General features: G+C 38.1%; 4 protein-coding genes, 1 non-coding gene and 1 pseudogene across 5 annotated transcripts; 3 read left to right on the top strand and 3 right to left on the bottom strand.

The window, feature by feature from the left end:
• Positions 1-2,847: 2,847 nt before the first annotated feature.
• On the top strand, positions 2,848-4,830 carry LOC126599913 (phosphoglycerate mutase-like protein AT74H). Its single transcript, XM_050266383.1, has 5 exons — positions 2,848-3,555; positions 3,644-3,763; positions 3,857-4,070; positions 4,310-4,390; positions 4,495-4,830. Exons 1-5 carry the CDS (start codon positions 2,994-2,996, stop codon positions 4,610-4,612), a joined length of 1,095 nt encoding a protein of 364 aa, XP_050122340.1. The 5' UTR covers positions 2,848-2,993; the 3' UTR covers positions 4,613-4,830.
• A 230-nt stretch (positions 4,831-5,060) lies between these two features.
• Positions 5,061-5,133, bottom strand: TRNAA-AGC (transfer RNA alanine (anticodon AGC)). Its single transcript has one exon. It is a non-coding gene; the product is annotated as a tRNA-Ala (tRNA).
• A 1,789-nt stretch (positions 5,134-6,922) lies between these two features.
• LOC126599912 (BTB/POZ domain-containing protein At1g63850-like) lies at positions 6,923-9,941 on the bottom strand. The gene is made up of 2 exons (XM_050266382.1): positions 8,666-9,941; positions 6,923-8,316 (listed from the first exon to the last, which is right to left on the bottom strand). The coding sequence occupies exons 1-2, from the start codon at positions 9,680-9,682 to the stop codon at positions 7,375-7,377; spliced, it is 1,959 nt and encodes a 652-aa protein (XP_050122339.1). The 5' UTR covers positions 9,683-9,941; the 3' UTR covers positions 6,923-7,374.
• Positions 9,942-62,776: 52,835 nt separating this feature from the next.
• On the bottom strand, positions 62,777-63,353 carry LOC126599053 (transcription factor bHLH113-like). The gene is made up of 3 exons (XM_050265418.1): positions 63,315-63,353; positions 63,047-63,109; positions 62,777-62,908 (listed from the first exon to the last, which is right to left on the bottom strand). The coding sequence occupies exons 1-3, from the start codon at positions 63,351-63,353 to the stop codon at positions 62,801-62,803; spliced, it is 210 nt and encodes a 69-aa protein (XP_050121375.1). The 3' UTR covers positions 62,777-62,800.
• Positions 63,354-65,305: 1,952 nt separating this feature from the next.
• On the top strand, positions 65,306-65,821 carry LOC126599052 (probable calcium-binding protein CML25; annotated as a pseudogene).
• Positions 65,822-68,951: 3,130 nt separating this feature from the next.
• LOC126598525 (brassinosteroid-responsive RING protein 1-like) lies at positions 68,952-69,878 on the top strand. The gene has a single exon (XM_050264887.1). It carries the CDS (start codon positions 69,123-69,125, stop codon positions 69,624-69,626), a length of 504 nt encoding a protein of 167 aa, XP_050120844.1. The 5' UTR covers positions 68,952-69,122; the 3' UTR covers positions 69,627-69,878.
• Positions 69,879-72,089: the final 2,211 nt, after the last annotated feature.

The following is a 72,089-nucleotide window of genomic DNA, read 5'->3' as shown; positions in this document are numbered from 1 at the left end:
GAAATATCGAGTATACCCAGGATATTTCAAACACTGATTTTACCATAATATGTAGAGGTTTCCAATGCAACTTTTACGCATGGAAGACCTACAAAACACAGCTTGCGCATTAGAATTTAGAAGACAAAATTGAAAGGAAAAAAATTTATGAAGTGCAAGAAATTATATGGAAAACAATAAGAAGATAGGTTGTTAAATTATTTTTTACCAATATGTAGTTTCCTCTAATTAACCTCCCAAGTCCCAACCCTTTGATTTTTTTTTTTTTTTTATCAAGAAAAAATAGATAGAGATAGGGAACTATTCTTTTGTCCTGACAAGGACAAGAAACCAATTGTGGATTATGTTGTAATAGTACGTTATCCCATAGGGTTCCGAAATAGGTCAAAGGATATAGTGTGGAGGACGGAAGAGGATCCTCTCCGGATCCATTTTAGGATCCCCACATTCCAGCCGTTCATCGTACATCGTGAAGTTAGTTTTCGTCATATAATATTTGTGTTTAATTTTAAATTAAAAAAGGTCCAATGATTTATGACCGCACGATACACGATGAATGATTAAGATGTGGGGATCGTAAGTGGATCCGAATGGGATCCAATTCCGTGGAGGACAACAACCTAAGCCAAACTTTAAAGGGTTCTATAGGATTAGGTCTAGAAATGCTAAGGAGACTCTTTCAAAGCGAGACTCTCCGCCATTTCATGTTTGTGACACAATGTTTTATAATGTTGGCAAAGAGAATTGTGCCAAAAGGATGACGAATAGTCCATAAAGAGTCCCACTTCTGAGAGAATCTATGAAAAGTCTCATTTAAGAGAGTCCCGCTTTTAAAAGAGTCCAATATCAATGAATTATTGTAGTCGATCTCTATACTTTATTTATTTCCACGGATTGACCAAATTTAGAATAGTTTATAATTATATAGCTAGCGCTAGTCAAGAGCTTGGAATAAGAAGTTCGTAATTTCGTAGTCTACCATATCGTGAATTTGACAAAATAGTAATTAACATATTACTAGGAGATTATGCTTCCTTAACGACTAATCTATGCATTAGGACCTCATACCGAATCTCATAAAGGTGTGATATGTCATTGTGTTGACTGAAGTGTTGGATTTAGGGTTTTAAAATCCCCAGTAAACATCGACTTTGGATTTCCAGAATCACTAGACAAATGTAAATGATTGGTGCTAATCAAATTTCTAGCCCAACAACTTGCATATAACGAATGATTTGTACATGTGACTGACAATAACATATATATATTACATGTATCACCAACTTTGTCTTACGACAAGATGAATTTACATTAATAAAGATCAAGATAGAGTAAATAATACGAATAACCCACATCCTACACGAAAACACAACTTAAGAAAAATACCAAGATACTGTTGTCATACTCAAAACTGCATACTGCATCCCTCCGACCACTAGTGATCTTTTAATTATGAAATTTCTAACATCAGGAAATAGAAAGATCGTTGAAATAGATCAGACTAATGGATGTATACAAACTTTTTTGATTAATTATTCATGTTGAGTCTTACTCGTTTTTTAATTGTGAATCTTATTTTTATCTTTAACAAATAAGATACTGTATCTACCACTGAGTTTCTATCCACAGCTTAAGATTTATCCCTAATACATGTAATATTATTGAGATGATAATATAGCTTACAAAATGAAGTAAGAAATTGGGCTAGTCTACTTTTGCTTACATTTCTTCACATCAAACATGGGCTTGACATGCAAAAAAAAAAGGGCTTGACATGCAAAAAGTAGAGTCAAAACCTGAGTCCAAATCCTTGTATAAACATGTTCTTGCAAGCAAGTCATCGACCCAATCTCCCCTTACTAGCAAAAGAGTACATTAGACTGATTTTATTTTTTTCCATATAATTTCTTTTTAATCATTTTGGATAGAACAATGGAAAATAAACACTTTTTTTCCATATTCCAATTTTTACAATCCAACAACTGTCAGTCTATGAAATTCGAACTCGGAATCTTCTTGAGCAATTTTAGTATAGGTGCTTTAACAAATTTCTTTACCATGATGTTTTCAAGAATCATTTGAGATTATACAATTTTTTATTCTCAACTCTTCCACACAAATTGCAATGTAACCTAGGTCATGACTAACACTACTCATAAAAAATCATCCCACAAGACAAACTGGGACCCAAAAGCACTAGGCACATTGGTCCCCTCCAAAACAAAGACAAAAAACCTTGCTAGGAGGGAAGCACCTAACTCTATTTCCACATTTCAGTAGGTTCATCACGCCCTTTTGTATCTACCAATCAACCTCTCACAACACAACAAAAACATGCAAAGGGTCCCCTCCCCATATGCACCACATGAATAAAACACAAGTACATGGGCTGGTTTGGTATTGCTGTGCTTTGAAAAAAAGCTGCTGTGAGAATAAGTGGATGTGCTGTGAGAATAAGCGGCTGTGAAATAAAGCCAGTAGAGTGTTTGGTAAACTTTTTTATGAAAGTGCTTTTGGAAAAAAAAAGCAGGATGATAGTGTCTTTTCATTAAAGGAGCACTGTAGCTCCGTGTGCTTTGAAAAAACTGGCTTTTTTTCAAAGCAGCAAATAGCAACTTCAGCTTTTCCTTTGATTTTCAGCTTATTCTCACAGCAGCTTCCAAAATAAGCCATTTTTTTTCAGTTTACCAAACACAAAAATGACCCTCAGCTTTTTTTCACAGTGACTTTTTTTAAAATCACCTCAATCCCAAACGGGGCCTAAGACTTTGAAAATTGGCATTCGATTGACATAGCTAGATGGGAAAGCATGAAAGCTCCTCCCTACAAATGGAAAATAATAACCGTTAAAAAAATGGTGAGCTTAGAACAAAAAAAAGAAAGAAAAGTAATGTGCGGTTATCATTTCCCAAAATAAAAATCTGAAACGGCTTTCGACATTTGAGGCTCACAGGACCATTTGCCTTGAATTTGCAAGCAAGAAATCAGTGTTCATGGCCATGACTCAATTGTGCTTGTCCGCTTCCTTGTGTTACAATTCTTGCTTTCCAAAAAATTCAAATCTTTCTCTCACACTTCCCTCAGCTTCACCTAAATGTAAGCCACTAGAAAATGGGGTGTTTAGCTTCAACACAATCCAATGCTCTGTGAGCCAGAATGGGACAATTGAGTATTCTGATAATGGGTTGGCTAGTTTTCCCGAAAAGCATTTGCATCGAAAGTCCGCTACTAGTTTGAAATCTCCGCCTCCTAGGCCTCGCCGGATAATCTTGGTTCGACATGGGCAGAGTGAAGGAAATGTAGATGAGAGTGCTTATACAAGAATTTCTGATCCAAAGATTGGACTAACAGAGAAAGGGTTGGCTGATGCTGAGCAATGTGGGAGGAGGATAAGGGAGATGATTGAGAGGGACAAAGTGCATAATTGGAAGGTGTACTTTTATGTGTCTCCTTATAGAAGGACAGTTCAAACACTGAAGGGTTTGGGTAGAGCGTTTGAGCGCTCAAGAATCGCCGGCATGAGAGAAGAGCCTCGGCTTAGAGAGCAGGATTTCGGTATGTGCCCTTACTATATATCTATGCTTATCTCTTTTTCCATGAAATTTGAAGCGATTTGCATTTTGTTACATTCTCCCATGAAAAGGGAATTTTCAGGATAGGGAGAAGATGAGAGTAGAGAAAGCGATTCGCATGCGTTATGGTCGTTTCTTTTATCGGTTTCCTAATGGAGAATCTGCAGCTGATGTTTATGATAGGATTACAGGTGCAGCTTCCACATATATTGTTTATCGATTATTGATCACTATGAATTCAGCCAAGAAGTGTTGAGACAATGAAGTGTACTTGACTTGAGCAGGATTTAGGGAAACACTGAGAGCAGATATCGATATAGGACGATTTCAACCACCGGGCGAGAGAAATCCAAACATCAACTTGGTGCTAGTTTCACACGGTCTAACGCTTAGAGTGTTCCTCATGAGATGGTACAAATGGACTGTGGAGCAATTTGAGAGGCTGAATAACTTTGGCAATGGAAGCATGGTTGTTATGGAAAGAGGCTATGGTGGAAGGTATTACTCCTCCTCTACATTGTAGAAAGTTGAAATCAATTTTTGCGACAAAGAGATATTCTGAACTACTCTAACCTACCTAAACAAGGATTTCTACGTAAGTGCAAAGAGGCAGGCACACTACCTTGACCAACTGTCCTAACCTACATATGCACAAATCTATTTTCAGAAGACATAGCAAAGTAATCTGAACTCGTTGCGTTTCCCATTTCCCATTTCCCAATCTCTAATTTCTGCAGGTACAGCTTGTTAGTGCATCACACTGAAGAGGAGCTAAGACAGTTTGGATTGACAGATGAAATGCTGGTTGATCAAGAATGGTAGAACTAAAAAAAAAACTAAATCTTTTAACAAGTTTATTGCAATGAGTTCTCATTTGTATTTAGTACTCTTAACCCTTTACTTTGTTGGGTTCTGATTCAAGGCAAAAATATGCAAAACCCGGGGAGCTGAACTACGATTGCCCGATGCTAAATTCCTTCTTCACCCACTTCGGTGATGATGACGATGATGGTGATCGTGCAGCCGTTAGCACACTCTAGTTGATATAACCATGGAATGGAAGCCTTGGAGTTGATACATCAAAAATCAACAAAACCATAGATAATATACTAACAGCTGTACGGTGTAGAAATGCAAGTAAACCAACATTTTTTTTCTTCTCTCTTTTCACTTTGATATGGTAGTAAAGAACAAAGTCTGTAGAGCTTTTATCTCTGCAAAGAAGTTCGACCCAAAATAAACTCAATTAATTATAATATTCTGATCCGAGTCCGTCCCTTCGGCGACATCCGAAAAAATAAAACATTTACAAATATGAAACATGATTAAGCACTGGTTTATGAAATTAAGGGAATCAAACATGAAAAGGGAAGCAAATCTTTTTACACAAATAGAGTTGATTGGAATTTTATTTTTGATAATATTTCTCGGTGGCCCGGAGTTTTACTGATTTGCTTGGGAATCATGAAAAAAAATGATGATAAAAAATGGAGAAGTGGGGTATCGATCCCCATACCTCTCGCATGCTAAGCGAGCGCTCTACCATCTGAGCTACATCCCCTTCTTGAAGGCAATGGTCATCCTATATATTTAATTTTTTTTTTATTTCTATTCTCGCTTATCTTAAAACTATTTTTCCAATACTAAGAAAATTTATGGACGAATCGTGGTTTTTCCAGTAACAATTACATCAAAAACACGCATATGGAAGCAGTTGTGTCCTGTGTGTACATAGCAGACTTGAAAAGTTGAAGCAGCTGCTGCTTTTGTTCTAAGGAATAAGGAGGATAATTGGGTGATACATGTGCTATTAATATAAATGGTGCCACTATCTCAGTTATGAATGTCATTGCCTTAAAGGAAGACCTTTTGTATGCCAGATGCAAAGCTTTTTGGAGCATAATGGCGGAAGGGGACTCCAGGCTGGTGATTCAGGCGATGCAAGGTTCTTAGAATACTCCTTGGGCCTTGGCACTTTAAGTCAATTTTGGATTATATAAGAGCAAGTCCACCGGGACCAAATAGGCCGGCTCACAGTAGCCAAAATGGCTTGGCACCTAGCCAATTTGCTCCAGCCCAGCCTAATAGGCTGACACCCAACCCAGGCCATCCTATAGGCCGGCCCAAAATATGCTGAGCCAAGGCCTAGCCTATGTAACGTCATGCTTATGCCAGCATGACGTCACAGGCTGTTTTAATTTTTTTTGCACCAGGCACATGGGAAATACGTGCGCGTGGTCGCGAGTGGCCAACAACCTCGTAGAGGCGAGGCCCACTGTGCAGGCGCAATATGGGGGTTCCAATGTGGGGACACGTGGCTCCTCTTTGTCCTTTGGATTTCCAACTGTAAAAAAAATTTGAAATTTAAAATTAATGGCTACTTACGTGTCACAATGAGGACCATTCGATTTTCAGATCAACAGTCCAGATTTTTTTGCCAAAAAACTTAAAAAAATAAAATAAAATGTCAAAAATTAATAATATTTTTTTATAAAGTCAGAAATTAAAAATAAAATTTTTATTTTTATTATTTTATCATCAAAATAATAATATTTTAATAAAATTGACTAGACTATTTTTTTAGGTGTGGAGATACATTTGGCCTATTACTGTTCATTGGGGTCTATCACTGTTCACTGAGTGGATTAAATGGGCTAGATGCTGTGCATTTGTTTAGGGGTGGACTTGCTCTAAGATGGTTGGCCTCTAATTTTCTTTGCATAAGGTGGAACCATATCTTTAGGGAAGTAAACATTGTGGCCAACGCTTTAGCTCACCATAGCCTTACCGTAGCAAACCTAGATTTATGGGAGTATTGTTTGAATGAGGATCCTCTCTAGATCCTCTTTGTGAGGAACTTGGAGATCCTCCAATCACATTCGTTCATCGTACATCGTGCGGTTAGTTTTCGTCAAATACTGTTTATATTTAATTTTAAATAAAAAAATTTACAATGATTTCTAGTCGCATGATATACGATGAACGAATGTAATTGGAGGATCCGGAGAGGATCCTCATTCAATATTGTTTATCAATTTCGGGTAGTTTCAAGTTTTAATATATTTCTTTATTTATTAAAAAATGTGCATAATTTGTTTTTTAAAATTTTTATTTTTTTTAACAAACGATATTGACACACTAAAGAATAGAGAAGTAAACTAAGCCTCACAATGATGAGGATAGGGTGCTTAACTAGGCCTCGATAAAAATTTTGCCGGGGCTTTCAACCCGGTCAATGGGAAAAAGAATGTCCAGCACTGACAAACTAGAGTTTCTTATATTCTGCATCACGTTAAAACTCGAGATCCAAACCCTAGCTCAAGAGTTTGACAAACAAAACACCTTTAAGGTTCATACTAAGAGAATTTTTTATTCTTTGTTTATTATAAATACTCCATGTAGGCTACATGATGTAGCTAAAGCTAAGATGTTAAGGAAAGAACAATAATTCCTATTTCAATACATTGGATTGGAGGGAGAGACTACAGGTCCAAAATAAGCAAGAAAACGAACAAAACAAGCAATTTCCGAATTTTATCCCAAAACACTATGAACACTGCACCAATATGTCTGATCATCTTCCCAAACTAAACCTAGGTACATCCAGTCAAACTATTCCATCATGCACCAATCTGAAAGCCAACTACTCCACAAGGGGCTTCCGGCCTTGGTCCCGAAATTAAGAAGATCAAAAGACAACCAATTAAGAACAAATGAGAGTATAGCCATCCGAACAAGGTAAAGAGAGAACAAGAGACAGACTCGAGAGCACCATTATCCCGGCATTGTGTAATTATTGATTCTATGAGTTTTCAATGGTTGCGGTTGTAATTCGTAACGGCCGTGGTCTTTCCTGGTCACCATTCCGCTTCCAAAAGGCCCTCCTCCACCAAACTTCAAATCCTCTTTGTATATTGGGGCAATCTTCACCTGAGTTCAAGAACCGATTAAACCAAGCCAGCAAAATTTCTTGCTGCCATGCTAATGGCAGGGTCAGGATTGTGTTGCTTAGACCATCCTCAATTGAGTGCCTATCCAGGCCTTTCGAAGCCCTTTTCATCCAGGCAAAATCATCGTAAAATGGGACCAACCATGTACGCAAAAGCAAGAACCTCACATCCTTGGAAACCAATAGCTGCCCCTTTCCCAGCCCGACAAAGAGACGAGCAGTAACTCTGCTAATCTCGTATCTATGAACTGCAGCCACTTTAGAATGCACCTCAGACAATTCAGTTTGGGATGCCCATGTTGTCAAGAAATCTTCAGCCATTTGTCTGTCAATCAAAATATCCAAAATCCAATGCAAATTATCTGCTTGCCTCGCAATCTGACCCACATCTTGCAAGTCTGACTCTGCTGCCCGAGAAAAATGGCGGCGAAGCAATTGCAAACACCCATCACAAGCCGAGTACAAGGACTCTTTCCGGAGATCATTATGAGATGAATTCTCACGAAGCATCTTCAACACCAATCCTTTCATCTCGCGCCTTGCCTTTTCGTCTTTGCCTTCAAGAACCACATGCAGAAGCTTTATAAGAACTTCTTCGTTGTCATTACCCACTTCAGTCCCATTGGCAACTTCGACAGAGACCCTCTTGAGTACTTCCCCAGCTCCAACGCCTTCAAGGTGAAGCTCAAACATCAGTGATGCCACCTTCTCCTCTTCATCCTCAGCCCATGGGGCAGCTTCTAAGTATTCTAAACAAGATAAAACACCGGCATCGAATCCAATTGCTGCCGAAACCTAAAGCACACAGAACACCCACAAATGCCATCATTCCCATAAACTGCATTTCCTTTTTTAGCTTGCTATAAGTAACAACAACAACAACAACAACGCATTTTCCCACTAAGTGGGGTTGGCTATATGAATCCTAACACACCATTGCTATAAGTAACACAAAGTCAAAATTAAGAAGGAACACTCAAAAATTGAATTCGAACAACTGGGTTTTTTCGAATCGAAAAAACCCAGTTTTAATCTGTTTCCATTGTAATTATCTAACCTTTCTAAACAATCAATCATAAGCTGTAATTACACACCAAAAAAATAGAAACTTAAAAAACGAAAAGTATAATTAATCAAACTTTACCTTCAAAATTCCAAGCACTTTGGGGACACACTCCTTCATCAGCCTTCTCCTCAGATCCTTACAGTACATCAACATCAAGGCCTCGATATAAACCTCCACGTCATCACAATCCGCAATCTCCACATTGTACGGCGGAGACGACGACGGCGCCGTTCTCTGCTGCTTGACCCACCTCTCCGACAGCTTCACCGCGAAGAACCGACTGTGCGCGACCAGAATCTGACGGTGTACACTCATCGACACACTGAACCCATCTTTGGAGCTCAGAGTGAGCTTAATGTCACTGCTCGACGGGTCATTGAACTGGTTCCCGGGGCTCCGATTCCCCATCAGAAGATGTGAGACCCGCTGCATCATCAACGCCTGCTTGTCCTGAACCAAACCCACATGGGTTTTGCGCCCGCTTGCCGACCCGACGCCGTTCTGGTGGATCTGGGCTCTGGGTTGGGCCATTTCGGGCTCGCTAGCCATCATTTCGAAAAGGGTCGGGCTGGACCGGGTCGTCTTGTCGGATTGCGGCGGCGGAGACATGGGGTTCAATAACCCAGCCGTGAGCATTGAATTGAACCTGCTGAAGCTGGAATTAAACGAATCGTTTTGACCAGAATGGCCATTTGTCAACGCCGGACTAAAATCCATGACCGGAGAGCGACTACCCGGCGCGAATCGGATCCGGAACGAGGACGACGAAGAAGAAGGCGATTTCCCAGATGGGTAATACTGAACCGGATCGGGTTTACGATCCGGGTTAATGGGTTGCTCCGGGCGTGGCTGGGCGGAGATGGGTTTCGAGTCTTTCGAGGCGAAACAGCACCAGGAGTTATCGGGGGAGACAATGGTGGGCGGGCCGAGTTTTCGAGACGGGTTGGGTGCTGCGGCGGTGGTTTGGGAAGATAGGGTGGTGGAGTCGCGGTGCCTACGGCGTTTGGTTTTGGTTTTGGAGGGGGTTGTGTGGGAATTGAACTGCGTAATGTTAGTACTACGAGTAGTTGTCGTTGTGGTTGCCGCAGCTGCCATGAAATATTAAATTGAAAAATTGGAAAAAAGACATAAATTGTTAAGCTATGCTTTTATTCTTGTCCTTTAGTTTTCAGAGATATTGGTATGAAATTAATCAGAATTATGAATTTTTTGGGATCTATTTTCCTTTCGTTTGGGTAATGACAAAGAAAGTGCATTAAAAATAGTGGTGTAAACGAGATGGATCAGAGCTTAAAAAAAAGAAAAAAAAAAAGAAAAAAAAAAGGAAGAGCAATGAGAGGAGACTGAGAAAAGGCGTTTAGTGGCGGATCGATGAGAAATGAAAGTGAGCCCTATTTATATCTGGCTTTGTTTGGGTGATGAAACCAAAAACTGAGGGTTTTTTTGGGTTTTGCGATGGATGGGGTTTTTGGGCTCTTCACGAAATAAGGAAGATTGAAGATTTTAGGGATCAATTTATTTTAATTTTCATTTTATATCGTGTGATTAATTTTTTTTAAGTACTGTTTATGTTTAATTTTAAATAAAATAATTTAAAATAATTTATGATTGCAAAATAACTAATGAACGAATATGATAGACTGATTTTTATATCCTAAAAAAAGAATCCAGATAGAAACATATTCCCCGAGAAAACTTTGGAATTGTCAAAACGAAAAAAAAGGGGAGAGCGAGAGAGGCAGAAAGCCAAGTCTTGTGATGGATGTGTTGTATGATTCATTGCTTCAATTGGTGTGATTGTGCTGTTGTGACGGTTATGTGTTTTTAGTCTCTCACTTCTTTTCTTTTCATTTGCTTGGTTTTGGAATCTGCTTCAAGTCGTGCGTCAAATTGGGTGCTTCCATTTGTAAAATTGGATTGGTTTTTGTCATGATTTTACAATTGGGTTCATGTTCATACAATTTTTGAACAACCGGTACAAACGTAGCATTTTGATTCACTAGACAATAACATGTTTTGGAAAAACAAGAAGTCACGATGACCGCGAATAGGATGCATGCAGGCCATTGGATTCTTTTTTGTTTTACAAAGGGCTTATTCCCTTGTTACTTATCATGAACTATGATGCATCATGTCACAGTCACCACCTCATTTTAATTAATATTGGTCATTAAAATAGGTATTATTTTTTAAGGAGTATTTTGATATGAGTCTAAAGTAACTAAAAATTGGATTTATTTCAAAAATCAAAAATCATTAAAAATTAGACCTATTTCAAAAGTAGGCTTATAAAATTGGACCTATTTCAAATTTTCATTTTTTTTAATTACAGGATTAAATTTCATCCATTTGCAGTTTAGATTCTTTTTTTATTGGTATTTTAAATTATGTCTCTTTCCACAAAATTCATGCTACATTTGAGACTGAAAATGATTGAGAGTGACCAAGCATGCAAACTAAAATTCCCACCACAAATGCCAAAGGAGTCTAAATCACAACTATATATCTACTCAACCCTATCTCATTCCCACCGACCATCCTTGCATTGCACATAGATTTATTAAGCATAAAAAACTCTCTAATCAGACTTTCATTTCATAATGGAAAATTACTTTTGCACTCTTTTCTTTTCCCGTCCAAATTCTCTATTTTTTATATAGTCGTTAGAATGAATAAATCAAAAAAAGAAAAAAAATATAAAAAAATAACTGAAGAAAATAATATAAAAAAACACTTACAATTATTGTACTATGTTAATTTTTCATCTTAATGAAAATAAGTCACCTACTATTTGTAACAAACTTGACAACTAAAGCCCAACACATGAAAGATAATGGAAAGGAATCCTCATCGGATCCCTTCCACTAAATTCTCATAATCAATCAATCTGAACCCTTGAAATTTGATCCAACAGCTACAAACAGGAGGCCTCTTTAAAAATTATAATTAAATTAGCTGTTGGATCAAATTTCAAGAGCCTGAATTGATTGATTGAGAGGGGTGGAAGGGATCCAAAGATGATGCCTTTCCAAAGATAATTAACATAATGGTAAAGGTGCGGATTGCGATTACCTAATAAACAAAAATGTGAGAGGTCTCGAGTTCGATGCTTCGAACTGGTGAGTTTGATTGATTGTGGTCACAGACAAGGTTAAGTTCCCAATAACCTCTCTGGACCCAAAAAACTTAGATAGTCATAACTTACTACCAGTTATCCCTCTTTAAAAAAAGATAAAAAATTAGCACGGGATGAAGATCCCTCTGATCTGTTTCGAAGCTACGTGACATGAAAGTTTTATTATTTTAAGTTGATACTTATATAATGGAAGGCAAAAAGGTCATTCTATTATTATAACAGATAATACCATACTTTGTTTCATCCCAACTTATTTTGTTACTTTTTCCTTTCACTTTACTTGACGTCACCCTCTCCCACTCTCTCATAATGCATACAATTTCGGCATTTTTTTATAGTATTTTGGAGTATAAGTAATGCTAGATAAATTGAAAAATGTATCATTAATAAGAAATAAGAATGTTAATTAATACTTAAGTAATAATACAATCATTAATTTTCATGTCATTTAGTTTACAAAATTTAGTTAAATTTAATCTTCTTAGTATTTACCTTATGATAATTGTGAAGATTTTAGTTGTTAAATTTTTAAGATTTTTAGTTCATTGTGTGACTATCCAATCTCCCACCTCTAATATTGTTGTATATAAATAAAACCAATTAAAAACTTCAAATTATAGAATACTCCGAATCAACGTAGAATTCCCACAAAAAATCCTCAGTTATATTTCATGTCATGGGTGCCACAACCAAATGCTATTTCATGCTCTTTGCTAGCTGTATTATAGGATCACCATTCTATGCACATTTCCTATACTTTCTCACCAAAAATACAGGCAAGCAAGGAAGAATTAAAAAAGAAAGTGAGGGATATAGAAAACCCTCCTCACTTTATTGGCATTGGAGGGGGACCGACATTGTCTACACAGATACAAATATTGGTCCACATCTAATAATTTTTGTTGTTACCCATTGATTTAAAGAAAAACTAATGAAAATGATTTGAAAATTTTGAGTTTTAATGATAAGGATAAAATAAAGGGTAAAGTGAATAGTATCAGGTTTGATTTTTTAGTGAAAAAATGTAGTTTTTCGTTAAAGTGAACAGTACCGTATATTTTTCGTTAAAACTCCATTGATTTAACCCTGATTAAGTTTCATTCTTCCTTGACTACAAAGGAAAAGAAAATTAACTTGATAAAAAAATGTGCCCCTTATTTTGCTAAATTAACCAATATTTTTTTTATTAATATATAATTTCCGGTGAGAATTTTTTGGATAAACTTGCGTGTTTTAACTTAAGTAAATTGAAAGAAGTTGAACAACATTGAGGAATAAGGACGGCAACTAAGGAAAACCATTATTTTTTACATTTGGTTGGATATGTTGGATTTCCTTTGGGGCTCAAAGGCCCCATACAAGAGAAGAAGAGACTTCGCTTTCGGCTTTTGTTATGCAAGTATGGTGAACAAATTGAGGGCTAGTTTGATATTGCTGTGCTTTGAAAAAAAACTGCTGTGAGAATAAGCGGTTATGTTGTGAGAATAAGCGGCTGTGAAATAAATCAGTAAAATGTTTGGTAAACTTTTTTGTAAAAGTGCTTTTGGAAAAAAAAAAAAAAAAACAGTCAGATAGTGGATCTTTTCATTAAAGGAGCACCGTAGCTCAGTGTGCTTTGAAAAAAAAGCCAGTTTTCCAAAGCTGCAAATAGCAGCTTCAGCTTTTTCCTTTGATTTCAGTTTATTCTCACAGCAGTTTTCAAAATAAATCATTTTTTTTCAGTTTACCAAACACCTAAAACCCTCACAGCTTTTTTTCATGAGTGCTTTATTTTTAAGCACCTCACTCCCAAACCATCCCTGAGACTTGGAGAGCATAGATATTGTCTTTTGCATATGCCAGCGTAACCAATACAAATCTTTTAGACATTATACCAAATATGTCTTTTATTCAATTTTGATGTAATATATAGGGTAGGAACACAATTTTTACAGCCAATTATGTAACCACATGTACGTCGAAGACAATATAAGGAAAATAATATTTCTCAGTGCTAAGCGGAAACATTGCATGCTTGGAAGCAAACGTTAGTTATAAGCATTCATTGTTCCTCAAGACATCTTCCAGAGAAGTATCATCTGACGGCCAATAGGTGTGTTCATGTTTCGCCCAGACTAGGGTTGGGAGGATAAGTGTAGCAAAATGTAACCAAGCTCAAACCTCTAATGAGGAGGAGTGATGATGAGGCTTAAGCCACTCTAATGGAGAATTCGATTCTACACAAGCTAAGCAAGGTTAATATGATGCAGTTCGTAATCAGCAGTTGTTAGCAGTCCAACCCGTCACAACAACTTATGTTCTTACTTAACCATTTCTGTTATATGTTACTTTAACCATTTTATATGTTACCTTTTCTTACCGGTATTACTATTAGGCCTTGATAATGTTATGTTATATACACACACTCAACAATTTAATATTATATAATAACTAGCCATTCTGCAAGCGTATACGCGCGTGAAATGGACCTTTTATTTATTATGGGCGTTGCTTGCCCCTAAAGATCCGTTAAAATTGATTAATGTATAAACAAAAATGACGTTAATGTTTATTGTAGGACGTAGGTCACATTTTTCAAACCATCATGACCAAATGATGGTATATAATACATTGATTAAAAAAAAAGAACAATATGTGCATAGAAAAACATAAAGTCTACTTATAATGTGATATTTCCATTACCAAATCATGGCTTGTTTTAATGTATCAAGCGAAGCAAAATATAACAATATGTACATATGTAAACATAACATCTACTTGTGACATCAAAGCCAAGCTTGCCACTCATTTCTTTGCATTTGATGCTTTAGATTTTCATGGTCAATTTGCAAACAATAATAGTAAAATAAGAAGTCAAACTAATTAAGGTGGGAATAATGCACTAAGGGCTGGTTTGGTATTGCTGTGCTTTGAAGAAAAAAAAAAACTGCTTCTGCTGTGCTGTGAGAATAAGCAGCTATGAAATAAAGCAGTAGAGTGTTTGGTAAACTTTTTTGTAAAAATGTTTATAGAAAAAAAAAAAAAGCAGTATTATAGTGTTTGGTAAACTTTTATGTAAAATAGCCGTGACTGTGTAAAATGACAAAAAATGGTATAATACTAGATGTGCCATTCATTTAATTTTCTCCATCTACATCAAGTAGTCTCTCCCACTACCCCACTACTGAACCAGACTTTCCAAAAACCAAAAACATCTCTCTAGAAGTTTCCCCAACAACCCCAATTTTCTCAATTTTTATTTTTTTTGCTCCGTCTTCTTCTTTTTTATTTTCTACTCCGTTCCTCAATCTCTCTCACCTGCCATTTGATTTGCAGTACATACATGGTCTAGCAGCTCGAGGAGTTCATTATGTACATCGAGCAAGGCCAACGCTCTAGGATGCTAGTTTCTTTCTTTTTTTCGGGACTAATCATTTTTTTCTTTTTGAAACTATGTAGTGTGAATTTGATCATACGAAGTAGTTTTCTGTATTTAATTTTGGGTATTTGGATTAACTAAGTTTTGGTGTCCGTCTGGGCAATCTGGGTTCTCTTAATTTGCAGAAACACGAAGATCAGTTGCTTGTAAGTGGTGAAATCTGGGAAATCTAGGCAAATCTGCGATGCCAAAACCGATTCTAGTCCTCACCGAAAAAGATGATGGTATTTCTCGGCGCGATTTTGTCAGCATGGGAGTGATAGAGGACGGACAAGAGATGGGAGGAAGGACAAAGGCAAAAACAACGTCCTAGGGTATGGAATTCAAGGTCAATAACGGTGATTGTTGAAGCTGGGAGCGAACATCGTTGTGGCAAGATCGATGAGGAGGACCTCCCAATCAAAGTCGGCGACGTTCTCCAGTTGGTATTATGTGTAATTATTTAATTGTTTAAGGTCATTTTGGGTGTTTGAAAGTTTCATTAAATGGCTCAGTGCCTCTTGCCAATTAGGTTTGCGCATAAGTTGTGGAAGAAAAAAAAGCCGGTTTTTCAAAGCTAGCTTTTGTTGCTTTGAATTTTTAGCTTTTTTTTTTCACCCAAAACTATGAAAAAAAAGCTGAAGTTAAATGTTTACCAAACACAAAAAACCTACAGCTTTTTTTTATACCCATTTTTTTTAAAGCACCTCAGTACCAAACCACTACTAAATGTACAATCACAAATATAAGGGTTGCAAGAACTTTGAACAAATGCAAAAAAACTTAGCCTAAGTTCTTTTTTTATTATTTTTTTATTTTTTATATATAGATGATAGTCATTTGACATCATATCACTTGATCTTAATGTCGTCTTTTTACCTATGATTAGGAGCATTTTTTTCCTGGAGTTTTGCTACATGACCAGGTTTTAACGAGGCATCCACCCTAAGTTGGTGATACCCTTGTGAGCACTCTACTTGTGTCCAGAAGACACTTAGTTTTGACTTAATATAACTTCTCACATTTCTCCTTAGCCTATAAGGTTTATCCCACCTTGGGTTTTACCATAGTGAGGTTTTGTAAGTTTTACTGCCAATGCTTTCTTCCATTTGTTTTGAGACTCACATTAGCTACTTGTGCCAAATTGACAAGACAACTTAATGAACTGCTTCTACATTTACCTGAAAATCTAATGTGCCATTTACTTGAGTATTTACACACTCAAAGAGGAGTTTTGTTATATAATAGAGGTGGGTGAGCTCAGAAGAAAATCGAAAGGATCCACCAATGATATGAACAAAAATTCTCATGTTTGGAAGGGGATTTGGAAATTACAAATTCCGAATAAACTAAGAGTGTTCTTGTGGTGATGTTGTAATGGGGCAATGACCGTGCAAAGGAATTTGCAATGACGGAATATGGGGGTGCTTGATTGTTGTGGTATTTGTGAGAATGCAATGGAAACGGAGAATTTTTTTTTTTTGAGTGTAGTAAAGCATTCTGGTTTGGAACTTTGGTCCACGTAAATATACGAGATTTGAAGGGTATTGATTTCTTGGATGGTTGGAAGAATATTTATGATCAAGTTCCGGGACTAGAAAATGGCAAAGAGTTGCTACAATGCATTGTCCTTGTGCTCTGGAAATTTGGAAATGTAGGAATGTATTCGTGTTCACCAAAGAACTGTACCATTCCATAGAGGATTTGGAAATTTGGAGGAGGCATTTGGATGAATTTAGGGATGTAGTGAGGGAGAAAAACAGTGGAACAATGAGGACGAGGACTGGCAGTGTGTGGGGGAGGAAGGGGGAACGAGTGACTTGGAAGAAACCGGGTTTTGGGTGTTTGAAGGTAAAATGCGAAGGTGCTTGGGGTGGGAAGAAGAAGATAAGGGGGGAGGTTAGGTCGTTCATGACTTTGCATGAACTTGGTTGCAGAGAGGAGAAAAGGGATATACATGCAATTAATGCGACGATGGTAAAGCTTTTATCATTCAAGACACGATGGACCCATGCAGAGATGAGGGGCTACATAATTTAATTATTAAGTCTAATTCTTTCAAGGTGATTAGGATGCTACAAAAGGAAATTAGTGTGGATGCAGAGTTGGAAAGCATAATTTATGATATTTGGGCTATTGCTAAGGATGTGGGAATTGTTTCGTTCGAATTTGTTCGGTGTGATGGCAATTGAGCGGCGCATTCCCTTGTGGCGTTTATTCAGAAGAATGGAGGTTCTTACAACTAGGATTGTATTGGCCCATAATTTTTATTTACTATTTTGGCTGAGGATGTAAATATTTTCTTTTTTTTTTAGTGTAACGATATGTTTTACACTAAGGGAAGAGGTGTTGGAGTTTTGAATTAAAAAAACAATTGTGGAGCAAAAAATAATCAAGAGGCGACATATGGATTTTTGAGTGAAAATGACAAAATTATCCTCGAGGCACACTGGAATTCCTACGCGTGAGCAATTAACAATCATCCCTCAATCAAGCCAAAAGTGCCCAAATAGGTGTTTATTTATAACCTATTTCATCTGTCCCTCATCATATCTTCTCCACAAGGTATCCCCTAAATCATTCCTTCTTTATTATATTAATTAGCTAATTAATTGATTAATTATTCAATTAATTTGCTAATTAAACACAAATCATGAACTTGGCCTACAAATCCATCCAAGTGGCCAGTCCATCTCCTCCCAAGGTGGCCGGCCACACCCCTATATAAACACCCTCATTCTCTCAAAAACTCTAGTACAATTCTTTTGCTAAACTCTCTAAATTCTCCAAACACTTTTCCTTCAAAATTCTAACTTTGGCATCGGAGGTTCTTCGGCTAAAGCCCCCCCATTCATCATGGGCGCGTGAGGCTCTTGGCCTTGACCTAAGGTGTTATTTGTTTTGTAGGTGCAATTTTATCCAAGAGCAAGGAGGAAGAAATTTGCATCCGCAACCATGAGTTGAATTAAGTATAGATGAAAAGAGTTTGGAATGGATTAAGATGCAACCCATAATTAGAGCAAGTAAGATAAGGGTTTGGGCCTTGGGGTCTCATAATTAATCCAATCCTTATAGATATATATATATGTTTGGGCCTTGGGGTTTCATAATTAATCCAATATATATATATATATAGGTGTGTGTGTATTCAAATAACTATGAGTTTGAATTCAAATCAAACGTTGCAACTGAAATGATTAGTTATCAGTCAAATGACATAGCTGCAAGAAGTAGTTGTTCATTCTCGTCCAAAAGGCGTGAACAAGTCTATAAATTTACCAACCCGTTCCATTCAAAATATCAACATTTTCACAACTCAATTTTCATATAACATTAATATATTGGAGAGAAACACTCAATACATTCGATAGAATCAAAGCCCTAGTGCAAGGACTTTGATTGTGATAGTTGAATCCTGGTGACAGAAGCCTATAAGAACTATCGTACAAGTGTAGAGGCCACATTTATGTCTATAAGGACATTGCAACCTTACAAGCCTCTATCATCCATTTGTTAGTAAATTCTTGCTTATTTAATATTTTTCATTTTTATTTACATTATACTTATTATTACTAGTAATTTGTAATTTCTAACACTGTTATCAATAAATCATACTTTCTGTTTTGTTTCCAATAATCTTATTGACATAAAACTTTGTTATGGAGCAATCAGTCAATATAAGTGGCACCAAGAACCCTCATGCTGAGAAACCAGAAAAATTTAAAGGAGGAGACTTCAAACATTGCCAGCAAAAGATGTTTTATTTAACAACATTGAATCTTGCACACGTTGTGAAGGAAGAGGCTCCTCAACCAAAAGAATTCCCAGTCGACAAAAGACACTATGAATGTCATTGATGCTTGGAAAAGAGAAAGGTGGCTTGGCATGTAAAAACTTTATTTTCCTTTTTTTTTATGTAAAGAAAAAGCGCCAACGCCAATAACGAGGGTTAAGCTATTACATTCTCAAAAGACTGGACGACACACTTTATGATGTGTATGTATCTTGCAAGACAACCAAAGACTTATGGGTGTCGTTGGAAAAGAAATACAAAATGGAGGATGCAGGCTCCAAGAAGTTCGTTGTTGGAAAATTTTTGGATTTTAAAATGACTGATTCCAAACCAGTGGTGAAACAAGTTGAAGAATCAAATCATAATTCATGACATTCACTCTGAAGGCATGAATATAAGTGATAATTTTCAAGTGGCTGCTGTTATAGAAAAATTGCCACATGGATGGAAGGACTTCAAAAGATATCTGAAACATAAGCGTAAAGAGATGATCATGGAGGAATTGGCTGTCAGGCTTTGTATTGAAGAAGATAACAGAAAAAGTGAGAAGATTGGTAAGGCTTTTTCTGTGGAAACAAAGGCTCATGTTATTGAAGCACAAACATCAACGAAAAAAAATTCCCTCATTATGAGAAAAGGAACATGAGAGGAATTACAAAGGATGACATCTTTCTTAGACCAAAAGGAAAAAGTTTCAAGAATCAACGTATCAAAGGATTTTGTTGGGTCTGTGGTAAACCTGGGCATAAAGCAGAAGTGTGCCGCCATAAGAAGGATCAAAATGCTGCTGCAAACTCGAATGACAACAATAATCAAGCAAACATGGCAGAGGAAAATCTTGCTGCTGTTATGTCTGAGGTTAATTTGGTGGTTGATGCATAAGGGTGGTGGATTGATACTGGAGCCACCAAACATGTTTGTGGTGACATAAATCTTTTCACTACATACCAACAACTCAACAATGAAGGAAATCTATTCATGGGCAATGCCTTAGCCTTTGTGACCACATGCAAAGAAAACGTGATTCTGAAATTTACCTCGAGCAAAGAACTAACCCTCCTAGATATACTGCACGATTTGGATATTCACACTAGTATCAAGACCTTTGTTAAGAAACAAAGCATTTAAGCTTGTATGAGTCTGACAAATTTGTCCTTACTAAGGGATGAATGTTTGTCAGAAATGGATATCTTGCTAATAGGATGTTCAAACTCAATGTAATTGCTGCTACTAATAACATTAATAAGAATAATGCTTCTGTTTATATTGTTGACTTTTCCAATATTTGGCATGCTAGATTAGGACATATCAATTATTGTTCACTGCATAGAATGGCTACCTTAGGTCTTGTTTGTACCATACTTAACCAATCCCGAAACTATTGAGCATCGATCAACATTATACCGTCAAGGACCCAGAAGAGTTTCCCTCTAACCAAGAGGCCAATTACAGCGCGACACGTGTCGACATCAGAAGCCAATCATAGCGTGACACTTGTCAACATCAGAAGCCAATCACAACACGACACGTGTCAATGTCAGAATGAAACTAGAAACTCTCTTTTATAAATAGAGATCATTCTTTCACAATATTTCCTAATGTCATTTGTACTAAATCATTCACTAGTACTCACTAAAGGAGAGCTTGAACCTATGTACTTGTGTAAACCCTTCACAATTAATGAGAACTCCTCTACTCCATGGACGTAGCCAATCTGGGTGAACCACGTACATCTTGTGTTTGCTTCCTTGTCCCTATCCATTTACTTACTTATCCACACTAATGACCGGAACAATCTAGCGAAGGTCACAAACTTAACACTTTCTGTTGTGCCAAAGTCCTTGCTGATTTTGTGCATCAACATTTGGCGCCATCTGTGGGAACGACACTTATTCCCACTCTCTTCAGCTTTGTCAAACTAGTTTCCACCATTCGTACACTCTTTTTTGACCAGGCATCCCTCTCCAACATGGGGAGCGAAGGAAGCCACAACACACAGAATGACACCCCTCTTGCACCTAGTGCAAAGCAACGAAAGAAGGAAGGAAAAAGGGTTGCTCTTCAAGCTAAAGTTGATGAGCTAGAAGCTCAGAACAACAAGATAGCAATGAAGAATGAGGTCCTCCAGGAGCAGTATGAGAAGCTATTTGAGACGCTTCATGAAACTAGGCATACTCAAACACGCGAGCTTGTTACCCCTGTGGACATCAACCATCATCTGGGTGCCCTCCAACACGGAGGGTCACATTCCTTCGACATGGGTATCCCTGATGAAGAGCGAGCTAATCATCAAAACATTGATCAACATGAGACATCTTTTAACCCAGCTGCTTCAACCCGAAACAGAAGAAGTGGAGGAAGACACCTCCTTGCATAAAGGTTGGAAGGATCGAAAGCCGTTTATCGTGACTGCCGAGACTTCCTAAAGCAACGTCGAGAGAATCCCCTCCATATATGCTCGAAGATTAATGACCCAAGGGTTTCTAAAAGACTTGGTCCCCTCCTACGACCCATGCCAGCTGCCAATTTAGGGAAGGAACGACAGGTCCCAGAGGAACATGAAGGTACAGGGGACTCTGAGGTATTCCGATAGACTCGCCCTAGAAGTCAGTAGGGCGAGTCCAAGGAAAAATCACACGCCTTTGCTCAAACTTTCCTACTTCCAAGAGGCGATGGAGACTTACAAAAGAAAATCCCAATGGTACATGACTCCACTCAGGACCCTCTTATCCTATAGCTCATTGAGGAAGTAAACAAGTTGAAGGCCGAACCTCAGGTCGAGATACCTGACTGGAACCAACCCAGGCCTGGCCCTTTAACAAGGAGGATCCTTGACACCCCCTTCAAGCAAAGACAAAACAAAAGCTTGGTTTACAACTCTATACTGGAAGGGAAGACCCAATTGAACACCTTAACCTCTTTGAGTCCACTATGGCATATCGGATGCACACTAACGAAGAGCGATGTCTTCTCTTCCCCTCCACCCTTTCTGGCGGAGCTCTAAACTAGTATTGTCGTCTTCCACCTGAGACAATAGACTCATTTGAGGAACTGAGGAAATTGTTTGTCTCTCAACACATCTTCTAGACCGATCGCTTGCATTCTGCAGATGACTTGTACACTATTCGCCAGAAGCCAGACGAGTCATTACGAGAGTATGCTGGTTGTTTCAGCCATGAGTATTCTAGCTGCGCTGAGGCAGATGACAAGATCGCCCTCAAGGCCTTCACGACAGGTCTACGTGATTGTTTCTTCAAGTACATGATCAATGCCAACATTTGGAAGACTTACTCTGAGGTGATGGCACAGGCTAACAACCATGCCTCCGCCGAGGCAATGACATATTAAGGGAAACCCCCACAACCACCCCTTATCAGCAAGTAAGGAGTGAAAGCCAGATCCAACCAAATGAGAAGACCTCGACCTTCCAAACGGCAACAGTGTCTCCTCCTGCCTTACTTAATACTTTGCCAAGTCAACAGACATATCAATCTCAGGGCAAAAGGAAAGATTTCCATCTTCACCAGTCTCATTTTAGTAAAAGGAGTAAGGGAAACTATCGCGATAACCAAGGGTATCACCATGATAATCCCTGACCCCAGGCAGTCAACACAGTGGGTCAAGCACGTGTCAGGATAGCCCCTACCCTGAGGTATGAGGCATACACACCTTTGAACGCCACATGCGTGGCCATTTACCTCAACATAGTACACCTGATACCAAAGCTAAAGCCGAGGCACCCGGATTACAAGCCCACGAAGAACACGGGCACGTTTTACTGCTACCACGAGCATAACGACCATGACGGCGAGAAATGTATCACCATTCGTGATCATATTGAAGCTTTGGCATGTGAAGGAAAAATTGATCAATTCCTCATTCACCCTCCAAGGGGTAATCATAACCAACGCTAGGTGAATGTGATATATTCCATAAGTGGTGGCACACCCATATCTAAATCTTCCAACAGGGCCATGAAAAATAGTGAACGAGCTTTAAGGTCTGTCCACCCAGTGTTTCACGTGGAAGACTTTAGGGGAGGTAAGTATCAAAAGCCTAACTGGGATCCAATATGTTTCTACCCTGAGGAAGAAAGAGGTATCATCTACCTTCACAACGACCCACTGATTGTGGAAGCTCACATAACCAACTTTGAAGTACGACGAATCCTAGTAAACACGGGGGCTTCGGTCAATATCATGTTTGCTAAAGTTTTCAGGGCACTTAATGTAGCTGAACACTTGCTCGATCGCTCGATTTCCCCTCTGATAAGATTCTCCGGTGATATCGTGCAGCCTTTGGGGAGCATACACTTACCTTTCACCATGGGTACAGGCCCTTACACAGCTACCATTACCACTAACTTCTTGGTGGTTGATTGCCCAACAGCATACAATGTCATATTCGGACGCACATGTTGAAAGTATGCCCACAATGCCACTCATTTGATGTAATAGCTTTTGGAATACATATTGTATTAAACTATTATATGTTTAATAAAGGGCAAAGCTTATTGTTAATCACTATTTATTGTATCATGTGTTTAAGCAATAAGGGAATCCAAGGAATGTATTTGATTTAAGAGATAAGTGATTTAAGTAAGTTAGATTAACGAGTCCTTTCTTTTATATTCATTCCTAAAACGTTCCTAGCCATAGGATTGCCAATTGGGCATTGACAATCCGCTAAGGTTAGTATGTGTTATGTCGACTCAAACGTGAGTATGACTAGTCTCAAGTCATTTAGTGTTGGACACTAAGACAAACACATAGATGCTCGAAAGAGTAATCGAGTACACTAAACAACGATGAAAAAAGAGTTCGAACATACATGTCATGTAAGAACTCGTTAGTTGCAATATGCAAAGTAGTCCTTTGACCTGAGGCATCATAGATGTCTAATGGTTAGGTCCTTGATCTTTGATCATGTTAAAGGCACTCCATCGAGAGTGTCCACGACATTGTTGGGGTCAAGCTATCTAGTCATGTAGGCATATGAATGCAAAACAAGGGATCTCTAACCTTCCATGGTGGAAGGAGAATACTCTAAGATATGATTCGGAAATCTTTGGCCAAAACATATGAATATGACATAGGAAGTATGTTCCAAATCATATTCAATTGAATCATATAGAAAAGTATTACATTGGATAGTAGATATGAAACAAACTATCAAACAATCTGATTAAGAGTATTGTATTAGAGAAGGACCGTATTGCATTGTTATTGTAACTGGATAGGTTTTCCAACCAATTCTATTTAGCTTGGGTAGCCATGACATGCTGCTAGGTGTCACTCATGGTTTGTGGAAGTCCTGAAGATTAGCAAACACTAATCTTAATCAAAGTGAGAATTGAATTGAAGTTTCAATTCACAATCGATTGTTAAGAGTAACAATCGCCCACTGCCTCGCTAATTGGAACCTAATGGATTGTACACTGAGTAAGGATGAAAGTGAGGAAATATAAATGAAATGGATAAGCAATTAAATGGTTTAATTGAAAATGGTCAAGGTTAATTAATTAGTTGATTAATTATACGAAAGGTTCGTATTGGGCTTTTAAGTTAGTTTTGGGCTTCCGGGTCCAAAAGGGTTTGGTCCACTAGGTCCATTATGTTTAAGTTGTATGACAACTAAAACAAATATAGGCAAATAGCCCAATCACACAAGATGGCCGGCCATAGCAAGGGTAGTGGGAAGTTTTGCTTAATTGCAAGTTTGCCACTCGCCTAAGAAAAGAGATATAAAAGCATCTTTATAGCTTTTACCTCATTAGGGTTTTCTTGAGACAAAGATGAGAAACACTTTCTCTTTTTTTTTCTCTAAAAGAGGCCGGCCACTTAGGGAAGAGATAGCTAGCAATCTTTTCTTCTCTAAGTCATCCATTTCATCTTCACACCTCATCCTTGGTGTGGAGACTTAGAGACACCAAATCTTTGGTGTTTTTGGAGATCCTTTCCTCACATCCTCAAGGAGCAAAGGAGCATCAAAAGGAAGAAAATCACAAGGAAGATCCAAGGAGCTAGGAGGTGACTTGAAGGCCCTCCACTTGGGTGAATCCCTTGTGTAAACAAGGATGAGCTTCAAGGGTAATGAATCTCTAAATCCTTCCTTCTCTTTAATGTTGTTGAAGAGTCTCATGGTTCACCATTCACTAGGCTTTGAAAGTCATGGGTTTTAGAATTGTTTTTGAATGCATGCCTACTTTAATATGTTAATAGTTTGCCTATGTGTTCAAATATTCTCACATGTTCTTAGCTAGGACAAAATGTTTCTTTCAAGTGGTATCAAGAGCCTAGGTCTAGTTTATGGTGAATCCTTTTGGGTTTTGTGTTTTTCATGGTTTGTGATTTAAATGTTGTAAATGTTACAAGCTTTGTTCTTGCTTTTGAATTTAAATTTTGCTTGAAAATTTAGCATCTCAAATGTTGTAGATGTAGTTCATTTAAGCATGAATATTGGAACTAAAATTTGGTGCCATGTATGTGGGGAGATTCGGCCAAATCCAAAGGGTGGATTTTTGGGTTCATGTTTGTCTTGTTAAAAGAGTTTTAAAGTGACTTTTGGAACCCCTAAGTACCCTAGGATTTTAACCCTCTTTTGTGTAGTGAAAATTTAATTTTTATTGAGTGAAAACACTCATGGAGCTCTTATGAGTTTTCATGTGTGTTCTTCAATGTTTTTGATGTTCTTACCAAGAACAAAAAGTTTTGGTGTTTTGATTCAATATGTTTGTTGCTTTGAATAAAGTTTTGGTTTATTATTGATTGGTGATGGATGGATGATTATGCTTTTATTATTTGACAAAACATTTTTCTTACAACCCATCCCAATCAACTTTTCCTCACCTACCTATCCACTTGCACCAAACACTTTCAAATTTTGAATTTTTCACCAAAAACCTTTTCCCCCCTCCTTTTTCACTACCAAAACCGGTCACCCCTTAGTGGGGGTACTTTTGGGGCTTTCATGCAATTACATAAAGTTTTGATACTTTTGTGTATTTGCACTTTGACCCAAAAGTTTGCGTTTTTACGTTAAGGCCCAAAAACGCTAAAAGACAAATTGTTTTGCTCCTTTAATGAAGTTTTTATTATTGTTGAAATTTTTGGGTTCTAGTTGCAATTACATGAAGTTGTGGACTCTTGTGTTTTTACAAAGTGACCCCAAAAGTTTATGTTTTAAATTTATGGCCCAATAGTTGTGGTCATTGTTTTTCGGCCCAAAAGATGATGAGAACAAAATGATTTTGTCTCTTGAATGAGAATTGGATTTTCATTTCATTTAGTTCCATTTAAATCAATTCTATGAATCCGAAAACCAATTGTTTAAGTTGCTTTCTTAGTTAATTTGATTGATTAAGAAAAGGGTGATTATGAACCAAAGGCCTCGATAATTGAGCTATGTGATTGGCCGCTTTCATTATGAATGCTTGGGTTAAGTAGTTTAGATTTGAATGTAATTTGATTAGTTCAAATGTGTTGTAAAAGGGCATAAGCCCTTCTCTTTATTTCAAGTATTCCTATTTGTTTATTTGTATGCAAATTGGAATAGTTGGGTCCAACGCCCAATAGGAAATAACGGTTTAATTAGATTAAACGCGTAACTAAAATCAACAATTACCTATCTTAGACCCAAGGTCCAACACAAGGCTCATGTTGGATTAAATCAAATGGTTCATAATCATCCTAAGACCTAATATGACTATATAGTCCATATGAGGATGCAATGCATTTGTTAGTAGCTCCATATAGTCTCGCTTGTTTCATAGAAATAGTGGGAGTATTATATACTACTAATTTATATTAACTTGGACCAATGGTTGTGATAGGCCCAAGTTCTTTTAATAAGATTAAAATAAAATTGATGTAGCCCAACACTACTCCCTCAACAAAATGAATATTAAGTTGATAAGCGAGAGATGCTTTGAACATCTCTTCGTAGGCCTTCCACCATGATGGGCTCCAATCGTTTGTGACTCCTACACCGGCTTCACCCAATCATGGGGAAGTTCAAAGTATGTGCTTACATTCAGGAGGAGTCCATATGTTCATACATGATGTGGTGAGGTAGACAACGAGGATGGCCGACATCATATCATTGTGAGGCTATTCTTGAACCCCTACACGAACTAGCATGGTGGGAATAACTTAACTAAGTGCAATGGTGCCAACATCATATCATTGTGAGGCATCATTCTCTAGAGGCCAAACAAGATGGGTAATTACAAGAGTTGTAAATGATTAAAGCGTTATTCTCTCATCATTATTTTTGCTAACCAACATCGTATCATCGTGAGGTGGGCTTGGTAATGGTGAGCCTCCCATACTCCGCTAAGAGTTCAACATAACTCTGGAATTCCATTGAGGGATGTGGAATTTGCCAAAAATAGTGGGTGATACTATTTGATTTAAGACCCAATCAAGTAGTTTTAAAATTAACAATCTAATACGATTTCTGTTATGTTATATAGTTAACGACATGCCTAAAATTACACCCACCATTATACTTGACAAAAAGGGACTTAGGGGCCAACGTTTCCTTACTTGGTATCGCCACATTGAGAATGTCTCAAAGGTGAAAGACATATTGTATGTGCTTAAGCAATCCTCTCCTCATGTACCTCCTACGAAACTAGCTTCAAAGGAGGAGTGTCAAAATTATGATAGACACTATGAGGATGACTTACAAGCCAAATGCTTAATCCTCACTTCACTTAGTGATGAGCTTATGAAGCTACATAAGCACATGGACACTTCTTGTGCCATGGTTGAAAGTTTTCATAAGATGCATGACATTGAGACTAGTAATGTACGATTCTCAAAAGTTTGTAGTCTATTGAATGCCAAAATGGCAAAGGGGACATCGGTTCATAAATATGGACAAAAGATGGAAAGAATCTTTCAAGATCTTGAGAGTTTAGAAGCTTCCATCGATGGGAAAATGGCCCAAGACTTTTTCCTTGCATCTCTCTCGGATGATTTCACTAAGTTTATTGTAAACTATAAAGTGAATAGATTCGATCATACTTTTACCGAGATGATTGACATGTGATGTAAGTTTGAACAAGGTTTCAAAAAAGACAGTGGGAGTGAGAATGCAATCACAAGGAAAAGGTTACATAAGAAGAAGGCAATAAAATCCAAAGGAACATGCTTTCATTGTGGAAAGGATGAACGTTGGAAGAAGAAATACAGGGTGCGTATTGCGAGCCTTATGACACGAACTTTAGAAGGGACTATTTCTATCATAGAGAGTGCTTTTACAGTGAGCTCCAATTCCTGGATATTTAATTTAGGCGCTAGTCAACATATCTGCAATTCGTTGTAGGGACTAAAAGGGAGCAGGATACTGCGCAATGGGGAGATGATTATGCGAGTTGGGAACGACACTAAGATCTCTGCAAAAGCAATAGGCACCTACATGCTTAAACTACCCTCTAGGGAAGTCCTAGAACTTAAAAATTGTTTATATTTTCCTTCATGTATAAAGAATTTGATTTCTATCTCTAAGCTTTTACAAGATGGGCACTCAATATTGTTTGACAAAATGAGTTGCACTTTATACTTGAACGGTCATATTATCTCTCATGGTAATATGATAGAGAACTTTTTCACCTAGAGACAAGTAGTGGGATGCACTGTATTGAAAGCGGGAATACCTCAAAACCCAAAAGGGCTAGAGAAGAAGTTAACCAAGAAAAGATATGGCATCTTAAACTTGGACATGTGAACCTTGATAAGATTCGTAAGATGTCGAAAGACGGATATTTCTGCCCATTAGGTAATGACCAAATGGGTACTTGTGAATGTTGCTTAAAAGGGAAGATGACCAAATCTCCATTCACTAGGAAAAGAGAGCGTGCCATTGAAATTCTAGGGTTAATCCACACTGACGTATGTGGACCTATGTCTACTACGTTGAGAGGAGGCTTCTCCTACTATATCACATTCACCGACAATCATTCTCGGTTTGGCTATGTGTATCTTATGAAGTACAAGTTATAATCTTTTGAAAGGTTCAAAGAATTCAAGAATGAAGTTGAGAAGCAAACTGGGAAACAGATAAAGATCCTAAGATCAGATTGAGGGGGAGAGTATCTAAGTAGCGAGTTCCTAGACTATCTCAAAGAGTGTGGAATAATATCACAGTGGACTCCACCGGGAACTCCACAACTTAATGGAGTTTCTGAAAGGAGAAATCGAACCTTGATGAACATGGTTTGTTTTATGATGAGTTCCGCCGATCTACCAGTAACATTCTGGGGATACGCTCTATATACAATAGCTTACTTGCTTAATAGAGTACCTTCCAAGTCAGTTTCACAGACGCCTTATGAGATATGGCATGGAAGAAAGCCAAGTCTTAATCACATTAAGATTTGGGGTTGTGAAGCATATGTCAAGAAGCTTGAAGCTACTAAGCTTGAAGCGAGATCAGTTAGGTGTTATTTTGTGGGATATCCTAGAGAAACTATGGGATATGAGTTCTACCATCCTGACGACCAAAAAGTCTTTGTCGCCAGAACTGCTAAGTTTCTAGAGGACGAATTTGTTCTCAAAGGAACTATAAGTAAAACGATGGAAATTAATGAGATTAATGATGAACCACAAACAAGCACTCGACAAGTTGACAACCCTTTTCCTGAACCCCTAGCTCCACGTAGATCTGAAAGGGTTAGAAAGCCACCTAAGAGGTATGGCTTAGATAATGACTTTGGGGAATTACACCTTCTAGGTGATAATGACACAAAGGAAGACCCTAAGGACTACACTGAAGCAATATCCGGCATTGACTTAAAGAGATGGCAAGAGGCCATGAAATCTGAGATGGATTCTATGTATCAAAATCAGGTCTGGACTCTTGTAGACCCTCTAGAAAGTATAGTACCTGTTGGAAACAAATGGGTCTTCAAAAGGAAGCTAGGCGCTGATGGGAACGTGGAGACTTATAAGGCTAGACTAGTAGCCAAGGGTTATAGGCAACGAGAAGGGATTGACTATGAAGAAACCTTCTCTCCTGTAGCCATGATTATGAGATATGGCAAATGGACGTGAAGACGGCCTTTCTGAATGGCTACCTAGAGGAAGAGCTCTATATGACTCAACCCGAAGGTTTCGTGTCCAAGTCTAAAAAGACTAAGGTATGCAAGCTTCAAAGGTCCATTTATGGACTTAAACAAGCTTTCAGGAGCTGGAATATTCATTTTGATACTGAAATCAAATCGTTTAGTTTTACTCAAAACGAAGATGACAATTGTGTTTATCAAAAGGTCGTTAGGGATGCAATTGTATTCCTAGTGTTATATGTAGATAACATATTACTATTCGGGAATGATACTGCAGTACTTTCTTCTGTAAAGTGTGGTTGTCCAAAACCTTCCACATGAAAGATTTGGGAGATGCATCTTATGTACTTGGGATAAAACTCTATCGTGATAGATCCAGAAACTTAATTGGATTATCCCAATCTATGTACATAGATAAGGTGCTAAGTAGGTTCCAGATGGAACAATCTAAGAAAGGTTTTCTTCCTGTAAGACATGGAATTCATCTTTCTAAGTCCATGAGACTTAAGACTCCTGAAGAGATACGGCAGATGAGTGTTATTCCTTATGCTTCCGCCATAGGAAGTCTCATGTATGCCATGATATGCACAAGGCCTGATATCGCATATGCTGTGAGCATTACTAGTCGATATCAATCTAACCCAGGATCTAAACACTGGGCAGCTATCAAGACGGTCCTTAAGTACTTGAGAAGAACTAAGGACATGTTCCTCATTTATGGAGGAGCGGTAGAGTTGAGAGTGGAAGCCTGTGCAGACGCAGATTTCCAATCTGACGTCGATGATAGAAGTTCTAACTCCGGATATGTATTGACTCTAAATGGTGGAGCTGTTAGCTGGAAAAGCAAAAAACAAGATGTAATTGCTAATTCCACGATGGAGGCAGAATATGTCGCTACAGCTGAAGCCGGCAAAGAAGCATTCTAGATAAAGAAGTTCATTACTGAACTTGGAGTGGTTCCAACCATTACATCACCAGTAAAATTGTACTGTGATAATAGTGAGGCGATAGCTCAAGCCAAAGAACCCAGGGGTCATCAAAAGAACAAGCATTTTTGACAGGCGTTTTAATATCGTTAAAAGATATGCTGCTGAGGGGAAATTCAACATTCTCAAAGTTGCCTCAGCCGATAACGTAGCAGATCCATTGACAAAGCCAATGTCTCAAATCCAACTTGACCGCCATATGGAAAAGATGGGTATTAGATACATGGGAAGGTGGCTTTGAGTGCAAGTGGGAGATTGTTGGAAGTATGCCCACAAAGCCACTCATTTGATGTAATAGCTTTTGGAATACTTATTGTATTAAACTATTATATGTTTAATAAAGGGCAAAGCTTATTGTTAATCACTATTTATTGTATCATGTGTTTAAGCAATAAGAGAATCCAAGGAATGTATTTGATCTAAGAGATAAGTGATTTAAGTAAGTTCGATTAACGAGACCTTTTTCTTATATTCATTCCTAAAACGTTCCTAGCCATAGGATTGCCAATTGGGCATTGACAATCCGCTAAGGTTAGTATGTGTTATGTCGACTCAAACGTGAGTATGACTAGTCTCAAGTCATTTAGTGTTGGACACTAAGACAAACACATAGGTGCTCGAAAGAGTAATCGAGTACACTGAACAACGATTAAAAGAGAGTTCGAACATACATGTCATGTAAGAACTCGTTAGTTGCAATATGCAAAGTAGTCATTTGACCTGAGGCATCATAGATGTCTAATGGTTAGGTCATTGATCTTTGATCATGTCAAAGGCATTCCATCGAGAGTGTCCACGGCATTGTTGGGGTCAAGCTATCTAGTCATGTAGGCATATGAATGCAAAACAATGGATCTCTAACCTTCCATGGTGGAAGGAGAATACTTTAAGATATGATTCGGGAGTCTTTGGCCAAAGCATACGAATATGACATAGGAAGTATGTTCCAAATCATATTCAATTGAATCATATAGAAAAGTATTACATTGGATAGTAGACATGAAACAAACTATCACTCAAACAATGTGATTAAGAGTATTGTATTAAAGAATGACCGTATTGCATTGTAATTGTAACTGGATAGGTTCTCCAACCAATTCTATTTAGCTTGGGTAGCCATGACATGCTGCTAGGTGTCACTCATGGTTTATGGAAGCCCTGAAGATTAGCAAACACTAATCTTAATCAAAAGGAGAATTGAAATGAAGTTTCAATTCACAATCGATTGTTAAGAGTAACAATTGCCCACTGCCTTGCTAATTGGAACCTAATGGATTGTACACCGAGTAAGGATGAAAGTGAAGAAATATAAATGAAATGGATAAGCAATTAAATTGTTTAATTGAAAATGGTCAAGGTTAATTAATTAGTTGATTAATTATACGAAAGGTTCGTATTGGGCTTTTAAGTTAGTTTTGGGCTTCCGGTTCCACTAGGTCCATTATGTTTAAGTTGTATGAGAACTAAAACAAATATGGGCAAATAGCCCAATCACACAAGATGGCCGACCATAGCAAGGGTAGTGGGAAGTTTTGCTTAATTGCAAGTTTGCCACTCACCTAAGAAAAGAGATTTAAAAGCATCTTTATAGCTTTTACCTCATTAGGGTTTTCTTGAGACAAAGATGAGAAACACTTTCTTTTTTTTTCTCTAAAAAAGGCCGGCCAATTAGGGAAGAGATAGCTAGCAATCTTTTCTTCTCTAAGTCATCCATTTCATCTTCACACCTCATCTTTGGTGTGGAGACTTAGAGACACCAAATCTTTGGTGTTTTTGGAGATCCTTTCCTCACATCCTCAAGGAGCAAATGAGCATCAAAAGGAAGAAAATCACAAGGAAGATCCAAGGAGCTAGGAGGTGACTTGAAGGCCCTCCACTTGGGTGAATCCCTTGTGTAAACAAGGATGAGCTTCAAGGATAATGAATCTCTAAATCTTTCCTTCTCTTTAATGTTGTTGAAGAGTCTCATGGTTCACCATTCACTAGGCTTTGAAAGTCATGGGTTTTAGAATTGTTTTTGAATGCATGCCTACTTTAATATGTTAATAGTTTGCCTATGTGTTCAAATATTCTCACATGTTCTTAGCTAGGACAAAATTTTTCCTTCAGCACAGGCATCAATGATCTCAAGGCCATGGTATCCACACATATGTTGTTGATGAAATTTCCAACCCCCTATGGCAATGGGTACATCAGAGGAGATCAACTTAGTGCACGATCATGTTACAACACTTCGGTCAAGCAACAACACCTGCCTGTGCCCAAGGAAACCCTTTCTATACATGACTAAGTCATAAAAACCAGCCCAGACGAAACCAACTTGGATCTTCACGGTGACAACAGTCAAGTCGACGATCCTCGTGATGACTCTTTCACCCAGCAAGCACAACCCGCTGAAGAGTTGGAGAAGGTCTCTATCTCAAAAGATTATCCAGATCGCATGGTGAAGATAAGTACCACCTTGTCACCACCCATTCGGTTGGCATTGATCTCTTTTTTGCAAGAGAACACTGAGGTCTTCGCCTGGTCATATGAGGATATGCCAGGCATCTCTCCTGATATAATCTGTCATCGTTTTAGTATTGACCCCAACACCGAGCCAGTGAGACAGAAACGAAGATCTCATGACGCTGAACGGTACGAGGTAATGAAGGCAGAAGTTGAAAAACTCAAAGGCATAGGTTTCGTCCGCGAAGTCAATTATCCAACGTGGGTAGCAAATGTTGTCATTGTTAAAAAGAATCCGACCAAGGAAAGTCTCCTGCTCCAAAAGGTCTTGTGGAGAATGTGTGTCGATTACACCGACCTAAACAAAAGATGCCCGAATGATAGCTTTCCTCTTCCTCTCACATACAGACTTATAGACTCTACGACAGGGTGTGAACTCTTGAGCTCCATGGATGCTTACTCAGGATACAACCAAATCCTCATGAACCCTTCGGACCAAGAACACACAGCCTTCACTACTGACAGAGGATTATATTGCTATAAAGTCATGCTCTTCGGCTTAAAGAATGCAGGAGTGACTTATCAGAGACTGGTCAATTCAATGTTCGCCGAACAGATTGGGAAGAGCATGGAAGTTTACGTTGATGATATGCTAGTCAAGAGCAAACATGCTGACCAACACATCACTAACCTATCTGAAACTTTCACCATTCTAAAGAGGTAACGAATAAGGTTGAACCCCAACAAATGTACCTTCGGCGTAGGTTTTGGCAAATTCTTAAGCTTCATGATAAGCCAACGAGGCATTGAGGCTAATCTCAAGAAAATCAAAGCAATCCTCCACATGAAGGAACCGGTAACTTCAAAAGACATCCAGAGCCTTACTGGCAAGATGGCAGCCTTAACTAGGTTCATCTCTAAGGCCACCGATAGATGTGCTCCTTTCTTCAAAGCACTTAAGGGAACTAAGAAGTACATTACATAGACTGATGAATATGCTGAGGCATTCAAGAACCTCAAAGACTACATGAGTAAAGCCCATTTGCTCTCCAAACCTGAGGTTGGTGACACTCTCATTATCTATCTGTCGGTATCGGCTTCAGCAGTAAGTTCTGTTCTCATTCGAAATGATGGTAATGTCGAACGGCCTGTCTACTACGCTAGCAAGGCCTTACAAGATGCGGAAACACGATACTCCAACATTGAGAAATTGGCTCTAGCATTGGTCATGTCTGCTCGAAAACTTCGCCCTTACTTCCAAGCACACTCCATCATCGTGCTTACCAATCATCCTCTTCGACAAATACTCCAAAGTCACTTCCGTGCGAATGATCAAATGGGCGATAGCATTGGGTGAGTTTGATATCTTCTACCAACCAAAGCCAGCTGAGAAGGGCCAAGTAGTGGCAGACTTCATCGCCGACTTCACTTATCCTGTTGACATTGTTTCTATGTTGATATGTTGATGGCTCGTCCAACCAACAGGGTTGTGGAGCAGGACTAGTCCTTACGACCCCTGACAAAGTGGCGATGGAGTATGCTCTTCGTTTCAAATTCAAGGCGTCGAACAATGGGGCTGAATATGAAGCCCTCATAGCAGGCTTACGTTTGGCCAAACACATTGGGGTTAAACAAATTGATATCTTCAATGACTCCCAATTAGTGGTTAACCAGGTCACTAACAACTTTGACGCTAAGGATAGCTCTATGGTAGCATATCTGGCACAAACATAATTGTTGCTCAAGCACTTCCACTACCAGATCACCCAAATTCCTCGAGCGGCAAACAGTCATGCAGATGCTTTGGCTCGCCTCACCTCAGCGGTGGAAGACAAGATTGGGAGAAAAATTCAAGTCGAATTGTTGGCAGCACCAAGCATCATGGTTGCGGAAGTGTGCAACTTACAATAAGGAGATAGTTAGATTACCCCGATTTATAGATTCCTTGCTCATGGCACCCTTCCAAATGACAAAGTCCAAGCTAAGCAGATTCGATACAAGGCTACCCGTTACTTGATCATTAATGACCAACTCTACAAGCAGGGTTTTAACCTATCATACCTAAGATGCCTTACGCCCGCAGAGGCGGAAGCTGTCCTTCAGGAAATACATGAAGGAGTCTGCGAAGATCATGCTGGATCTCGATCTCTAGCACACAAGGCTTTTCGCTAAGGAAATTACTGGCCAACACTCCACCAAGATGCCATCAGAATATCCCGCTCATGTGATAAGTGTCAACGCTACGCAACTATTCCTCACTCCTCTCTCGAGCTGCGCACTCCTATTATCAGCCCTTGGCCCTTCGCCTAATGAGGACTTGATTTGATCGGCCCAATGCCTGCAGGGAAGGGCAAGATTTGCTATGCAATCATTGCGCAGTTGACTACTTCATAAAGTGGGCCGAAGTAGAACCCTTGGCAACCATTATTGAGGCAAAAATAGAAGACTTCGTATGGAAGAACATCATTTGCAGATTCGACATTCCCAATGCGATAGTCACTGACAACGGGCGATAGTTTGACAACAATAAGTTCAGGATGTTCTGCTCTAAGTTCAACATCAACTTATGTTTTGCCTCCCCCAGCTCATCCACAGTCTAATGGACAAGTTGAAGCCATCAACAAAATAATCAAGTGAACTTTGAAAACCAGCTTGGACAAGGCTAAAGGTTGTTGGCCAGAATTTGTACCCCAAGTTATTTGGTCATACCGCACTTCGTATCAGACATTAACAGGAGAAACCCCATTCTCACTTGCCTTTGGTACAGAGGCAGTTGTCCCAGTTGAGCTTGAGCAAGCAATGTTCCGAGTCCAGAACTACGTGCAAAGCGAAAATGACAAACAACTTACCCTCAACTTAGATCTAATCGAGGAACACAAAAACCAGGCTCACTTGAGGAATGTCGCCTACAAGCAGCGCATCTCCAACTACTATGACTCAAGGGTCAAACCTCGTTATTTCAAAGTGGGGGACTGGGTATTGAAGAAAAGATAACTCTACGACAGAGTCCCGAGTGAAGGAACACTTAGTCCAAACTGGGATGGACCGTTTGAAGTTGTTGGCATCAATCGCCCTGGCTCCTACAAGCTTAGAAGCTCCGATGGCAAGACCTTTGGCCATCCATGGAACGCTAATCACTTGAAGTCCTATTACAAGTAAACTCACATTGTACAAGTGTTAAGCTTCAGCTGTTTGGCATCCTATGTAACGAAGACTATTTGGCATGAATTCAATAAAAAGGTGATTTAGACAACTTGATCCTAATCCTCTTACATTCCTAGCAATGAAACCCTCGGGTTCAAAGCTTCAACATGAATGCTTCCAACATGAAACAAAGTCTAAGTATATGTCAACAAGACTATACAAATAAACGAACAGCTTCACAGTATATTCGTTCAATCATACATTCCAACAAATTCATACATAAGCCAACTGTGCTTTGAAAGGGTTCAACATATTTTGTGTCATTTGACACTTGCTACAATGTGCCTAGACACCTTGCCCTTATTCTCACCAACCAGGTGATGAAATGTGAAGAAGGAACTCATCTTCATGCCACCAACCAGGTGATGAAATGTACAACACGTACTCTCCTTCATGCCACCAACCAAGTGATGAAATGTACAACCCGTACTTTAATATCATTTGGCAACTTGCCACTTATGCCACCAACTAGGTGAGGAAGGAACTCATCGTCATGCCACCAACCAGGTGATGAAATGTACAACTCGTACTCTCTTTCATGCCACCGACCAGGTGATGAAATGTACAACCCGTACTCTAATATCATTTGGCAACTTGCCATTCATGCCACCAACCAGGTGATGAAATGTACAACCCGTACTCTAATATCATTTAGCAACTTGCCATTCATGCCACCAACTAGGTGAAGAAGGAACTCATCTTCATGCCACTAACCGGGTGATGAAATGTATAACCCATACTCTCCTTCATGCCACCGACCAGGTGATGAAATGTACAATCCGTACTCTAATATCATTTGGCAACTTGCCATTCATGCCACCAACTAGGTGATGAAATGTACAACCCGTACTCTAATATCATTTGGCAACTTGCCACTCATGCCACCAACTAGGTGAAGAAGGAACTCATCTTCACGCCACCAACCAGGTGATGAAATGTACAACTCGTACTCTCCTTCATGCCACCGACCAGGTGACAAAATGTACAACCCGTACTCTCCTTCATGCCACTGACCAGGTGATGAAATGTACAGCCCGTACTCTAATATCATTTGGCAACTTGCCACTCATGCCACCAACCAGGTGAAGAAGGAACTCATCTTCATGCCACCAACCAGGTGATGAAATGTACAACCCGTACTCTAATATCATTTGGCAACTTGCTATTCATGCCACCAACCAGGGGAAGAAAGAACTCACCTTCGTACCACCAACCAAGTGATGAAAGCAACTCACCATTCATTCCACCTACCAGAAGAAAAGTGGTACAACTTGTACATGTGAACTCCTAGCATTCACAAATAATCAAAAACCCTCAAGCTTGACAACTCAACTAGGGGAGCACTTATGCCCAACAAGAGTTATAGTCACCAACAAAGTTTTATTACAAGCCAACAACAACTTCAGTGCATGGCATACGAAGATCAAGCTATTCAGTTTTCTTGCATCTGCTTCAAACATTTCCCCTCTGTAACAATGCAAACACTAACACTCGTAGAAAGCTTCACACACTCTTGATCAAGACAGTGTGAAGCAAAACCAATTTATGGTGCAAACAAGAGCTTCATCAATAGAGAGCAACCACAATTCTCAAAAGCTTCACACACTCTTGATCAAGACAGTGTGAAGCAAAACCAATTTATGGTGCCAACAAGAGCTTCATCAAAGGAGTTCAACCACAATTCTCAAAAGCTTCACACACTCTTGATTAAGACAGTGTGAAGCAAAACCAATTTATGGTGCCAACAAGTGCTTCATCAATGGAGGGCAACCACAATTCCCAAAAGCTTCACACATTCTTGATCAAGACAGTGTGAAGCAAAACCAATTTATGGTGCCAACAAGAACTTCATCAAAGGAGTTCAACCATAATTCTCAAAAGCTTCACACATTCTTGATCAAGACAGTGTGAAGCAAAACCAATTTATGGTGCCAACAAGAACTTCATCAATAGAGGACAACCACAATTCTCAAAAGCTTCACACATTATTGATCAAGACAGTGTGAAGCAAAACCAATTTATGGTGCCAACAAGAGTTTCATCAAAGGAGTTCAACCACAATTCTCAAAAGCTTCACACACTCTTGATCAAGACAGCGTGAAGCAAAACCAATTTATAGTGCCAACAATAGCTTCATCAATGAAGGGCAACCACAATTCTCAGAAGCTTCACACATTCTTGATCAAGACAGTGTGAAGCAAAACCAATTTATGGTGCCAACAAAAGCTTCATCAAAGGAGTTCAACCACAATTCTCAAAAGCTTCACACACTCTTGATCAAGACAGTGTGAAGCAAAACCAATTTATGGTGCCAACAAAAGCTTCATCAATGGAGGGCAACTACAATTCTCAGACCTTTGAAGCAAATTCAATTTATATGGTTCATCCAAACCTTCGACTACTACAAGGTGTGGCTTGCATCACAATCTCTTGCTCAACAGTGTGGAAGCAAAATTTGTATATGTTGTCTCTCCCACATTTTCAAATTTCTAGTTTCAAAAAAAAAAAAAAAAGGAAATTCAACGAAGCTTCATCAATGGAGGACAACTACAAATTCTCAAAAGCTTCACACTATCTTGATCAAGATAGTGTGAAGCAAAATCAATTCATGGTACCCAACAAAAGCTTCAACTCCAAAGCTTCACCAACAAAAGCTTCACACTATCTTGATCAAGATAGTGTGAAGCAAAATCAATTCATGGTACCCAACGAAAGCTTCACCAACAAAAGCTTCAACTCCAAAGCTTCACCTACAAAGCTTCACCAACAAAAGCTTCATCAATGGAGGACAACAACAAATTCTCAAAAGCTTCACACTATCTTGATCAAGATTGTGTGAAGCAAAATCAATTCATGGTACCCAACAAAAGCTTCACCAACAAAAACTTCAACTCCAAAGCTTTACCTACAAAGCTTCACCAACAAAAGCTTCATCAATGGAGGACAACAACAAATTCTCAAAAGCTTCACACTATCTTGATCAAGATTGTGTGAAGCAAAATCAATTCATGGTACCCAACAAAAGCTTCACCAACAAAAGCTTCAACTCCAAAGCTTTACCTACAAAGCTTCAACTCCAAAGCTTCACCAACAAAAGCTTCATCAATGGAGGACAACTACAAATTCTCAAAAGCTTCACACTATCTTGATCAAGATAGTGTGAAGCAAAATCAATTCATGGTACCCAACAAAAGCTTCACCAACAAAAGCTTGACCCACAAAAGCTTGACCTACAAAAGCTTGACCCACAAAAGCTTGACCCACAAAAGCTTGACCGACAAGAGATTCATCGACAAAAGCTTGACCCACAAAAGCTTGACCCACAAAAGCTTCAACTACAAAGCTTCAACACAAAAGCTTCACCTACAAAAGCTTGACCCACAAAAGCTTCAACACAAAAGGTTCACCTACAAAAGGTTCACACTATCTTGATCAAGATAGTGTGAAGCAAAATCAATTTATGATGCCCATCAAAGTTTCAACCTCAAAGCTTCACCTACAAAGCTTCAACACCAAAGCTTCACCTACAAAGCTTCATCTACAAAGCTTTAATATATATATATATATATATATATATATATATATATATATATATTTTCGGAATTTCGAAAAATCAAAAATTCGGAAATTCGAAAATTAAAAAATTCGGAAATTAAAAAATTTGAAAATTAAAAAAAAATAAAAAAATAAAAAAATTGCCTAGGCCTCCTCTTCTTTGGGCCTAACAACTTTCATAACAAATATATATGAAGAAGGAGTTTTGGGTTACCACTTAGAAAGGAAATGCCTCATTCGTCAACTTCCTCGACCGGAGACTTAAGGGACTCCTACCATATGCTACTGCACCTTGATACTCAGAAGTCTCACGACCACTCAGTAACTTGGATTTTTCAAGTCTCAAAACGAGAAGTTTTCCTCACTTGGGAAATTAAGGGAGCACTACCTCAACCTACATGCTTCACTCACAAAGCTTCAACAAAAGGAAAAATTCAAAGAACTTAGTGAAGAAGGCCTTGGTGTATTTAACACAATACGTTGAAATGAAGCAAAGCTTGTTTATTGATATATCCGATAAGTTACAAATATGTACATGTACATGAATCAAAATAAATAAACAAGAGGGAGCCTTCACAAAGGTTGCTCATGAGAAGTCTCAGCAGTCGGCAGAGCCCCAGAAAGAGTAGGCACCGGAAGGTGATCATTCGGAGCCTCAGTACTGGGCAGAACCCCAAAAGGATGAGGCACCGAAGGTTGATCATTCGGAGATTCATTACGCGGTACAACCCCAAAAGACGAAGGCAATAAATGCCTTTGGAACAAACCCATAAACCTCTGATGATTAAGCAAAATCTGACCATCAGATTCCTGCAGCTGGTCAAACTTCCTCTTCATGTTTGTAGCATAGTCATGTGCGAGACTATGCAACTGTTTATTCTCATGCTTGAGCCCTCTGATCTCTTGTTTGAGACTTATCACTTCAGCCGCCAATGATTCAACTGGCGGGTTCGAGCAAATAGGCGTTGGGCCATATTAGACACAGAACCTACACACTGAACACTGAGAGCCAGAGAATCCTTAACAGCCAACTCATCAGACCGTTTGGAAAGTAGTCTGTTATCTTTGGGAGTGAGAAGGTTCCTGGCCACCACCGCAACGGTCATATCATTCTTCATCACAGAGTCCCTAACGGTAAGAGGACCAGTAGGGGATAAGAAGGATGGGCGCCATATGTTGTCTTGAGAAGGCATGGTTGTCTCTTCACCAAAGTTCAAGTCAAAACGACGGTCGGATGGGCTAGACATTCTCATAAATGATTTAGGAGAAATGAGGTGCAATAAATCTCTAAAGTAAGGGGAAAATTCCTACAAGCAATAACTCTCTGAATGTACTCATTGCGCACAATTGGTGCCCTTATAAAAGAAAGGGCAATAGGGCCGTTAATTCAAAAATCGAAGAGGCACCACTTTCTGGATTCCGAAGAGGCACCACTATCCAGATTTCGAAGAGGCACCATTTTCCACACGCAACATCAGATCTTCGGGTACCATAGATAACTTTGCCAAAGATCTCTGACAAAGTTTAGACACATAAATTTTGAAGGTCCAGCTACCCTACTATTACCCACAAGGGTAAAGAAACAGCACCACTGCTTGATAACTAGAAAGTTCCAATGTGTGTTAACTTCCGTGCTCCGTGGCAAGGCAGACTGGCAAAAATGCCTAACCTTTACTCACATTCGAGAAAACACTCCCAACAAGATTGCTTGCTCAAAAATCGAAGAGGAACCACTCTCCGAATCTCGATAGTCAGACTCCCAATAGGATTACTTTCTCAAAAATCGAAGAGACACTGCTCTCCGAATTTCAAGAGTCAGACTCCCAACAGGTTCTCAAAAATCGAAGAGGCATCGTTCTCTGAATCTCGAGAGCCAGATCCCCGATAGGATTGCTTGTTCGAAAACCAAAGAGGCATCGATCTCTGAACTTCGAGAGCTAGATTTCCTTGGATAAAGCTTGTCTGCAATCTTTACACGCAACATCAGCTTTCCAGATACCATAGACTACTTTTTCAAAGCGCTCTGACAAAGTTAAAACATGTGAAACTTGCAGCTCCCACTACATTGCTATGACCAAGAAGGGTAAAGGAATAACATTATTACTTGCTCAAAAATCGAAGAGGCACCGCCTTTCGAATCTCGAGAGCCAGACTCCTAACAGGATTACTTTCTCAAAAATTGAAGAGGCACCGCTCTCCAAATCTTAAGAGCCAGACGCCCAACAGGATTGATTTCTCAAAAATTGAAGAGGCACCATTCTCCAAATGTCGAGAGCCAGATCCCCGACAGGATTGCTTGTTCGAAAATCGAAGAGGCATCGCTCTCCGAACTTCGAGAGCCAGATTTCCTTGGATAAAGCTTGTCTGCAATCTTTACACATAACATCAGCTTTCCAGATACCACATACCACTTTTTCAAAGTGCTCTGACAAAGTTAAAACACGTGAAGCTTGCAGCTCCCACTACATTGCTACGACCAAGAAGGGTAAAGGAATAGCATTACTACTTGTTGTTAGGGAGACTCCTATATATGTAGACCTCCATCCTCCACGGACAGGCAGACCTGCAAAAATGCTCAACCCTTTCACATATCTGAGAGGGCACTCCCAACGAAGCCTCTCAAAATACTCAGCTTTCTTCCTCCCAATAATACCTATGCAAACCAACCATACCAGAGCAAGAGTATCTCATATCATAAGGGTCAAAAGAAAGAATATCCCATATCATACTTTTTCCCTGTCTTTTCCTTTGCCTTTGTTCTTACCTGCAAGATAAGGAGAAAGAGAGCAATCAGTCAGCACTTGGAATCAAGCTTCCAGTCAGGAACTGATTGCGTGGAGCCCCTTGCCTAATTACTTACCTGGCATTGCTCTCGAGTACTCATCTTCAACATCTTCTGCTTCCAGAAAAGATACCACATTTGCCTGAGGAACAGATAGGGCAAGTAAGAAGGATACAAGGAAGCATGTGGAAACAAGTGCAACAGAACACGTGCCGATTCATCTATTACTTCGTCAACAGCAAAAGTATCCCATATCATCAAGGTCGAACGCACTCTTGATTTGATGGCCTTGTTTTGACCCTCAAATTCTTGAGTCGGCCTTATACTCTGAAGGAAACCAGAAAACCTTCTAGCCCAGTTCAAGAATAAGCCTGTGGAAAGTTACTTCTTCAAAAGCAAAAGTATCTCATATCATCTCTTCTCCATTTGATTCTCCTTATCTTTGTTGCTGTTTACGACACAAGGAGAAGGAGAACAATCAACCGGAAGCCGAAGTCGAACCTCCGATCCAGGTTACTTGCTTAGAAGTCTGATTGCTTACCTTGTCTGTTACCTCTTTCGGCAAATCTCCTAGCTCGGCGACTTAGGGGACTCCTACTATAGGGTTTTGTATCGCACTTAACCAAGCCCGAAACTACAAGTAAGCTTCAAGTGAAATTGATACATTACCTTGTGCATCTTCATCGGTTAAAGATACCACCCCTGGATAGAGGAAAAGTACTTCTAGAGAAGATGCCACATCTACGTATGAGACATATAAGGCAAGTGAAAATGATACCACACTTCGGTACTTAGAAGTTTCGTGATTACTTAATGGCTTGGATCTTGCAAGTCCCCAACCGAAGAGCTTCCCTCACTCGAGAACTTAGGGGAGCACTGTTTGTACCATACTTGACCAATCCCGAAACTACTGAGCACCGGTTAACGTTATACTGTCAAGGACCCAGAAGAGTTTCCCTCCAACTAAGAGGCCAATCACAGCGCGACACGTGTCGACATTAGAAGCTAATCATAGCGCGACACGTGTCAACATCAGAAGCCAATCACAACATGACACGTGTCAATGTCAGAATGAATCTAGAAACTCTTTTCTATAAATATAGATCATTCTCTTACAATATTTCCTAATGTCATTTGTACTAAATCATTCACTAGTACTCACTAAAAGAGAGCTTGAACCTATGTACTTGTGTAAACCCTTCACAATTAATGAGAGCTCCTTTACTCCGTGGACGTAGCCAATCTGGGTGAACCACGTACATCTTATGTTTGCTTCCCTGTCCCTATCCATTTGCTTACTTATCCACACTAGTGACCGGAGCAATCTAGCGAAGGTCACAAACTTAACACTTTCTGTTGTGCCAAAGTCCTCGCTGATTTTGTGCATCAACAGGTCTAATACCAAAATTTGATTCAATAAAACAGTATAATGTGAAGGGTGTGTGGAATCAAAGTTTGCAAGATAAACTTTTGAAAGTGTTCAAGAAAAGTCCAACGAATTACTTGGACTTATTCACATTGATCTATGTGATTTTAGGTCAATGCCAACTAGAGGTGGGAAATGCTATTACATAACATTATCGATGATTGCAACAAGTTTTATTATGTATATCTAATTCACAGTAAAGAAAAAGCCTTATGTATGTTTAAAATATATAAGGCAGGTTGAAAACCAACTTAACAAGAAGATTAAAATTCTTCGTTCCGATAAAGGGGGAGAATATTAATCTTTAGCTTTGGCAAAATTTTGGGCAGAGAATGGGATTATACATCAAACCACTGCACCATATACACCACAATAAAATGGTGTTGCGGAACAGAAAAATTGAACTTTCAAGGACATGATAAATTCTATGTTGAATAGTTTTGGACTTCCCCATAATTTGTGGGGTGAAACTTTGTTTACTACGATTGTAATTTTAAATCCAATCCCACATAAGAAAACTTATAATCCAATCCCACATAAGAAAGCTTATAAGTCTCCATATGAAATTTGAAAAGGAAGGCTAACAACATATAAAACACTAAAAGTGTGGAGTTGCCTTGCCAAAGTGCAAGTTCCTTTGCCGAAACGGGTCAAACTTGGACCTAAAACCATAGATTGCGTTTTCATAAGATTAGCTTCAAATAGTGCAGCTTTCCCTTTTTTTAGTTTATAACATAATATTGGAATATGTTGATGTTGAGTTTTTTGAGGATATCTTTCCTTATAAAAACAAAGTTTCAAGTTCCAAGAAGAAGAGAACTAGGAGAGACTAATTCATCAAGTGTTCTAAAGGAAACACTAAAATCAAGAAGAAGCAAAAGGATGAAAACTCCGAAAGATTTTGGTCCTGATTTCATGCCTTATTAAATGAGGATGAATCTTAAAAGTATAAAGAAGCCATGGCTAATCAAGAGGCTTCTTGCTAGAAAGAAGCAAATAAAAGTGAAGTTGAGTCCATTTTAGAAAATAACACATGAGAATTGGTAGACTTACCCCCTAGAAGTAAACCAATTGGTTATAAATGGATATTTAAAAAGAAACTGAAACCTAACGAAAATGTTGACAAATACAAAGCATGGTTGGTTGCCAAAGGGTACTGACATAAACAAGGCTTAGACTATTTTGATACATATTCACCAGTGTCAAGAATCACATCTATACGGATGTTGATCGCAATAGCGGGTGGTGCATGATATGGAAATCCATCAAATGGATGTCAAAACCGCATTTTTATACGGTGAATTAGACGAAGAAATATACATGGAACAACTTGAAGAGTTCGTTATAAAAGGTCAAGAAACCAAAGTTTGTAGACTTGTTAAATAATGGCATGAAAAATTCTATGATACAATGTTGACACACGGATTCAAAATAAATGAATGTGATAAATGTGTTTACTACAAAGGAAATACAAATTTATGTGTCATTGTATATTTGTATATGGACGATATGCTTATAGTTGGATCAAATAAAGATGTGATCAACTCAACTAAGAAATGTTACATTCATGCTTCGACATGAAAGACCTGAGCATTGCAGATATCTTCTTGGGATTAAAATTAATAGAAATGCTGATGGTTATGTACTTTCTCTATCCCACTATATAGAGAAAATTCTTAAAAGGTTTGGACAAGTTGAGAGTAGTCAAGTAGCTACTCCATTTGACACCAATTGTAATTTATAAAAGAGTGATGGAGATTGTGTATCACAATTAGAATACTCTCGAATAATCAGGAATTTAATGTCTGTGATGAATAATACAAGACCTGATATAACATACGTTATAAGCAGACTTACTTGATAAACAAGTAATCTTGGACTAATGCATTGGGATGCACTAGTAAGAGTGCTACGATATTTAAAGGGTACTATTAATTTTGGTTTACATTAAGTAAAATATCCACCCATGTTAAAAGGCTATACTGATGCAAATTGGATTTCTGCTAGTACAGAATCAAAATCAACCGGACGATATGTCTTCACAATGGGAGAAGGAGTAGTATCCTGGAAATCCTCTAAACAAACATTAACTGCATGTTCCATTATGGAATTATAATTCACTGCCTTAGAGATAGCTGCTAAAGAAGAAGAATGGCTTTAAAAAAATTTAGAGGATGTACCCATATGGCCTAAACCTATGATAGCTAAATGAGTTCATTGTGACTACATGACTACCATTGCAAAAGCAAAGAATAAAGTGTATAATGGAAAGTCGTGACATATAAGACGCGGGAACAATAGCGTTAAGAAATTGCTCTCTGGTGGAATCATTTCCAGGAAAATATAGCGGATATGTTTACCAAAGGTGTGCCAAAAGAGTAAGTAAAATATTCATCGAGGGGAATAGGGCTAAAGCGAATTGAATGAGTTAGTCTGAATGGAAACCTAACCTAGATGATTAGAAATCCCAAGGATAAGGTTCAATAGGCAAACTAGTTAGATATAATTCAAACTGACGAATACACCGTACTTCATTCCTAAGATGATTTTATGTATTGTTTGCTGGAGCGTTAGGATACTCATATGTAATAGTACTGATATCTTATTCACAAGAAGAGTATAGGCAAATTACTCTTAATTAGCATCACCTATATAGGAGTAAATGTGGGGTCGCATTTATGAGAATGAGATAGCTTAATTCTCTAGAGCTTCCATAAATTCGAGATTTGTTCAAGACCAAAATGAACACAACCATAAGAACTTAACAAGTGTTAAGAATTGACGTGTGAGAAGTTTTTTGTTTTAGTTTACTAAAAATGGTGAACAATTCAAGATGTAATAATCACTGCATCACTATGTAAGCTCGGTAAGTTCTCACTGAGGAAGGTTCGAGCCCAAAAGACACCTATCCTGATACATATCATTTTGACAAACTCTTTCCACTGTTATTATACATATTTTTACAAAAAATTGCTTTCATTTTTGCAATTCAAAATGTGGTGTATTTTTGGAGTTTTGAATGGAAAAAACCATGAGTTTATTTTAATCTGCATTGGTGGATTGGTTTTTGCAGATTCAAATTATAAATCTTACACCATTAGACTTAGCATATTGAATTAAGTATAGATGAAAAAAGTTTGGTATGGATTAGGATACAACCCATAATTAGAGTAGTTAAGATAAGGGTTCGAGCCTTGTGGTCTTAGAATTAATCCAACCCTTATATATATGTGTGTGTGTGTGTGTGTGTGTGGATATATATATATATATATATATATATATATATATATATATATATATATATATATATATATATATATATATATATATCACTATGAGTTTGAATTCAAATCAGATGTTGCAACTGAAATGATCAGTTATCAATCAAATGACGTAACTCATTCTCGTCCAAAAGGCTTAAACAAGTCTATAAATTTACCAACTCGTTCCATTCAGAATATCAACATTTTCACAACTCAATTTTCATATAACGTTAATATATTGGAGAGAAACACTCATTACATTCGATGGAATCAAAGCCCTAGTGCAAGGACCTTGATTGTGATAGTTGAATCCTGGTGATAAAAGCCTACAAGAACTATTGCATAAGTGTAGAGGCAAAATTTCTATTTATAAGGACATTGCAATTGTTGGAAACCTTTTAGGTCAAGGTGGACTTGGGCTTTGAGAACGTCCTCTTGTCTCCATTGGTTCGGATTCGTACCAAGTCCTGGAATATCTTGAAAGAGTTAGTTTGTCTTTGGAAATACCCCAGTGATATCAACGACTAGAAGATAACATGATTGATCAAGGTAATGACTTTCTCAAGTGAAGTGTGGTGTGAAAGCTAGAAGATTATTGGTTTAACATGAGAGGGAAGGGATTTGCGTGGTTTATGGCATTCTTGGCTAGATGATTTGGGTTTTTATAAAGTGATAGCAAGGCTTCTAATGGCTGAGATGTTTAATGGAAAGCTGTGAAAATTACTACGGTTGCATGAATGATGATTCTTAAGACTTGAAGTATGCTTATGGGCTAATGGAACTCTCTCGGTTTATTTCCTGGGTGGTTTTCTCTCCCTGCGTTACTTTCTCCTCTTTCTCTAATAGCTTCTCTTCCTCATTTTGTAAGTGAAGGGCTCTATTCTAGGCTTCAAAGGAATCTCCTTTTGTGGCTTGGTTTTCCCTTTCCTTTCTCCTTAGCCCTCATACTATTTCCTTTTTAGTGTAAAATAGTTGCACTGTTGAAGCCTGCATTCTGCTTCTTCCCAAGGCGCAACTTTCCCAGGCTAGCCTTCAGTAGGCGCTACTTCTGGTAGCACGCCTTATGGCTTTCGCGAGTTAATTGTCTATGCAAGTTGGGAAGGGAAAGTTAGCATTAAATGGCTGACTTGCTAAGATTAACATACATTTAGTGCATGAATCTAGTTTAGTCTTAACTAAGAGGTTTGGCTTGATAGGGAAAGAGGTAAACTAGGCTAGTTCTCTCTCAATGTTGCCTGTGTGAAATGCAAAAGATATGGGCTTGGATCTTTAAGCTCCCAAGCTCTCAAAGTCTTCCATAACCCCGATTCTGCATAGGCCCAATAACCTTCCATAACCATCCATGCCACAATTTGACAAGCCCTAAATATGTGACTTGGGATTAGCATGAATAGTGACTAGCATGAGGAAGCTTTGTGTGATGAATAGGCATGCATGCCATGATTTATGTGAATATCCAGTTCAATTATCGTGGCATGGTATGTCTATAAATGTATTTCCTTATCGATCCCACACACTGGCATATGTTTGGGCTTGAATGAAGGCTTGCATGACAATTAGGTCTTGAGATGTGGTTGGATTGGTATGTGATATTTTTGGGCCCCAACAACAACCATGCAAGCCTCTATCATCCATCTGTTAGTAAATTCTTGCTCATTTAATATTTTTCATTTTTATTTGCATTATCCTTATTATTAGTAGTAGTTTGTAATTTCTAATACTATTATCAACAAATCATATTTTCTGTTTTGTTTCCAATAAGCGGGTGTTTGGCTGAGCCACACAATGGGTAACCTAATTTGATATTGAATTCGTCATCCACAAGATTTGTACCTAAAACCTCTCACTTACAAGTGTAGAGGAATATCATCATATCGTAATATTGAGTGGTCTAAACATTTTCATTAGAATTTAATAAAGTCTATCTTTGGAAAAGAAAAATTACAATATGAACAAAACATTACAAATGTCAACTGAAATTCTATTACGAGAAGGTGTTTATATTGCGAAATCATTAATATGTATAATTTAACATTTGAATGTGTTATTAAAAGTTATGGCAACATAAGTTTAAACCAAATACCTTTAACTTTGACAATTTGGCCATAACAATACTTCTACTCCAGTTACATAAAGAATACTGTAAGATAAATAATTTATCAAGTTTGAGTTAACAAATTATACTCATGTTTACGAAATTAAATAGTAAGAAATATTACCTTCATCTTGTACTTCAACCTTTTCACTTTGAGACGGGTGTGATGCTTGTAGAATTGATACAAATGTATATTTTTTTTTATATTTGAAACTTGAATGCAATTTGAATTTATTGTATACCACATGAATAAGAGATTAGTTACCATATTTAGAAAACTTGTTTGGTCACTATTAATCTTTTTCTTGCACCCATAAATTTAAAAAAAAAATGGAAATAGTTAATTTGTAAAATGATATAGAGAATGGCGCATAAAAATAAAAAGGCATGAAATGGTGTGTTGTACCTAATTCGTTAGACTTCATTCCAAATCCGTATGATGTGAGGAGTTGTTGAAGGTTTCAGTTCTTCTACAACTTTTTTCGTGCGCCACGTATATATTACAGGTTTAATTTGAAAATAAAGAAAATGTTTTAAGTGAGTTAATTATGCCTAAAATTTCTAAATTTGTTCCCTGTAATCTTGACTGTATGTCACTAAATTTTCATGATGTATATCTACAAACTTGTTCATCAAACTTTGGTGAATTCTTGAATGCAATTTGAAACTTGAATATGTATATTTTTTTTATATTTGAAACTTGAATGCAATTTGAATTTATTGTATATTTCCACATGAATAAGAGATTAGTTACCGTATTTAGAAAACTTGTTTGGTCACTATTAATCTTTTTCCTGCACCCATAAATTAAAAAAACAAATTGAAATAGTTAATTTGTAAAATGATATAGAGAATGGCGCATAAAAATAAAAAGGCATGAAATGGTGTGTTGGAGTTGTGCCCTAATAAATATTTACATGGTGTTGTACCTAATTCGTTAGACTTCATTCCAAATCCGTATGATGTGAGGAGTTGTTGAAGGTTTCCGTTCTTCTACAACTTTTTTCGTGCGCCACGTATATATTACAGGTTTAATCTGAAAATAAAGAAAGTGTTTTAAGTGAGTTAATTATGCCTAAAATTTCTAAATTTGTTCCCAGTAATCTTGACTGTATGTCACTAAATTTTCATGATGCATATCTACAAACTTGTTTATCAAACTTTGGTGAATTCTTATGCTTTTTTCTGGTATAATATTCATGCCCATCATAGTGATGATGCATCTGTTTCAATTATTTTGTAACTATTATCTAATGGGAATGTTAATGGTTTAAGCTTAGTAATTTATTGCTTTATATTTTGAACTAATTTAATATCTTCACTATTAAAATACTTTTGCCCAGTTTTGACTAGTTTAATATGTAATACTCCTATTTTTCTTCCTAAATCAGGAATAAAATACATTGTTCATGCAGGATAATAATATACAATGTTCATGCAAGATAAATGAGTGTGTGATATCAATTGTGTTGATGACTTTCGTCCTCAATGTACTTTATTATTATACTTATATCTATTAAAATACTAAACTTGGCTCTGATACTAAATTCAGAGAAAAAACTTGATAAATAGTCGGATGACCATTATAACAATTACACATAAAACCTTGTACATGAAACTTCACATGTTTAAGCATGGCCACTCACCTGCAAGTATAAGGCTACAAGGCTATACTCAGAGGTATTCTGGTTAATGTCCAGTTATTTGTATGGCAAACATTCAAATATAACAGAGTGCTTGAACAAAGTATGATCGTCAGTTTAGCAAGTTAATAATATAACTACAATAGTATTTCCATGTTTTGGACGGGAAGTCTAATTAAACAAACGCACTAAAAGAAAGAAAGAAAGAAAACTTACTTAAGACTGAAGAATTCTTGAATATGTACACTTGTTCTTTTATTTATACTATAAAAATTTACAAAAGATAGAAGTTTACAAAGGATGTTAAAAAACTTGGAAGGTTTGCTCTATATGTTTCTTTGTATGCAGGTGTTGTTGTGTTTGTTTCAGGAAATGGTTGTCAAACTATTTTTGAATGTGAAATTTCTTTATTCTGGTGCCTTTTGCTTTTTCATGGACCACACTTGCTGCACGTCTTTTTTATTTGTCTTCTTGGACCACTTTCTTTAGGGATGTGCTATCCATACACCTTTTTTTACTTCTCACACACCCCTTGTTAATTTATGTATGTTGATCTTCTTCAATTCATCCGATCCGACGGTTGAAAACCAAAAAGGTGTGGGACAAGTAAAAAGGGGTGTGTGGATATCACACCCCCTTTCTTTAGTGTGGAAAAGATTTTAACTTTATGTTTTTGTCTAGTGACGTGATGGTCCTAATCATCCTTACGTATATTTTGAAAATTTTAATATTTTCATATCCTGATGATTAAAAGTGTATAATTTTAGGTGTTTTTATTGGTTTTCTAAAAAATCAACTGAGTTACGATACCGTTATTGCACCCAAGTTTAATACAAATACGATATTGCCATATTAGAAGGATGGATATGGCAACAACGATTTGTATGCTTACAACTACGCAGGTAGGACTCTGAAACTCTGACAAACAATTCCAACCCGCATCGGAATCAAAGTAGTTATTAAATGACATTTCCTACATGCAAAAACTAAAAGTTTCAAGTAACTTTTGTGGATGCAAATTTTCTTCTTCTTTTTCTTTGACAAAATTGCACCTACAAAATAATTAACACCTTTGATCAAGGTCAAGAGCCTCACACGCCCACGATATATGGAGGGGCTTTGGCCGAAAAACCTCCGATACCAAAGTTAGAAATTAGAGAGAAAAAGTGTTTAGAGAATTTTTGGGAGTTTTGCAAGAGTATGAACTTGGGTTTTTAGAGAGAATAGGGACATATATATAGCACAAGGAGGTGGCCGGCCCTTGAGCTTTTTTGTGTGAAAAATGGGTGATTTAATTTGGTGATTTAATGGATTAATTGGGAATTAATCCATTAATTTGCCTAATTAATTTATATGGGAGGTTATGGAATAATTTCTTTGTAGAGGATATAAAGTAAAGATGGATGAGATAAATTTGAACTTGTTACCTATTTTTTGGTTGATTCTTCACTGCTTGCGTGTAGGAAACCCGGTGTGTCTCAGGGGTAACTTTGTCCTTTTTATCCAAAAATTCACGTGCTTTTGATTATTTTTGGCTCCACAACTTTACCTGCAACCAATTAACATTCAGAACACCAACCAAAGAATTCCTCCACACATGGTGCTGCGGGGAAAGATCAGAATACCAAAGAACTCCACACACGTATCATTGGAAAGCAAATACTTGCACCAAAAGTTTATATTAAAAAGCAAATATGTGTGGACATCGGCTATGGAGCGCATGGTGAATGAATTGGCCAGGCAGCATATTGTTTATCGCCCATCTAGGAACAAGGCATATTACCAGTGACAAGGAAGGCCTCGAAGCCTAGTAAAGGGAAGAAATGAGACTGAATGAAAAGTCTAAGCCAACATGGAGTTCGGCCACCTGGCCAAGAATCATTGAGGCCCAATACAATACTCAAGGAACTATGTTTACTAACCATCTAGAACCACAATATGAATGAAGTGATTCTTATTATTATTGTTTACTAGATCTAATGATTCATAATCAAAACAACTCGATCACTAAAAGGCAACAATAAAAGCAGGAATGAGTAAATAAATTGTAAGTTTTTTTACTTAACTTGAAGGCACTAAAGCTTTTGCCCAATAGTTTAATGGATATTTTTTTTTATCCAAATGAATGACGTATTTACTTGTCAACAAGGTTTGTTTGGTTAGTACTCAAGCTATCCGATTGATCAGAAGCCTATTGTTTATCTGTTTTTTTTTTGTTTTTTCGGTCAAACAACTAATTTTATTAAAAATAAAACACACTAATACAAAGTGAGAAAAGTCCAAAGACAATCCACAACACTGTAGCCCATTACAAAAGTAATGTGATAGCCCGTCCCGAATGTATATTATTTTATCCTCGATAGCGTGGAAATTCCTTTTATACCCTTGAGCGTTGTGTGATGTCGTGTGGTTTGAGTTTTGGATGTGGACCAAATAGGTTAAGTTCTAATTGTTTGGACCCAATTAGAACTAAGTTTTATTTGTTTTTGATTGGTGACAAGCTGGACCACACCCTCACACACACACACCACTCACGTGTACCCTTTCTCTCCTCCCTCTCTCGGATTTTCTTGCCATTTCCGTACAACTTGTACGTACAACCCTCAAAACCCTTTCAAACATCACGCATCGAGGTCGTGATTGGTGTTTTTGGACTCCTTGCAAGCTTAGGAGTCGAATGGTGGTGGTGGTTGGACGTGAAAACCTCGAAAACCCGAGAACCCAGAATCTCAGATTGTGAGTACTGTTCATGCAGTCGTGATCGTGGCCTTTTCTTCAAGTTTTAAGGTTCTAGGGAGTTTTAGGACGTCTTCACGAAGCTCGGGGGAAGAAAGTTGGAGTGTTTTGGACGTCGGGAAGCTTAGTTTGGCGAGTTTCAAATTTTGGCCGGATTATCGAGGTTTCTCCGGCGAGATTATGTGGATTTTAGGGCTTAAAATTGGTAAGGTTTTGTTCTACTCGTTGTAAACTTCATTTTGGTACAAATTTCATGAATTTTGGTTGAGAAATGAAGAAGATATTGAAGTTCTACGATTTTTCTAGTTTCCAGCGATCGCAGCGGCACCGGCACCGGACTCCGACGAACCAAGGAAGAAGGAGGAGAATATTTCGTCAAAGTTGATGGAATATTCTAACGCCATCAGGTAATTCTAACGGTATATGCTGTTTTTAACGGAATATTCCCTAACGCCGTTAGGGAATCCGTTTGGTGTGCTAGGCACGTGCCTCCCCGTGAGCCGCGCGTCTAGTAGTGCCTTGGCCGGCACGTGAGGGCGCGTGGGTGCTCGGAAAATGTTTCTAAAAATATGGGGATGTTTTTGAGTTTGAGTAGGTCATGGTGGTATATTCAAATACCCCATTTGAGCAATGTATGAGAAGTTATTTCCTAGTTTTGTGTATGTGCTTTTAAATAACATTTATTTAGTATTTTCGCATATAGGTGAGACCTATCCGGAGGATGAACACCATCAATAGAGGCTCGGGGGTTACGACCCTTCAACATACAAGTGAGTGGGCTTTTGATTTTCCGTATATACCTATATACTTGAGATTTTTTCAGAAAATGAATTTGAATGATTATACGTTTTGAAATGCCATACGAAGTATCTGCCTATTTTATTTATGCATTAGTAGTTGCATATATTTATGATTGGTGCCGCGGATGTACAAGTAAGTGCCAGGTAAGTTCATAAATTAAAGATATGAGATTGCTTTAGTTATGCGAGTTATGATGTGATGCATTGAGAGCTCATAAACCTGCACCCCAGTGTTAGTGCTCCTGCCCAGAGTTAGGGTACAGTCCTTCACGTGATGTTCACCTCCCACACCATATGCTCACCTTGGATCCATGTTAGGTGCATAGGCTTGTCGTACAGACCACTTTAGGTGGTTCCGACTCATAGGTGACCCACGATCATTCGCACAACTTTCACATGATCGTAGCACTAGAGCATATTTATTTTACACCTAGTCTTGTCGTCAGACCAGTTTAGGTGGTTCTGACTCGTGTGCAAGATTTGATATGATTGAGATTGTTTATGAGCTATATACTCAGCCGTGGAGGTAACGTTAGGTGGATCCAGCTGATATGATATTTAGCATTGATATATTTTAACTGGATTACTTATGGCATTTCATCGAGATACTTTGATATGATATATTTATATGGATTTTCATGTTGAGCATGATTTCTGTTATAGCATATACTATTTTCTGGGAAATTATACAGGGTTTACGGCAAGGGGTTAGCGTTGTTGATAAATGAAATGATTTTGAAAAGCTTTGTTTTTGCCCACTAACACTTTCTGTTTTGCGCCCCCCCAGGTTTTAGGTAGAAGTGCTTTGGTAGCTCACGGGGATTTCGACGGTGGTTCTGATAGAACATCACAAATGTAGGATCACCCTTGGGTGTTGTATAATTAGTACTTGTCCAGTCGGACTGCACTTAGGCTATTTATGCTCTGATTGTGTATTTCACACTTAATCTCGCACTAGCAGCTTATCTTGGCTAGTACTTTTAGTAGTTTGGTTTTTATTCACTCGTATTTCTCCATATCATTATTGCTTCCGCACTGTGCACATGGTTACGCTACTCTTACGTAAAGGCCAACATGCCTTGATTTTGATCGGGGTGTGTCAAGTAAAGTAAGGAAACAAGTCCCAAAAGTAAGCCCAAAACAATCCCTAAACCGAAAATCCTGGATCTCGAACCAAAATAGAGAAGCCTTTTGTTTATCTAAAACCGTCTTTTTCATTATTTGGTTAGATTAAAGATCGCAAGGGGGGCGACCACCATTTACTTTAAACCCTGGGTCTAGCAGAACAGTAAACCTACTGGTTTATTCACGTAACAAATAATAAACCTAGTGTTTCTTACTCTTGTGAATCTAAAAAGGTACAAGTACTAGAGCTTCTCGAGTTTATAAGACTTTGAGATTCACATGTAGCTAGATGCACAAAAATATTCCTGGAGGATCTGGTAGCTCGCTAGGGTTAGGTACAAGAACACCAGACATGGCCACATGCAAAAATGACCCACCATTGCTGACCACTGTCTCTGCTAATATCGTTATCTTTAGAGTCAGCCATCACAATGTGTCTCAAATCTCCCTCTGGTCGTATTCATTTTATCCTTTCTGCTTCCACCAAACAACCTAAACCTAGAAATCTACTTAATTATTATAATATACAGTAACTAACTAGCTTTGGTAGGCCAAAAAGATTAGCAGCTGAACTTAAGTTCAGGTCACATATCGCTAGCAAGAAAGCCCTCGGCAACGACGAAGTTGATTCCACTCTATGTTTCGGTAACTGGTGTGATATTCACACTCTTTTATTTGTTATCTTGACGCATGCTAAACGATCAAGATTTTAATTGTTTTTAAGTACTTACATTACAAGAAGCGGTGAAAGACAAATTAAGAATGTGTATAGCATTTCTCTTGCTATATTTTGTACCCAACTACATGAATAGGGTTAAAACCGTTCCTTGGAGTTGGAGTCATATTTCCCTAGTTATAAATAGAACTTGCAACACCGTATGTGTCAAACAAAGGGTATGCATGCTTTTAAACTGAAAAGAAAAAACACAAAAATTCTATGATGCTTAGGAGTATAGGATGTGGTTTTTTAACTATTAAATCTTGGTTTAAAGATTTAACAGTTAAAAAATAAAAAATATCTGATACTCTAGAGCATCATAAAAATTTCCCAAAAAAACAAGTAAACAGCGGGATGATTGCAGACATCTAATAACATAGAATTCATGATGAGCAAAGCGACACTGAGTGAGCAAAACAAACCGAAAGTAAGAGCTATAGCATTCATGTATATATGAAATAAAAATATTGGTTAGGCGCCCAGAAGGTAAAGATTATACTATATATGAAAGCTCACTAATTATGGTAACTAAACACAATACCGAGGTTCAGGCCATAAAAATTAAGTAACACCCAGATTAACAGCTAGGGTTCCTTCCCCAAGAAATTCTACTAAACTTTACAGGACTTGTATTGTTCCACAACCAAAAAGTGGGTATACAGTTTAAAGCTGTGAGCAACCACAGCTAAAAGCTAAAGCAAACATGGTACAAGCTGTGCTAACTCATCTCTGTCTTTTATAGTTAACAGTGCTAACTCATCTCTGTCTTTTATAATTAACCAGACTAAGTGCAGGACAAGTAGGTTGTTAAGCTAATTAAGTAGCTGGAGGTGAAAAAAGATTTAAAGATAAAAAAATAAGATTAGTGGTTTATCACCAAATGTAATCATCACCGTATCACATGTCAAATATAGCTTGGCCTTGAAGACCATTTTGCAGTTTGCCTTACAATTAAATTATTGCAAGTTGTTGCCAATTGTCCCATTAATTTATATGTTAATTCTGTGTTAGTCTGTTATGAATCTTAAGACAATATCTGACAAGCAAGGTTGGATATGGAATTTGATATTTAGCTTGCCAGCAGACAAGTTGTGATGCTTGGTTAGACCTAATGGCAGGCAATTGCTGCAGGGATTATCATAGTTTTCAATTTCATATATATTATGGAGCAAGAATTGGCACTAACCCCGTACAAATCATGCTTTTTAAACATGCTCCCTGACTGATTAAATAAAAATAATATGCAAGATGGTGCAGTCTTTACTTGGAAGTACAAGATGCTTAGAGAGTTAAATTAAGGCTGATCATGGTTGGATTTAGCTGGCCTACCTCTATGTTACTAACAGGGCCAAATTAATGCCAGTGAGCTAGCTCACCAAATCGCCTACTACTATTAGCTAGTGCTTCAACTGCATTAGGGTTCTCCCCAATCAAGTTGCACCTTCAACTAGAACTAGTCCTTACGGTTAAAAGTTGAAACGTGCATGAAAAGTAAAGCAATACAAAACGCGGTTACCAAAAAGCAACAAATTAAAACAAATTCATTTCAATATTGGGTGGATTCTTAAATCTTTCTTGAAGACTACTGAAGTTGCAAAAGCATCCCTAGCACCACGATACAGTCAATGAGGGTTACGTAGTGACATTAAGATGAATATATCTTAAAAGGGTATCTACATAGATGATTTAGTGATAAAAGTGAGCATGAAATGACCTAAACTCAAACGTTCTAGATTTGAACATCCATGCAAATCTTAAAGAGTCAAGCTTTGCTTTCCAATATACAAACCTTGAGCCTCTCCATACATGCATGTTTAGAATAAAGCTATTCCTTCCAATATATAAAGATTTTGAGTTTATAATCATCACTAATTGCTGAAGTTGGATTGATTTTGCGGTTTATTTAATAAAAAAAAGCATCGATAATTGATTTTAGGTCAAATGCACTATACTTTTCAGCGTAGACACCCAAATCTAGCCCTTAATCTAGTTCCTGCATAACATTGAAAGATATCTCATTGAGATGTAAGGTCACAATCACAAGCAAATTATAAGCCCAATACTTGTGTATACGATAATAGACAGATGGTGAGCAAAGGTCAATGTGAGTGTGATATGGCCTAGGACTGAAAGGCATCCTTGGATGCAAAGACAGAGAATGAGACAAATGAAGGGAGCAAAGGTGGTGACTTGGTGTCGGGGTGAGTGAGGAGGGTTTGGCCCCTACTCTCTCTCTCTCTCTCTCTTCATATGAATGTACACGAAGGAGTAGAGATGGGTGGCATATGAAGCTTCGGCTGTGTCTTGGGCCAGAGGTGTCTTGGATGCATCAGACACATGTCAGAGGCAGTTTGGCAAACAACACCTCGGTGCACAACCCCACCCACTTGGGCTCAATTGTTGCCAGGCCTCTTTTTTTTTTTTTTTTTTTTTTTTTTTACCTCTCTGCATCTATCCAGATTCCAGCCCATCCTGCTTGGCTGGTTGGGCAGAGCTCCTGCCTCAGCCTCGCCACCACCACCCTCCCCCAACTCTCCTTGCCAGATCCCTTGTCTTCTCTCTCTCTCTCTCTCTCTCTTTCACGCACACATGAAAGAGATTTCGATATCACTTTATAAATGATTGGTCCCTCCAACCAATTATTTACTGAAAGAGGATTATCTTCCCTCATAATCTCTCTCCTTTTCCCGCCTCTCTTATTTGAATGGTCACGGTTAAGCCACGTCAGTATCATATATTGATTTTTTTTATAGAGATAATAAAATAAAAAACAATATGTGAGAGAAAGGGGGATGGGGATGAGAATAGGAGGGGAGATAATTCTACTCCTTATTTACTAAGTATTACAGTGATCAAGGAACCAAGATTTTCCTTTAGCACACGTCATATTTCTTCCGTTCTAAAATTATTTACTAAAAGATAATATTTGACTTTTTATAGTGTCTAATACATAAGAGGTATTTGTTGATTTATTCCTAAACTTGTATGCAGCTATCAATTTTCCTCCTAAACCTTAATTTTAACCGATTACCCCTTAAACTTTTTAAATTAGTCAATTTCCCCCGTGAACTTTTATTTTAGCTGATTACCCCCCTGAACTTTTATAAATAGCCAATTTTCCCTTGGCATTAGATTTTAAAAACTTTTATTCAATTTTTCATCCATCTAATTTTTCATTATTTTTGCTCTCATATAGTTGTCATGTGTTGTTTCATAATCAAGATGGATGGAAAATTGGATGTAAACTTTTAAAATCTAACGCATGAGGGAAATTGGCTATTTATAAAAGTTCAGGGAGGTAATCAGCTAAAATTAAAGTTCAACGGGGAAATTGGCTATTTATAAAAGTTTAAGAGGGTAATTGACTAAAATTAAAGTTTAGGAGGAAAATTGACAGCTCTATACAAGTTTAGGGACAAACCGATAAATATGGCAATACATAATTAAGAGAATTAATTGTTCGGATTATAACATTTATGCTATACAACAATATCACATCATCATGTAAGAAAAAATGACTTCTAACATATAAAGAGTCCATCGGTGTCCTTGACTAGTTACCAAATAATACTACAATCATTTACAGATATAAGTGTGCCGAATGTCTATGTACTTTTTGTCTGATTCATTTGAATTTATATAATGCATTTCATTTTTTATTGAAAAAAAAATCCTCTAAGAATTCTTATTACCATACTACTAGTTGTATATAACTATATTTATATACAATTGGTCTAGCAAGAAGTAGTCTATATCGTGGATGGGTGTGCATTTATGTGTGTGGACGTGAAGAGAGAAGACTAAGGGGTGGTTTGGGAGTGAGGTGCTTAAAAAAAAAAACACATATGAAAAAAAGATGTGAGGGCTTTAGGTGTTTGGTAAACTGAAAAAAAAAATGGCTTATTTTGGAAGCTGCTGTGAGAATAAGCTGAAATCAAAGGAAAAAGCTGAAGCTGCTATTTGTAGCTTTGGAAAACTGGCTTTTTTTCAAAGCACACGGAGCTACAGTGCTCCTTTAATGAAAAGACCTACTATCAGACCGTTTTTTTTTTTTTTTCCAAAAGCACTTTTACAAAAAAGTTTACCAAACACTCTGCTGATTTATTTCATAGCCGCTTATTCTCACAGCACAGCCGCTTATTCTCACAGCAGCTTTTTTTCAAAGCACAGCAATACCAAACCAGCCCTAAGTGATGGTTACCTCAAGGTGGTCTCAAATCAAAATCATAAGGCCATTTGATATGTTAGTGGTGCCCCCCATTTTACATCCCATTTAAGTTGGGACAATGACACCATGATTTGTGAAATATCACCACGACTAGTCCTGAGACTCGTGACTAAACATTTCTTATCCCTCATTCACTTGATCTATTTTCCCTTAATGTCTACCCTCTTTTGGGGGCATCTAAATTAAGGGATGGAACTATTAGCCCCACTTCATGTCTAGGGCATTTGAGAACCATGACTCCCTTTCCCTTTTTGGCCCATCACTAATAATTCTTTGATATCATCCCCCTATAATTATCCATTTGCATCTTTCTTCAGTCTAACAATCATCGTCAACCATCAAACTATGTTAATTATGATCTCTTATACAATGATATATTTACATCGAACTTGTCATTCACGAATTTTGAACATAAAAAAATCTTCAAGCATCTCCAATGAGGCTACCTAAATGAGCTCCTCACCAAAATATGGGGAATGTTGGAAAATTTTATCTCCAATCACACGCTCCCAATTATGCTTCTAAGATAACAAAACTTCTAGGATCTCCTAAACCTAAGAGTGAGTGAGGATATCCTAGCAGTAACTGTTATAATTTTAATAATATTTTAAATAGAAATTTAATTTCTATTGGTTGATAATTATTATGACTTTAAATTAGAGAGAATGGTTGAAGTTTTTTTATAGGGAGCTCCTAAAATTACCTTCTAGTTTGTTTTTTTTGCAAAAATTTCATTTGAAAATAGAGAGCATGATTGGAGATGGTCTTACAAGTGACAAGAAATAACCACTAAACAGCAAGATTTGTGACTCGTGGAAATGCCTCCTTTAAATAGCAAGATTTGTGACTCGTGTGTAAATCATGAAGCAAAGTGACCACCATCACCTACCACTACAAACCGTAACCTCTTACACCACCATTTCCATTACCACTACCATTGTTGCCACCACCACCACCACAACCATACTCGCTCGCCACCACTACCACTACAACCACAACTGCCACTACCATCGTTGCCAACGCCGCTAGCCCCACCACCACCAGAAACACAACCGCCACCGCTACCATCGCTACCCCTACCACCATTATTACATATGCAACACAACCACCATACCCTTTATTGGCACCACCACCATCACAACCATTGCCCCTTGCCACCATTATCATGGTCATCGCCTACACTATCATGTCCCTTTTTATCCTTATACAATTTTTTTTTTGGCAAACATACAATTATATTTGTTACACTAAAATTTACCAAATGCTTTTACATTGATTTTCGTACTCACAACACTTTTAAAAATACAGTTTATCAAATGCTCAACTGGTTTATTTTCCAGCTGATTATTCTTAAATAAAGCAGAAGCAATTAAAAAAAAAACACACACACATAGCAATCCCAAACTGGTCCTTAAAGGTTCTATAAGTATGACATTTAATCTTTCTAATATAAATTATAATAGCACATTGTTGATATAGAACTCGACTAATTCACTTCACTAGAAAATTAACTTTAAAGACAACTTTTATTTTGTTTTTGTTTTTGGTTTTTTGTTTTTTGCCAAAACACCAAGGTTTTAAAAGACGCTAGGCGCTAGTTGGGCGGCGGGCAGAGGCCTAACGCCTAGGCGATTAGGGGCTGACGTCAGCCACAATATAAAATTAATAAAAATAAATTTTTTTAATAAAAATTAAAAAAATTAAAAAAAAATGAAAACCCAGGCTTCGAACTTAATGACTTTCGTCGGAGTTCGTCGCCGATGTTGATGATACACCCACAGACAAATGGCAGAGACTAAACCCAAGGGTTTCAACTAGGAGGCATGCGTTGAAGGTAAGGCGAGCAAAGCACCTGAACCTGCTCCTGCAGAAATCTGATGTATCCCATCGCTTCGTGAAGCACCGATGCCGTGTCCGTCTACAGACATTCAATTGTCTAATTTCCCAGAAGAACACACAAAAAAAAAAAAAATCAGATTTTTTGGGTGAATTTTCCAAAAATATGGTTGAAAAAAATGTAACTGGGGTTGGTTAATTTGGGGTTTTGCAATTTCACCTTGTCGTATGGTGAAACGAGTTGCTGCAGCGCTGTGATTCGTTCTCCAAGCTTCTCTTTCCTCTGTAAATTTGTAGAAAATCAGAACCCATGTGTAAAATCACAAAGGGAGTTGTTTTCCTTTGTAGAAACGGAAGAGAGAGAGAGAGAGAGAGAGCAGAGCATGCATATAGTGGGTTTTGAGGAGGGGGAGAAAGAAAGAGAGAGAGATGGGCATGCAGTGATGTAGATGACTTTTTGGAGTTCTGTTTTTGTTGAAAGGTCGGACCTTTTCGTTGCCGGCCGATGTGGGATTCTCGGATTTCATCTTTTCAGCGGCTCTCTGGGTTGGAGAGAGAGAGAGAGAGATAGAGAGAGAGATATAGTGTGTTCTGGAAAAATTTGAAAAGGAAAATGAGTAGGAAAAAGGAAAAAGGAAAAAAATGAAAAATTATTTTGTATTATTTTATAAATAAAAAAATACTAATATTTTATTGTCAATTGCTAGGGCTATTTAGTGTAGGGGTGGAGATGCAAAAGGCACTTACTGTTCATTAAGGGTAGTTACTGTTCACTTGATGGATTGAATAGTGAATAGCCTGGGGGGAGGGCTCCCACGCTAGAGTTGCTCTTACTACCACCATTAGACTCCTTTTGAGGGGTGGAACAAAGCCCAAACAAGTTTAGGGGCGTCAGAGTTACTTTGAGGTTGAATTGAACACACCCAAATTTAAGGGTTTTTGGCGGTTCGTGGCCGATTTGAGGTGTTTCCCGGCCAAATTGGGCTTGGTCTCAGGTATGAAAGTTGTTCCTCTCACTGAGATCTACTTTCCTGTAAAATTTGGTGATTTTTGGAGATAGTTGTTATTTTCCTGCGAATCGGGGCGGCCGACCGCAACCGGCGGCTGCACGTGCGGTGGCGTGTGGCCTGGGAGCCGACGTCGTATGTGTAGGCTAATTCTGTTGTTCTGAAACTAAATTTATTAAGCATTTAATGTAATACAATTGTTTGAAGCTAGATGGTGATTGTTAGTTATGTGTAGAAATATCAAAGTTTAAGTGAATTTGGATTTGTGAACTACGAATAGCTTCATCCCTGTTTAGGGTACGTAGGCAGTCTAACAAGATGTTAGATGTAGCCATAATACCAGTAAGATTAAATATCCAAGAATTAATCTTTGAATTAGAGGTGGCTTGATAGAAGAATTTGGGGAATTAAGTTTGTTTATACCATACTTTGGGCCTCCGTATTTAGATCTCGTATAAATACTCGGGGGACTCAAATGTAATTATGTAATAAATAGAGGGGTAAATATGTAATAAGTGAGGAGCCCTTATTCTATAAAAGGACCTTCTCACCCTCACAAACCTCAAGCCTCACATCCCCTAAACAGAGCTCTCATCCTCACAGAGAAGCTCTCTCAAACCCTCTATTTCTCTGGGGGACTCCCCCTCACCCTTGTAATCCATACATACAGTTAGAGAGAAATACAATCAACATCAGTGTGGACGTAGCCCAAACATTGGGGTGAACCACGATACATCTTGCGTTCTTTACTTTCTTGCAGATTCACGGTCGGATTTACGTTGTTCCAAGACCCCTCTGGTTTTGTGCATCAACATTTAGCGCCGTCTATGGGAATCGAAACGAAAATCTATGGCGGTTTTTTCATTTTTTTTCACCTCCACCGTGAATTTGCTCACCTAAAAACCACATATCCAAATTTCTCAATCCCAATCCTCCAAAACCCATGAATTCTCCAAATTTCTCAATCCACCAACAAACCCAATTGATTGATTCACAAAAAGTTCAAAGCTTTCCACTTTCCCACTTCCCCATATTCCTTAATCTGATTTCTCAATAAGCAGCTTTTCCTAATTGGAGATATGTTAGCTCTGGAAATGGCCCGGGATGAGCTGCTGGTCCTGGCGCCGGAGGAGATTACTCAGAAACAGGATCTGGTGCAGGCACCGGAGGAGTACAACAAGAGCCAAGAACACGAGTACGAGAGGAAGAGTGGGGATTACGAGGAAGGATTTGGTGCAGGCGAGACCAAGGATCGCGGGTTGTTTGATTTCTTGGGGAAGAAAGCTTCACTGATCTAATAGAAGCTCTAGCTCCAAACCCAAACACCTGGTTCGACCCACAAAACTCAAACCCAGTTCGAGCCCGACCCAACCAGTCTGAACCCATCAGCCGCGACCCTACGACCCATTATTGCCGTCATTGACAGAGCCAATAAATCTACCCTCTCTTATCACACAATTTTGTCAACTACAATGAGTTGTATCATAATTTTCTTGGAATCAGCCATCCAGATGATGACAAGTGGATGCAAGAAAAGAAAACCACCAAAACTTTCTTCCATCTTTGATGCGCCAACAGCTGCAACCTCATCTTTTGCAGCCATGGAAGTCTCCAACCAGTTTAACCAAGTGTTTAAAGTCATGGATGCAAATGGGGACGGAAAATCTCCCCTCTCGAGCTGAGCGACATGTTCTCGTACCTCGGATACAAGAAGTCGATCGCCACAAAGGAATAATGTTGGGTTTGGGAATGAGGAAGAAGATTGTGAACTCATGGATGCTTTTCATATTTTCGACACAGATAAGAACAGGAAAATTTCAGGCGAGGAGTTGCAAAAGGTTTTGGTGAGCCTTGGATGCCAAAAATGTAGGCTGAAAGAGTATAGGAAGATGATTAAAATGGTTGATAGGAAGGGAGATGGAGCTGTGGATTTTGAAGATAGAACCCCACCACAACCACTGAATACTCCAAAGTATTTAAGATGTTAAGTTGGTGTTTGAGGTACTGATGAGGAGCGCGCTGTCGACCACCAACATGCAAAAGCAAGGAATAAAGGGAGGTTTTGAACAATTGGGTGCGGTAAAGGCAAGCAAAGATGCCATCAACTTTTGAAAAAGAAAACTTTCGTCATGCATGTTCCAACTTTTCTGAAGAAGCCACTGGAATACGCACATGGAAAAAGATTTGCAACAACCCAGTACGCAATAGGTGCAGTACGCACCAACGATCTGCAACTTTCGAAACCTTTTTTTGAATGATGTCATTTACTTTGCTTATCTTTTGGAGACATATGTATAACCCCAACAGAGGGTAATCATAAATAAAGAAAGAAGGCAGCATGCCCAAAAAAAAAAAACGACAAACCCAAAATAATGGGCTGGAGTGTTATGTGGAGGGCGAAGGCCCATATGCCCAAAAGAGCTAGACCCTATGACTTTAAAATTATTTGGCAGCTTGCCGCTATTATCACCAACCAGGTGATCAAAATTATGTCCAGTACTCCAAAATTATTCGGCACCCTGCCGCTATTATCACAACCAGGTGATCAAAAGTACGTCCAGTACTCCAAAATTATTCAGCAGCCTGCCGCTATTATCACCAATCAGGTGATCAAAAGTACGCCCATTACTCTAAAATTATTCGACAGCCTGTCGCTATTATCACCCACTAGGTAATCAAAAGTACGTCCAGTACTCCAAAATTATAAATGAGCATCACTCATGTCAATCATACATAAACATTCATGAGCATCACTCATGTCAATCATACATAAAATTCATTACCATCATTCATGTCAACATTCATGAGCATCACTTATGTCAACATCCATGAGCATCACTCATGTCCATCAACATAAACATTCATGAGCATTACTCATGTCAATCAGCTTTGAAAGCTTCATTTATAGAGCTCCAACTTCAAAAGCTTCATTAACAAGAGCTCCAGCTTCAAAAGCTTCATTTACAAAAGCTCCGACTTCAAAGCTTCATTTACAAAAGCTCCAGCTTCAAAACTTTACTTTCAAAGCTTCACCTACAAAACTTCAGTGCATGGTATACAAAGACCGTCTCCGAACAACCCCCACTTTAGCCCATACATGGATTGAATTTGAAGTCTCCAGCCAACAACCTCTATTGACTAAAGACTTGGGGGACTACACTATGTATCATATATTGGGCTTTCGCAACTGGGCCTTATGAAAAATACTTGGGGGACTTAGCCCATTATTTATGTTTTGAGGAGTGAACCCTTATTCTATAAAATAGACTCCCTCACTTTCATTAGAGAGCACCCATTATTCATGTATTGAGGAGTGAGCCCTTATTCTATAAAAGGGACTCCCTCACCATCATTAGAGAGCATCGTCGCCTATTGAGCAACCGCCTCGCCGCGAGCATCACTCTTAGCCCATCATTTATGTATTGAGGAGCGGGCCCTTATTTTATAAAAGGGACTCCCTCACCATCATTAGAGAGTATCGCCGCCTACTGAGCAACTGCCTCGCCCGAGCATCAATTCTAACCCATCATTTATGTATTGAGGAGCGAACCCTTATTTTATAAAAGGGACTCCCTCACCATCATTAGAGAGCATCGCCGCCTATTGAGCAACCGTCTCGCCGCGAGCATCAACTCTAACCCATCACTTATGTATTGAGGAGCGAGCCCTTATTCTATAAAGGGACTCTTTCACCATCATTAGAGAGCATCGTCGCCAGCTGAGCAACCGCCTTGCCGCGAGCATCACTCCTAACCCATCACTTCTGTATTGAGGAGCGAGCCCTTATTCTATAAAAGGGACTCATTCACCTTCAATACCACAAGCCGAGCCAACCAAGGCAACATAAGCCACAATCCGAGCAGCCTCGCAACATGTGCTACTTTTAGTTGAGCATCATTTCACATTTGAGCACCGCCTTATATCGAGTATCAGTTCTAGACGACATTTACTTACTTTGGCCAACATATGGACTAAATTTCAAGTCTCCAGCCAAAACACTCTCTTGACTGAAGATTTGGCGAACTACTGTTTATACCATACTTTGGGCCTCCGTATTTAGATCTCGTATAAATACTCGGGAGACTCAAATGTAATTATGTAATAAATGGAGGGGCAAATATGTAATAAGTGAGGGGCCCTTATTCTATAAAATGGCCTCCTCACCTTCACAAACCTCAAGCCTCACATCCCCTAAACAGAGCTCTCATCCTCACAGAGAAGCTCTCTCAAACCCTCTCTTTCTCTAAGGGACTCCCCTTCACCCTTGTAATCCATACATACAGTTAGAGAGAAATACAATCAACATCAGTGTGAACTTAGCCCAAACATTGGGGTGAACCACGATACATCTTGCGTTCTTTACTTTCTTGCAGATTCGAGGTCGGATTTAAGTTGTTCCAAGACCCCTCCAGTTTTGTGCATTAACAAAGTTGTTATCTTAATTGATTGTTATGGCAATTAAAAACATGGTTAATTTTATAAGAATTAAATTGTTGGAGATTTAGAAGTAAGATAATAGAAATAGTAGCAAATGAAACGAGAGTTTAGTTTGGGCCTATCACTAAATTTATTATTTCTCGAAATAAAGTAAATATTTCGGGACCGGGGCGTTACAAATTTTCTATCTTTAAGAAGGTTATTACTTAATTGAGGTGTAGCTAAAAGAATATAATTTATTGACTTATTTTTTCTTAATGAAGTTATATTTCTAAATAGGATTCCTTGGGATAAAAAAGAAAAAGAATTTCTTGGGAATTATTTACTAAAAAAAGGTTTCTCGCATGTACGTGTGAAAATACTAGTATGTTATATAAACCTCAAATGTTTTAGTTTTCATATTTCTTCATCTCATGTAAACAACTCCAGTACCATTTTTTTCACCGTAATGAGAAATGGATTAATTAAATAGAGGTGAAAATAGAAAATAAAAGGCCAAAAATCTATTTTAACGTATACTATACGTACAAAACAGGCCCTTATCAATGTGAATACAATACACTTTGGTAGTGTGTTATTTCGACAAAGTTGAAGGGTGCCATTATCCACATCGTCAACTCTCTCAATCCTCATTCATGGCCATATAAGCCATCCTCCTCCACTCTCCATATCCTCTCTCTCACTCTTCCCCTCCCTCCCTCCCTCTCTCTCTCTCTCTCTCTCTAGCTCTTCCCCTCCCTCCCTCCCTCCCTCTCTCTAGAAAACACATAGAAACTAAACAAAAACCCATTTCAAATCTTCAAACTCCATAACCGACTCACAACCCAAAACCTCAAAGCTCGAGGCTTTTTAATGGGGTTCCCAGTTGGGTACACACAGCTTCTGCTCCCAAAGCTCTTCATCCAAACACTCTCTCTGCTGGGTCTAATCCGAAAACTCATCTCCGCCTTCTTCTCCCTGCTGGGTCTCCAATATTTCATCGAACAGGACAATGCCTGGTCCGACCCGCCGGCCCGATTCCCGGAGTTCTACTCCGTCTCCGCGGTTCTGATCCGGGAAATCCTGCCGCTGGCGAAGTTCTCGGACCTGGTGGACCCGCCGGAGTCGTGCGCCGTGTGCCTGTACGAGTTCGAGGGCGAGGACGAGATACGACGGCTCACGAATTGTCGTCACGTCTTCCACAAAGGGTGCGTGGACCGGTGGGTCGGGTACGACCAGAAGACGTGCCCGCTGTGTCGTACGCCGTTCATATCGGAGGATATGCAGGGCGATTTCAATGAGAGGCTTTGGGCCGCTACTGGGATCCCTGATTTTTACGGTGATTATTCTCACACTAATCTTGGCTTTGAATTGTAGCACTACTAATTCAAAGGTCTTTTACTTTCTTTTTACTTCAAAGAAAAGAAAAATTGAGAAGAAGAGTATGAGAATCGAACTCTCGATTTTGGTGCGAAAGGTGGAGTGGACCTCGCCGTCGTGGTCGTCGGTGAAACAGAAGAATCCAACTTTTGTCGTGAATGTAGTGCCTAAGATTCTACTACGGAGTTTGTAAAATGTGTAAATACACGATATTGTTGGATAAAAGAAAATTGAGAATTGAGTGACAAATGAGATGATCTTGTATAGTTTTTTTCTTTATTTCTTGAGAATTTTAACGAAAAGCTTCTGGTACGGTTCATTTTAAAGAAAAATCATATTTTTACACTAAAAAGTCAATCCTGATACTATTCACTTTATCCTTTATTTTGTCTTTATCGTTAAAACTCAAAGTTTTCAAATCATTTTCATTAGTTTTCATTTTTTTTCTTTGGTTGATGAAAAATGAGAATTTTGGGTTTTCTATGTTGTAACTCAGATTCCAAAAAAAAACAATTAGTTCTTGATTTGCAGATATTTATCTTTTTAATATTGAAAGAGGTCTCAATCTTTGTTAAATGATAACATTTCGATTTTGGTACCTAAGTATTTTGAGTGATGGGTTGTTTTAACTGCTTTGGAGTATTACCTATGTCCCTGTTTTACAAGATACAATTTTGTATTGAAATCCAAATAGCGGGAGTTGTGCGAGCACACTGTACTAATTAATTGACTTAAACTTATAACTATGAGTATTGGGTAAGTTAATTAATTGATATAATCCATATTTACAAGTATTCTGTGAGTATTATCTTTAGTTAAATTAAAATAAACAGACTTAATTCACATTTACGAGTATTAGTAAAGTTAAAAGTGATAAAATTGGTGTATGGTTAGTTTGGCTTTTGGCATGTATTTGGTAACTTGTAAGGTTGGTGATAGGGGTCATTGTTTAATTATGAAATCGAGCGTGACATTGTCGGTTGGTGGGTTCACACTGGACAAATTCTAGTAATGGAAGACATGAATGTCTTTGCAAATTCTCCAAGCATTTCAAATGGGCTTTAAATCAGATGGGATCTACTAACTTGAAAAAAAAGGAAAGAAAGAGTTTCCAAAAATAAAAAAAAAAGGAAAAAAAGGAAAGAAAGTGAAAAGATGAATAAGAAAAGAAAGAAAAAGAGGTGGAGATGATGTATTTTTTTTAATTTTTTTTTTGACAAACAATAACATCTACACTGAAAATGAGGTGATGGGGTTAGCCACACAATGTACTAGCAATTCGTCTTGTCGAGAATCAAACATAAGACCGTAGTATTAAGTGGCCACTATATATGTGCGTTTAAATATATGGGTTTTTGAACCTTGGTCCTTAATGTCGAAAAAGATTGAAATTACATTAAAACTTGACGTTGGATTATGTATTGGTTTTAGTCTTTTGACGTGTACATTAATTCTTGTTTATGACAGTTCCCATGCATACGAAATTTGATACATTTGAATGAGAGGTCTCCTACATACGAAAGAGTTGTCACTTATACTCAATTTTTTTGTTTTTGTTTTTTCTTCTGTTTTATTATAGAGGGGAACTACACTTGTCAGTATATACGAGAAAAATGGAAGATTTTAATATGTTCATATGCCTACTAAAAGAAAAAAAATCCAGGCTTCCAGGAATCTTTTTTCTATATTTTATTTTTCTTTTTGTTTCCCTGAAATCTTCTCTTTTCTGCCCTTTTCTTTCGAAAAACGTCTTGCAACAAACTTTGCCGGCACCAAGAAATATGGTTTTATTCAGAACAAGATGATTAAACAAACGTATGATGATGATGATGTTGCATTCTCCTTCCTTTCCCAAACATATCTTGTCTTTTGGTTTTGTCACTGATAATGAAATCACGTTGAAATTGAACTACAGTCCAATCAGCCAGCCATCTTTCCAAATGATTTTCATGGCAAGTCAACTAATTAAAGAGACAAATATGAATATTCATAACACACGCTATTTTTTTTTTTTGACAAACGTTATTATCTACATTATAAGAAATTAAGTGTGTTTAGCCTCACAATAGGCTAACAATAATATGATTTAAATTTGCATTTAGCGACAATCGAACCTAATTAAGATATCTCACTTATAAGTAAAGAAGAAAACTATTAGACCGTGTAACACGTGGTATTTAGAGATACATACCTAAATTTGGAATATACGACAATCGAACCTAAAACCCCTCGTCTAGTTGATCCAATTCCTAAGTTTGGGATATTTCATTACGGGTTTTAGATATACCATTAAGAATTTTAATTTCTTACGGCAAGTAAATGCATGAAAAGTTATGAATTGAACACTCATTTGCTATCTGTTCTCGTTCCTTTTATTAATAGATGAACGGAATCTGTAATTATTCTATCGTTTGTTAAAAATAAAATATTTTGATCATTTTATTCGTTATTCAATTGGTT

This window comes from Malus sylvestris, chromosome 14 (assembly GCF_916048215.2).
Source record: "Malus sylvestris chromosome 14, drMalSylv7.2, whole genome shotgun sequence".
In the NCBI taxonomy this organism is placed as follows: Eukaryota; Viridiplantae; Streptophyta; class Magnoliopsida; order Rosales; family Rosaceae; genus Malus; species Malus sylvestris.
Note: the sequence above shows the minus strand (reverse complement) of the source record. Positions and strands in the feature narration are given on the sequence as shown.

Bases quoted from the DNA above. Each gene is read 5' to 3' on its own strand.
- LOC126599913 (XM_050266383.1), top strand. From the start codon at position 2,994: ATGGCCATGACTCAATTGTGCTTGTCCGCTTCCTTGTGTTACAATTCT. The intron at 3,764-3,856 runs GTGCAGCTTCCA...TGACTTGAGCAG, and splicing joins TGTTTATGATAGGATTACAG to GATTTAGGGAAACACTGAGA. The intron at 4,391-4,494 runs GTAGAACTAAAA...TTCTGATTCAAG, and splicing joins ATGCTGGTTGATCAAGAATG to GCAAAAATATGCAAAACCCG.
- LOC126599912 (XM_050266382.1), bottom strand. From the start codon at position 9,682: ATGGCAGCTGCGGCAACCACAACGACAACTACTCGTAGTACTAACATT. The intron at 8,317-8,665 runs GTAAAGTTTGAT...TGTGTGCTTTAG, and splicing joins AAGTGCTTGGAATTTTGAAG to GTTTCGGCAGCAATTGGATT.
- LOC126599053 (XM_050265418.1), bottom strand. From the start codon at position 63,353: ATGAAATCCGAGAATCCCACATCGGCCGGCAACGAAAAG. The intron at 63,110-63,314 runs GTCCGACCTTTC...ACAAATTTACAG, and splicing joins CATCGGCCGGCAACGAAAAG to AGGAAAGAGAAGCTTGGAGA. The intron at 62,909-63,046 runs GTGAAATTGCAA...GAATGTCTGTAG, and splicing joins TCGTTTCACCATACGACAAG to ACGGACACGGCATCGGTGCT.
- LOC126598525 (XM_050264887.1), top strand. From the start codon at position 69,123: ATGGGGTTCCCAGTTGGGTACACACAGCTTCTGCTCCCAAAGCTCTTC.